At 43.0% G+C, this 72,089-nt stretch overlaps 2 protein-coding genes across 2 annotated transcripts; one reads left to right on the forward strand and one right to left on the reverse strand.

Moving 5' to 3' along the window:
• Positions 1 to 3,737: 3,737 nt before the first annotated feature.
• LOC132393788 (complement C1q tumor necrosis factor-related protein 3-like) lies at positions 3,738 to 12,682 on the forward strand. The gene is made up of 4 exons (XM_059969182.1): positions 3,738 to 3,818; positions 3,905 to 3,970; positions 7,175 to 7,268; positions 11,582 to 12,682. The coding sequence occupies exons 1-4, from the start codon at positions 3,801 to 3,803 to the stop codon at positions 11,971 to 11,973; spliced, it is 570 nt and encodes a 189-aa protein (XP_059825165.1). The 5' UTR covers positions 3,738 to 3,800; the 3' UTR covers positions 11,974 to 12,682.
• A 27,252-nt stretch (positions 12,683 to 39,934) lies between these two features.
• Positions 39,935 to 59,005, reverse strand: LOC132393789 (adiponectin-like). Its single transcript, XM_059969183.1, has 4 exons — positions 58,944 to 59,005; positions 58,792 to 58,857; positions 53,294 to 53,387; positions 39,935 to 41,044 (listed from the first exon to the last, which is right to left on the reverse strand). Exons 1-4 carry the CDS (start codon positions 58,959 to 58,961, stop codon positions 40,653 to 40,655), a joined length of 570 nt encoding a protein of 189 aa, XP_059825166.1. The 5' UTR covers positions 58,962 to 59,005; the 3' UTR covers positions 39,935 to 40,652.
• Between the last annotated feature and the right edge of the window lie 13,084 nt (positions 59,006 to 72,089).

Here is a 72,089-nt window from a genome sequence, read left to right on the forward strand (position 1 = left end):
TAAAGTGGCATCTGTCATTAAGGGCCCTCACCTTCCAGGACATGACCTCTTCTATTAACCTCCATTTACTAGAGCTCCACTTAGCTCTGCTTTAGTTTTTAATGTAACTTATGTTTAATCCTTCTCCTTCCAATGACTCATACCACTTCAACAGAGTGTCCGGGCTCCTGTACTCAGTTCCATGATCGATGAAGGCCCAAGGATAACTGTTTGTCACTAACCTGTCTACCTTCGACATCCATTTCAATGAACAATACACTTGTAGTTCTAAGCCTCCCTGTAGCATTGCACTGTTGAGTGCCCGACCATTCGTAGTACAAGTCCTTAGAACAGAGGAACATAAGAAGCTGGTGCAGGCCAATTGATCCTGCTCTGCCATTCAATAAAGTCATGGCTCATCTGGCCATGGACTCAGGTCCACCTGCCTGCCTTTTTCCCATAACCCTTGTATCCCCTGCTCTGCAGAAATCTAAATATATTTAATGAGCTGGCCTCTACTGCTTCCCTGGACAGAGAATTCCACAGATTCACTACTCTCTGGGCAAAGCAGTTCCCCCTCACCGACTGTACATCCTAATCTACAGTGCCTATACAAAGTATTCACCCTCCTTGAAAGCTTTCATGTTTTATTGTTTTACAGCATTGAATCACAGTGGATTTAATTTGGCTTTTTTGACACGATCAACAGAAAGAGACTGTTTACTGTCAAAGTGAAAGCAGATTTCTACGACGTGATCTAAATTAACTATAAATATAAATTGATTGATTTTCACCCCCTTCAAGTCAGTATTTAGAAGAATCACCTTTGGCAGGGACTAAAGCCTTGAGTCTGTGTGGATCGGTCTCTATCACATTTGCACATCTAGACTCTGCAATTTATCCCCATTCTTCCTTACAAACCTGCTCAAGCTGTCAAGTTGCATGGGGATCATGAGTGAACAGCCTTTTTCAAGTCCAGCCAGATATCCCCAATTAGACTGAGGTGGACTCTGACTTGGCCACTCCAGGACATTAACTTTGTTGTTTTTAAGCCACTTTTGTGTAGCTTGGGCTTTATGCTTGGGGAGATTGTCTTGCTGGAAAACAAATATTCACCCAAATTGCATTTCTCTTGCAGACTGCTTCAGGCTTTCCTCCAGGACTTCCCTGTATTTTTCTGCATTCATTTTACCCTCTACCATCACAGTAGGGGTAGTGTGTTTTTGGTGATGTGTGGTGTTTGCCTTATGCTAAACATAGCATTTAGTCTGATGGACAAAAATCTCAATTTTGGTTTTATCAGACCATAGAAACTTCTTCCAGCTAATGTCAGAGTCTCCTACTTGCCTTCTGGCAAACTCTAGCCAAGAGTTCATGTTAATTTTTTTCAATAATGGCTTTCTCATTGCCACACTTCGATAAAGCTGTGACTGGTGAAGTACGCGGTCAACAGTTGTTGCATGTGCAGTCTCTCCCATCTCAGCCACTGAAGCTTGTAACTCTTCAGAGTTGTCATAGGTCTCTTGGTCCAGCCAGATCTACAGCTCTGCCATACTCTTTCCATTTCTTGATGATTGACTTGACTGTACTCCAAGGAATATACAGTGACTTGCAAATGTTCTTGTATCCATTTCTTGGCTTCTGCTTTTCAATAACCTTTTTGAATAGTTGCTTGGAGTGTTCATTTGTCTTCAAGGTATAGTTTTTGCCAGGATGCTGTCTCAGCAGCAGATGGACCTTCCAGATACAGATGTGTTTTCAGTCTTAAAATAACTTGACTGCACATCTCCAAAAACAGATCAATATTTAACTGGTTATGTGACTTTTAAAACCAATTGGGTGCACAGTGATGATTTGATGTGTCATATTAAAGGGGGTGAATTCTTATGCAATCAGATATTTTGTATTTTATATTTGTAATTAATTTAGATCTCTATGTAGAGATAGGTTTTCAGTTTGACACAAAAAAATCTTTGATTTGTTGATCGGTGTTAAAAAAGCCAAATTAAATCCACTGTGATTCAATGTTGTAAAACAATAAAACATGAAAACTTGCAAGGTAGGTGATAACTTTTCATAGGCACTATATTCCCCTAATTCCTGTTCTGGAATGCAAAGTAAAGAGTTACAGGTACAGAGAGAGAGAAGTGCAGGCAGATAATAAGGTGCAAACCCACAGCAAATTATTGTCAGATCGTGAATACATCTTGGATAGGAACTATTCAGCAATTTCCTGCTTGTTTGACTTTAAAAAATGCATCACTTCACTCTTATTTACATTGAAGTTCATTTGCTGCTCCTTGCCCCATTTCAGTTTCTAAACAATATTCCTCTGTAACCTACAATAATCTTCAGTATCAAAAACAGCTCCTAATTTGTATTGCCTGCCACTAGATGGTTGGATGTTTGAAGCAGCTGTTCATGAACATAATGGTGTGACACTTCCGGCTTCTGCATTAACTGCAGACGGGAGCTGTGAGAAGGAGGCTTGGTCCACATGCTGGGGATCTTTGATAATAGAATCAGAATCAGCATCAGGTTTATTTTCATGGTCAAGAGGTTCAGTTGTTGCTCAGACCGAACATCAAAGTGGGGCTGAAATGTGATCTAAGTGGCTTTGAGCATGGAATACTCATTGGTGCCAGACAGGGTGGTTTGAGTATCTCAGAAACTGCTGATCTCCTGGGATTTTCAGTCTTCAGAGTGCACAAAGAATTGTGTAATAAACACAATAATCCTGTGAAAGGCAGTTCTGTGGACAAAAATGCTTTGCTAATATGAGAGGCTGGTGGAGAACAGCCAGACTGGGTGAAGCTGACAAGAGGGTGACAGTAACTCAAATAAACATGAGTTACAACAGTGGTGAGCAGAAGAGCATTTCTGAATGTTCAACACATTGAACCGTGAAGTGGACCATGGGCAGACACTCAGGTACAGGGGGTGCCTAATAAAGTGACCAGAGACACTGTGTGTGTGTGTGTGTGTGTTTACTGCAAAAGGAGAACTGAAACAGTGAGCTCGTGTTCATGGTTCACTGACCATTCAGAAATCTGATGGTGGAGGTGAAGAAGCCGTTTCTATTGCATTGAGTATATGCCTTAGGGAACCTGTACCTCCTCCTTCATGGCTGTAATTGGGGCTGGAGTGGGTAGGAGAAGCTGTCAACAACGGGACATTTGACCAGGTCCACCCTGTTCCTGATCTCAGCAAAGACCACAGATGATGCACATTATCAGTCCCTAGTCTCTGTATCAGCCAGGAAGGATTCCCAAAGGAATGTTTGGGTCAGCCTTTCTCCTGAGTTACCTCTCTCCTACTCTCTGATTATGAGCTGTTCAGGGTTTGGCGACAGGGATTGGAGAGTCATTGTGGGGTTGAGGTTGGGAGGCACTGGCCTAGTTCTGTGTGGAAAAGTCAGAAACGTCCTGGGGCTGCCAGCAAGTAGTTAGACCATAAGATTTAGGAGCAGAATTAGGTCATTCAGCCCATTGAGTCTGCTCCACCATTATATCATGTTTGATTTTTTTATCCCTTTCAACCTCATGCTCCCACTTCCTCTCCATAAAATTGTGTCTGTGCAAGAGTGGGGTCCCATAGTTTCCTGATGGCCACCCTGGTACAGGGGGTAATTCCCTGACCTTCCATTATTGACTAATATCCTCTCTGTTCGCATCTGCTCTGGCCCAGGATGTGGTTCTGCTTTCATCATAACAGAGAGATGCTTAACTGAAGGAGGGGGCAGGACTGGTGTGATCAGATGCTTATAAAGACCTTCAGCACTTCGGCAGCAAGTTAGACCGAGACTGGGGGCAAGAGAGAGCATGGCGTCCACAAAACTGGTACAGCTGAGCTGAGCTCACCAAAGTGATGCTTTAATCACTTGGTTCTTTCTGTCTGTCTAACATCTTGTTGATTTATTTTACAGAGATATCTGGTGTGTTTAATCCTCCTTCACACATGGACATCGGAAAGTCATGGAGAAGATTTCCAGGTGAGGACGAAACCCCCCTCTCTCCATCTTGTTCCCAGCCTTCCTTTGTGTCAACTCCTCTCCCATTTCCTCTCTCTGACTCCTGCCTCTGTTTCTCTATTTGTGGGGTTGGATTATGATATGGGATGGAAACAGAGCCAGTCACGACGTTGGGAAAATGGAAAAAGAGACATTTTAGTCGATGATGTTAATGGGAGCTGGGAGGCTTTGGACACCAATCAGTGAAAGTTAACACACACGTCCAGTGAGCAATTAGCAAGACAAGTAGCATTTCACTGCCAGAGGGTCTGAGAACAAGAGTGGAGACATTTTGCTTCAATTACTTAGTGCCCTTGGGAGACTTACATGGAAATTATTGATTTATTTAGCATGGAGTAAGTTCTTCTGACCCTTCGAACTGCCCCTGATTTAACCCCAGCCTAATCATGGGACAATTTACAGTGACCAATTAACCTACCAACCAGTACATCCTTGGATTGTGGGAGGAAACTGGAGCTCCCAGAGGAAACCAGTGCGGTCACAGAGAGAACGTAGAAACTCCTTACAAACTGCAGCAGGAGCTGAACCCGGGTCCCTGACACAGTAAAGCACTGTGCACCACACCTGTCTGCTCTCCTTTATTAAGGAGCAAGTTTGGGGGAATACAGGGAAAGTTCACTAGTTCGATTCCTGGGGTCAAAGATTGGTTTTGTGAGGAGCAATTAAACAAAAAGAATCTGGACAGACACACACATTCACAACAAGTGGAGGGTGTGGATCATATTCAGACTGAAGAGATTTAGCTAGCACAGATGATGGGCTGAAGAGCCTTTCCCTGGGCTCTCCTACATTCTGCCAAGGAGGTGGAGGGCTATGGGGGTTGGTGCAGAAGGGTGTGATGAGGTGTTTGATCAGCTGTGGTGACCCTGACTGTCTGATCGTGTTGTGAGACGCTCAGGATTACAGCCTCCCCACTGTGGGTAATCGTCTCCCCATCTGCCCCCACTCACTCTCTTTTTGAACCTGCTGTCATGACCACTCTCCTCGAGGAACCAGTCCTTGACTCCTGACAATCCACTGGGCAGTCCCTCAACTCCATCTCTTGTCCACTGTGGAGCATCCTTCCAAACCTGTGCCTGCCTTCGATGGGAATTTGTTTAGAATCCGCACGGCAGCTTCCTACCCTCCAAAACCTTGTGGGGCATCTCAGAGGCACAGATCAGGACCTGAGGAAAGGGTGACCACTTCTCTGTGGAGCCTGTAGCAGATCAGACCACTGTCCATCACACCCCCCCAGCTGGGGAGACTATCTTCACCTGATCCCCCCCTCCCCACAACCACCCCACCCCAGCTCTCTACCTCACCCTGTAGCAGCATTGTTTCCCCTGGTGTTGTCCAGGTACCTGTTCCTGCCCTCTCCCGTGCCACACCTTCCCCCAGGCCCAGCTCAGTTGCCCATCCCTGCTCACTGTACACACACCGCCACCCCTCTCCTGGAGCCCTGTGCTCTCTCTGAATTATCACCTGGGTCTGACATCTGGCACAGGGAGGCAGCCATTTCCACAGATCAGCTATCGTTCAGCCGCTCAACACCGTTCCCTGGACATGCTTTCAGTATACAATCTCTCTGGTCCTTCCTTCCAGTTTGTCCTGAACCATCCCCCTGACCGGGCATTGACCTCAGCCGGGCATTTCATCCTGTGTCGTCAGTCGTTCCAGACAGAGGGTATGGGCTATGTGCTGGGCTACCAATTAATGCTGAAAGGTTGCTACCGGTCAGCTCGAAGCGGTTGAAATGAATGGCCTGTTTCCATGTGGTACATTTCTGTGTTCACTCAGACAACCCATGTCCACTCTGACACAGGCTTTCCGTAGTCCATCACCATCACTCCCTTAGTTACCAGCTCATGGTTTCTGCTCAGCCTCTCTTTCTGTCCTCTCTTCCTGTCCTGTATATATATATATATCTCACACACACACACACACCTGTTTCCCAGTCTCTCTTTACCCCTGAATCTCTCATCCACTCTGTTCCATCTCCCTCTCTCGCACACACTGACTCTCTCTCCTCTCTCCCTCTGTCTCTGTATTTGTCTCTGTTTGTTTCTCTCCTGCTCCCTCTCCCTCTACTCCTTCACCAACCCCTCCCTCAATCGATCCTGGATGAGGGGTACACCTGGGAGTTGGCTGAGGATGTGGGAGGTGAAGGATTTGGGCTGTGATGTGACGTGGACAGGGGAGGGAGTGAACAGCTCCTGGGTTACGGTGTCGTAGGGATACTGTGGTCTCTGCTGTCAGGGAAGGTGAATATGAAGGGTCCTGCCTCGGGTGCTGAAGGAGTACAGTGTGCTTGACTTTACCAGTCGAGGCGGAGATGAAGAGCCAAAAGATTACACTGCAGTTTTATAAAATCTAGTTCGATTGCAGCTGGAGTATTGCATTCAATTCTGGGTGCTGTATTTCAGGAAGGACGTTGAGGATTTGGAGAGGGTGCAGAAGAGACTTCTGAGAGAATAGTCAGCATTCAGGCAGACTCTTTTCTCCCGGGGTTGAAATGTCTAACTCCAGAGGGCATGTTTTTCATTTGAGGGGGTTTAAAGGAGATGGGAGGGACAGGTTTCCCACGCAGAGTGAGTGGGTGCAAGAAATGTTGGTGGAGGCAGATACAGTGGAGGTGTTGACGAGATGTTTTGACAGGTCCATGGATTAGACTCGTACATCCTGCTGGGTGTAGAGTCTGTTCCCGTACTGTCCATTTTCTATGTTCTGTGTAAACGGGGATGGGAGGGACAGTATGGGGGTGGGGGAGGGTTCAGTGTCTCTGTGTGAATAGTCACTTCAGCCGGGCGTTACCAAGGTGATGGTCACCCCAGACCCCCAACCAGGATTAATCATCCCCGGATACCCATCCCTAGAAATCCTGATTCCAGACCCCACCACGATAACCCCCGTCCCAGAAACCCCATCACCTGGGCCCCACCCTGAGAAAGCCCACACAGCTCCAGACCCTTCACCCCAGACCCATCACCCCCAGTCACAATGTGGGAGGGGCAGTGTACATCAGGTGAATGAGGTTTGAACGTCCTCTGCATTTGACATTCTTTACTCCACTACATCCTCAAGTGGAAAATTGACAGTGATTCCCAAAGCCGACACATCATCCTGAGCAGGATGAAGATCAGAAATGCTGCTGATGTAAACTGTATGAACGTGTTTTTGTTTTAGATGTCTGACTTCAAAACACCTGGAGAGCAGAATATTCTGGAGATTCTCCTACAGGCAGTGAGCAAACTGAGACCTGAGACCAGTCTGAGTCCAAGTAAGTTGACTTGCACAATAAGGTTTAACTGTAATAAAAGCAGAAAATGTCAGTTTGCAGTGTCAGTAATGGGGGGAACAGAGTTAATGTTCCAGGTTAAAGATCTTACATCACAGCTAGGAAATGTTCAAATAAAGCAAGTGAGAATAATCCTGACAAATGATCCCGGGCTGAGATATTTGTACAATGGTTAATCACCAGTGATGTGCTAGCTGACCGGAGGATAGTGAAAGTAATGATTTTATTTCAGAATGGTGACAACCAAAGACCGGGAAAATATCGGCCAGTAAGTCTGACATCTGTGCAGTAGCTAGTAAGTTACTGGAGAAGATTCTGAGGGATAAGATACACAGACATTTGGAAAGACAGGAGTTGATTAGGTGTAGTCAGCATGGCTTTGTGCATAGACAATCACGTCTTTCGGATTTAATCGAGCTTTTTGACCAAGAAAGCTGATGAGGGTAGGGCAGTAAATAAGACCATAATAAGACCTTTTCACGCAAGGGGAGTATCCATGTGCGGTGAGCTGTCAGAGGAAGTAAATGTGGCAGTATGATGTCAACTTTTAAAAGAGTTGGACAGGTAAATGGACTGGGAATGTTAGAGGTTCACGCACCCATCCGCTGTCATGCAGGACCAGCTTGGACAGGCACCTTGGTCAGCATAGACCAATTTCCATGGTGTTCCCGTATTGCATGACAATGATTCCAAGTGCAGGGAAGTCAAATATGGAAAAGACATACAGAGCAAGTGGTAGAGCAGAAGGGAATGTTGATCGACATGCTGGGCAAGGGGTCCAAGACTGTGGTTCCCTCAAAGCATTAGCTTAGGTTGGTAGGCTGGTGTAGAAGGTGTGTGACATGCTTGTCTTCAAAGACTGGGCATAGAATATAAACTTGGGACATGATGTTGCAACTTTACAAAGCCGTGGTTAGCCTACTCAGATTATTGAGTGTAGTTCTGGTCACCCCTGTGAAAGATATGGTTCTGTCAAAAAGTCATAGAAAAGTACAACACAGAACAGACCCTTTGGCCCATCTCATCTGTGCCAGACCATTTACACTGCCTAGTTGCATCAACCTGCCCTTGGACCATAGCCCTCAATACTGCTGCCATTTATGTACCTATCCAAACTTCTCAAACATTGTAATTGAGCTCACATGAGCCACTTGTACTGGCAGCTCATTCCACACTTTCACCATCCTCCGAGTGAAGATGAAAACAGGAGATGAGATGTTATGTTGAAGTTATCTAAGACATTGGTGAGGCCTAATTTGGAGTATTGTGTTCTCCTTAAACATTTCACCTTCCACCCTTAAACCATGACCCACCCAACCTTAGTAGAAAGAGTCTGCTTGCATTTACCCTGTCTGAACCCCTCATAAAATTCTGTATACCTCTACCAAACTCCCCCTCAGTCTTCTACATTCCAAGGAATAAAGTCCTAACCTAATCTATCTTTCCTTGTAACTCAGGTCCTCCAGACCTTGCAATATCCTTGTAAATTTTCTCTGTTCTCTTTCAACCGTATTTATATCTTTCCGGCAGGTAAGTGACCAAAATTGCACACGATACTCCAAATTAGGCTTCACCAATGTCTACGACAACTTCCACATAATGTCCCATCTCGTTTTCAATACTTGGATTTATGAAAAACTCTGTTTAAAACGCATCTACCTGTACTTCCAAATCATTTTCTTGACCACATTCCTCAGAGCCTGACCGTCTTCTATGTGAGACCTACCCTGGTTGATCTGACTGAAGTGCAACACCTCACACTTTGCTGTATTAAACTCTGGGGAGGTTGCAGAGGAGATTCACCAGGTGATTGGTGATTAGTCACTAATTGTCAGAGAAATGTAATGGTGGCTAAGTGCTAAATCCCTCAAAAGAGCAGTATGGCCATTGACATGTGGAGCTACAGGGATGGGCATTGTTTTTAATATTTACTACTAGCTTTTACTGTGCTGGTAACAAAATAAATGTCGGAAATTAATGACTTTGTCCGGGACCTTGTACAACCAACCAGGGAGGAGGTATTGGCAGCCTTACAGATCGTTGAGGATAAATCCCAGGACCTGACCAAGTACATCCTGGGCCTTGTGCAAAGATGGAGAAGAATTAGTCCTTTGCAGTTCCCTTGTGCAGATATATTTGTACCATCTTTAGCCACAGGTGAAGATCTCAAAGACGGGAGGGTGGCTAATGTAACTTTACTTAAGAAGGGCAGCAAAGACAAGCCAAGAAAACTATAGACCAGTAAGTCTTGTCATCAGCATTGGATAAGTTACTGGAGGAGATTCTGAATGACAGGATCTTGTTTTGTTATCCAAATGAGTTTGGATAGACAAGGTCTAATCATGTGCAGTTGGCCCAGTTTTGTGTGCAGGAAATCATGTCTCACAAATGTCTTGAAGACATAACCAGCATGCCTGATGAGAATGGGGCACTGGATGTTGTCTATATGGAACTTAGCAAGGCCTTTGACATGATCTCTCATGACAAGCTGGTTGGGAAGCATAGATCACATGGGATCCAGGAGGAGATAGCAGATTGGATTAATAATTAGCTCGGAGGTAGTAGCAGAGGGTGATGTTTCTCAGAGTGGAGGCCTGTGGCTAGTGGTGTATCACAGGGGTCAGTGCTTGGACCTTTCTGGCTTGGTGAGTGAGTCTGCAGATGATACTACAGTAGGTGATGTCATAGACTCTGAAACAGATTATGGAAAGTTACAGGAGGATCTGAATAGCTGGGTAGGTGGGTTGAAGATTGAAAATCCAGATAGATGAGAGGTATTGCATTTTGGGACATCAAACCAGGGTAGGACTTATACAGTGAACAGTGGGGCATTGAGAAGTGTTTTAGAGCAGAGAGACCAAGGGGTGGAAATGCCAGGTTCACTGAAAGCAGCGTCACAAGTAGATTTGGTGATGAAGAAGTCATTTGGTAAGCTGCCACTCATCAGGCAGGACATTGGGCAGTTATGATGCTGTTGGTGAAGCCGCAACTGTGTACAGTTTAGGTCACCCTGTTACAGGAAATACGTAACTAAACTGCAAAGAGTGCACCAAAAGCTTTATCAGGGTGCTGCCTAGTTTGGGGGATCTTCTGGGATTGAAAAGCTTCACGGTAATAACCATCGTGCTGTCTTTCAGGTGCTGAAATTGTCTTTGATGTCCAGCTCCAAGGAAATGGGCAATTAAATGGGATTGGTAATTAGTTAATTATTGTCAGAGAAACGTAAGAGTGGCTAATGTAATTTTATTTAAAAAGGGCAGCAAAGACAAGCCAAGAAACTATAGACCAGTAAGTCTTGTCATCAATGTTGGATAAGTTACTGGAGGGGATTCTGAATGACGGGATCTTGTTTTGATATCCAAATGAGCTTGGATAGACAAGATAGACTAATCATGAGCAGATGGCCCAGTTTTGTGTGCCGGAAATCATGTCTTCTGTTTTGAAGACATAACCAGCATGCCTGATGAGAATGGGGCACTGGATGTCGTCTATATGGAACTTAGCAAGGCCTTTGACATGATCCCTCATGACAAGCTGGTTGGGAAGGATAGATCACGTGGAATCCAGGAGGAGATAGCAGACTGGATTAATAATTAGCAACATTTGCCTGGCGTGGCACAGTGCCACAGCAGTGAGAATACCAGTGCCTCGCAGTGGCAAAGTGCCAGGTTCGATCCCAACTCGGGTGTCGTGCACATCCTCTCTGTGACCATGGCATTGCGTCTCATTCCCTCTAGTTGTGACATAACAATAGCCGGGTGAACCTCTTCTTCTCCATCTCCAAAACGTCCACTTCCTGTAATGCAGTGGGCAGAATGCATATAACAGTCCCAATGTGGTCTCAACATTTAACGAAATGCAACTGCATCAGACCTCACGAATTAGAACTGGCCTGGTTTGGAATTTTGTTTAGCATGGACCAGGTCTTCTGTTGACATTCCAGGAGATGGGTTACCCAGCAAGTGCAAACTACCCCAGTGTGTGTGAGTGGTAAAGGAAATGGGCCTGGGGCAAAGCGATAGAGAAAAGTTACATAAAAGATGATGGAATATAGGGGAACAAGTGTGTAGGGGCATAGGAATGACCTGAGAGCTAGCATTGACTCAAAGGGCCAAACAACCTTACAGAGTTAGACAGACCTTACTTGTCCAATACTGTGAGAGTCGTTGTCTCCACCACTGATGTCACAAACTGATATGATCATTTGATATGGTCCCCTGCTTTCATCCACCATTGTTGGAGCTGCTTCTGGGATTGCAAACTTTCACAGTAATCTCCATCATGCTGTCTTTCAGGGGCTAAAATTGCCTTTGATGTACAACTCCAAGGAAATGGGCGTATTGTGAAACCAACAAATCCCATCATCTACGACATAGTCAATGTGAACAACGGTAAAGGCTACAATCACACAACTGGGAAGTTCATCGCCCCGATGTGTGGTCTGTATTTCTTCAGCTACTCGTCACTCCCGACCAGAGGGACAACAACTGACATTCAGCTCATGAAGAATAACAATGCAGTTAGTGTGATCCACAGTGTCCTGCCCAAGGATAGTTCCCAGCTGACCATGAGAAACAAAATCCTTGAACTCCACAAAGGGGATGAGGTGTGGGTGAAACTGACCATTGGCACCCTGTGGAGTAAAATAGGCTCCCTCAGCTTCCAGGGCTTCCTACTGGGGCAGTAGGGTGTCCCAGCATGCTTTGCCTCTGCATAATCTTCATGCACTGCAGTTGAAAATGCTTCACCCTGGCAGAAATTTTATTGAATAAACAAGAAAAGCTCACTGGGAATAAGTTTAGCTAATGCATGAAGTGAGACAGGGAGGCACACAAGCATTGGCCAACAATAGATGAGAACTGGAACGTTGTCTTTGTTAAAGCGTCTAAAGGCACAAAACTGGAAATACACCTCCCGGGAGTAGGAGACGACCACTCAGGCCATCCAGCCTGACCTGTGGGTTGTGCTGAGCCCAACCTCAGAAAACAGGGTCCCAGACCTTCACCATTACACTCTGTAAGGATATTGTATCCTTTTGTCAGCTGTGAACACCGACAAATTACCACCTGTTAATAAAAAAGCTCTTTTGGGTTTTTGTCTCCCAAAGTGACTTCCCACGTTATATTCCAACCACCATGCTGTTACTGTTCCCAGTCTGTTTTCTTCACCCTGAAGTCTCTCTGCATCCTCCTCATAGCTCCCACTGATATCTGACGTATTCAGAACGTGACCATATCCTGTGGCGAGCATCCACACCTCTCTTCTAACACACCACCATCCATGTGTAATCCATGAATTACGTACAGATGATGATCCCGCAAAGGTTACTCTAATGACTGTAATTTCACTGGCTGATGTAGCTGACTGCTGAATTTGTGAATGCAAAATTAAATGCTTTTTTTTGGATTAAATATTCTGTTCTTTGACTTTCATAATTTTCACAATTTGCTGTTAATTTGATCACATATGTGAATATTAGTCTCCGAGTAAGGTTTTCAGTCAATCATAGATCAATCTCCCAATTCAGTGATTGAGTTGTCAGACTTTGGCCTGGATCTCCCACTGGTTTGTCAGCTGCCTGAGGTTGTCACTCTCCTGTCCTTAAACAACACCACCTGTTCTGTGGCAAAATCTCCCTCTGGAAGACCATCTTACTGCAGCTACTGGGGGAGGGACCTTACAGGGTTCCATTAATATTTTTTCCTTTCTCTTCTCCATGGAAAACCCTGCAAATATCCCCATGTTAACAGGTTTAACAGAGGAGCTGGTTTCGGAAAATGGGAAGAAAGCTGTAAAATCCCAAACCATAAGGGATAAAGAGTGTGAAAAATTCTCAGAGCTGAACACTAAATCACCCGAACCGAATGGTCTGCACCCTATAGGTGTGAACGGACAGGGCTGCAGAGACACTGGAGACATTGGTTGAATTCTTTCAGAACTCACTAAATTCTGCAAAGCTCCCACAAGCAGGAAAACAGCCAGTGTGACCACCTTGTTCCCTCATGTGGGAGCGCCGAGATACAGGTGTCACTGTGGAATGGTCAGGGGCCACTATGAGGAAGAGGGAAGTTATACTTTTCCTGGTGTACAGAGAGTTTCAGAACAGTTTCTCTCAGAGATGGTGGGAACAGTTTCTCTCCAGAGTGAGCCTGCAACTTCAAGGTCCAGCATCTGAGCTGTCGAGTCCTGTTCTAATCTGCATCTTTACACATTCATTCTATTTACACCATAGGAACAGAATTAGGCCACACTCATTGCTCCTACATCACCACTGTCATTCCCCCTCCCCAATCTCAGCTCCACTGTCCCACTCTAGACCACTCCCATTTCTCCTCTACACCCTACAGTCCCCCACCCTCCTTCTGTATAGCATCTCCACACTCTCTGCACACACACTCCCTGTTTATCAACCCGCCCGGTCACCAACCTGGTCTCTGAGGGTGCCGGTACAACACAGACTGAGCACACCTCTGAAATTCTGCTTCTGATTCTGCCAGATTTGCCTGACGACTGAAGGGGGCTAGTGAAGAGTAACTGTTCCAGATAACAGACGAAAGGGTGCAGGGAGGGTCAGTGTCCAGGGAGAGGGGGAGAGGGGGACTAACAAGGGATAGATAATGAACGATAGTCCTGTTTTGTTCAATTCTGTGGACAGATCAAGCCTCTTGTTCAAAGTTCAAAGTAATTTCATTATCAAAGCACACAAACATCAGCATATACTATCCCGACATTCATTCTCTTGAGGGCATTAACAGTAAATACAAAAATACACAACAGAATCAATGAAAACCTGCACACACCAAAGACAGACGAACAACCAACGTGCAAACAACACCACATTGTGCAAATACAATAATGAAAGAAACATAATAATGAAAGACCGCAAGATATAGGAATAGAATTAGGCCATTTGGCCCATCAAACCTGCTCCACTTTCAGTCATGGCTGATTTATTATCCCTCTCAACCCTATTTCCCTGTTTTCTCCCCATAAACGTTGACACTCTGACTAACCAAGAAACTATCAACATATTCTTTAAATATACTCAATGACTTGGTTTCCACAGCCTTCCATGGCAATGAATGCCACAGATTCACCACCATCTGGATAAAGAAATTCCTTTTTATCTCTGATCTAACTGGATATTTGTCTATTCTGAAGATGTGCCCACCATTCCCAGACTCACCCTCTATAGGAAACATCCTCTTCACATATATCTTTCTAGGCCTTTCAATATTCAATAGGTTTCAAAGAGATTCCCCCCCCCCCATTCTTCTAAACTCCAGCAAATACAGACACAGAGCCATCAAACACTCCTCAAACTTTAATCCTTACATTTCCAGATTTATTCTCGTGACCCTCCAATGCCAACACATCTTTTCTTAGACAAGGAGACCAAACCTGCTGAAAATACTCCAGTTGTGGTCTGACCAAAGCCTTGTAGAGCCTCAGTGTCACATCTTTGCTCTCATGTTCTAGTTCTCACGAAAAGAATATAATGTTACTTTTGCCTTCCTCACCACTGACTCAACCTTTAAGTTAACCACCTCATTATTGTTTGAGATTAAGCCAATCAATACGGTGGCGTCTGTAAATTTAATTAGCAGGTTGGAGCTGTGTGTGGTGATATACGTGGGTATACAGAAAATAGAGAAGCCTCATGAAGCACCTTGTCAAAGGTCTTCTGAAAACCCATGTACACAATATCCATTGACTCTCCTTTGTCTGTCCTGCCTGTTCTTTCCTCAAAGAGTTTCAAAAGATTTGTCAGGCAAGACATCTCCTTAAGAAAACCATGTTGACTTTGGATTACTTTATCATGCAATTCCAATTACCCCAAAATCTCATCCTTAATTTCCATTCATCTGCTTCTCTCCCTGTGGAGTGGAGTAACATTTGCAATATTCCAGTCCTCGGGAACCATTACAGAATCTAGTGATTATTGAAAGATCATTACTCCTGCCTCTACAATCTGTTCAGCTACCTCTGGGATGTAGTCCATCAGGTCCAGATGTCGTATCTACCTTCAGACCTTTCTGCTTCCCAAGCACCTTCCTTCAGCTTCAGCAACTACGTCGATTTCTGCACGCTGGCACTCCTGAATTTCTGCTACAGTCTTCCACAATGAAGACTGACACAAAGTACCTATTACATTTGTTGGGCATTCCGATGACACCCTACCACCCCCCACCCCCCATGACTACCTCTCCAGCATCATTCTCCAGCAATCTGATATCCTTTCTCACCTCTCTTTTACCCTTCATATATCTGGAAAAGAACATTGGCCAGTTTACCTTCATATTTCATGTTTTCTGTCATTATGTTATTAGTTACCTTCTGTTGGTTTTTTAAACCATAGAATCATAGAACATTACAGCACAGAAACAGGCCTTTTGGCCCTCCTTGGCAGCACTGAACCATTTTTCTGCCTAGTCCCACTGACCTGCACCTGGCCCATATCCCTCCATACCCCTCTCATCCATGTACCTGTCCAAGTTTTTCTTAAATGTTAAAAGTGAGCCCGCATTTACCACTTCATCTAATAGCTCATTCCACACTCCCACCACTCTCTGCGTGAAGAAGCCCCCCCCCCCCCATGTTCCCTTTAAACTTTTCCCCCTTCACCCTTAATCCATGTCCTCTGGTTTTTTTTCTCCCCTAGCCTCAGTGGGAAAAACCTGCTTGCATTCACTTTATCTATACCCATTATAATTTTATATACTTCTATCAAATGTCCCCTCATTCTTCTCTGCTCCAGGGAAGAAAGTGCTAACCTATTCAACCCTTCTCTGTAACTCTGTTTCTCAAGTCCCAGCAACATCTTTGTAAACCTTCTCTGCACTCTTTCAACCTTATTAATATCCTTCCTGTAATTCGGTGACCAAAGCTGCACACAATCCTCTAAATTTGACCTCAGCAGTGCCTTATACAACCTCACCATATCATTCCAACTCTTATACTCAATACTTTGATATATAAAGTCCAATGAACCAAAAGCTCTCTTTACTACCCCATCTACCTATGATGCCACTTTTAGGGAATTTTGCATCTGTATTCCCAGATCCCTCTGTTCTATTGCACTCCTCAGTGCCCTACCATTTACCTTATGTGTTCTACATTGGTTTTCTCTTCCAAAGTGCAATACTTCACACTTGTCTGTATTAAACTCCATCTGCCATTTTTAGCCCATTTTTCCAGCTGGTCCAGATCCCCCGCAAGCTTTGGAAACCTTCCTCACTATCCACTACACCTCCAACCTTTGTATCATCAGCAAATTTGCTGATCCAATTTAGCACATTATCATCCAGATCATTGATATAGATGACAAATAACAATGGACCCAGCACTGATCCCTGTGGCACACCACTAGTCACAGGCCTCCACTCAGAGAAGCAATCCTCCACTACCACTCTCTGACTTGTCTCACTGAGCCAATGTCTGAACCAATTTACTATCTCTCCATGTATACCTAGCAACTGGATCTTCCTATCTAACCTCTCATGTGGGACCTTGTCAAAGGCCTTACTGAAGTCCATGTAGACAACATCCACTGCCTTTCCTTCATCCACTTTCCTTGTAACCTCCTCAAAAAACTCTAATAGATTTGTTAAACATGTCCTACTGTCAGGAGCTGGGGGCCGGATGGACCCAAACGCAAGACGCAGACACTGAAGTACTAGGGGGAGGACAGGATGGGGATGCCATGGCATGTAAGGGTTAATGCAGGCGGGGCTGGATCCCAGAGTTCAGACGAGGCAGGCAGATCCCACGGTTCGGGACAGGCAGGCAGATTCCTCATGGTGGGCCGCAGGGATCCCGGGCAGGGACCCCTCCCAGGCGGAAAATACTGAGGCCTGGGCCAGTCGCGGACACCTGGGCAAGTGCAGGGCACAACCCATGGGAAACGAGGGGAGGAAAGGGTAGGAGTCCTTAGGGCGGGCCACGTGGATCCCAGGCAGGGCCACCTCCCAGGCAGAAAACACAGAGGCCTGGGCCAGTCGCGGACACCTGGGCAGGTGCGAGGCACAAACCTTAGGGAGCAATAGGTGGAAGGGACAGAACCCCTACCGGGCAGTGGCAGTCCAGCCAGATCCGCCCGACAGAGGCAACGGGTAGGAAGGGGCAGAACACCCAACAGGCAGCAGCAGTCCAGCCAGATCCACCCGACGGAGGCAACAGGTAGGAAGCTGGGTCCAGGGTAAGCAGCAAATCTACAGTGATCCACCAGGTACATTGGTAAATTGGGAAAGGCAACCAACAGCATGGTAGCACAAGCAAGGAGAATAAGGCAGAACAGCAGGACCAGCACGCAGGGGAACAAGACCAACCAGATAGAGCAGGATAAAGAACAAAACAACCACCCACCCAGTCACTGTCCCACAGCCCTTTATAAACACCTGCAGCCGAATTGGCCACAGGTGTGCCTCCTTGATCCGGGCTGATCCAGGCTCAAAGGGGCTGGAAGGGACAGCTGCAAGACCCGGAGTCCGGAGTACTCAGACCGGATCGAGACCCGGAATGCGGACTCCAGACCAGACCGGACCCTGACAACCAACCATGCACAAAGCCTTGTTGACTCTCCCTAATAAGTCCCTGTCTGTCGAAATACTTGTAGATCCTATCTCTTAGTACTCCTTCCAATACTACCAATGTCAAACTTACCAGCCTATAATTTTCCAGATTACTTTTTAGAGCCTTTTTTAAACAACGGAACAACATGTGCTATCTCCAATATTCCAGCACCTCACACGTAGAAACCAATATTTTAAATATCTGCCAGGGCCCCTGTCATTTCAACACTAGTCTCCTTCTCCTGAGGGAATATTCTGTCAGGTCCTAGGGATTTATCTACTCTGATTTGCCTCAAGATAGCAAGCACCTCCTCCTCTTCAATCTGTATAGGTTCCATGACCTGACTACTTGTTTGCCTTATTTCCATTGACTCCATGCCAGTTTCCTTAGTAAATACAGACGCAAAAAGAACCATTTAAGATCTCTCCCATTTCTTTAGGTTCCATACATAGCCCACCACTCTGATCTTCAAGAGAACCAATTTTATCCCTTACTATCCTTTTGCTCTTAATATACCTGTAGAAGCTCTTTGGATTATCCTTCACCTTGACTGCCAAACCTACCTCATGTCTTCTTTTAGCCCTCCTGATTTCTTTCTTAATTTTTTTTGCACTTTTTATACTCCTCAAGTACCTTATTTGCTCCATGTTTCCTATACATGTCATACATCTCTCTCTTCTTCTTTATCAGAGTTCCAATATCCCTAGAGAACCAAGGTTCCTTATTCTTATTCACTTTGCCTTTAACCCTGACAGGAACATACAAACTCTGCAATCTCAAACTTTCTCCTTTGAAGGCCTCCCACTTACCAATCACATCCTTGCCAGAGAACAACCTGTCCCAATCCACACTTTTTAGATCCTTTCTCATTTCTTCAAATTTGGCCTTTTTCCAATTTAGAACCTCAACCCAAGGACCAGATCTATCTTTATTCATGATTAAGTTGAAACTAATGGTGTTATGATCACTGGATCCAAAGTGTTCCCCTAAACACCCTTCTATCACCTGTCCTAACTCGTTTCTAATAGGAGATCTAATATTGCATCCTCTCTAGTCGGTACCTCTATATATTGATTTAGAAAACTTTCCTGAACACATTTTAGAAACTCTAACCCATCTACACCTTTATTAGCATAGGAGTGCCAGTCAATATGTGGAAAATTAAAATCCCCTACTATCGCAACTTTATGTTTCCTGCAGTTGTCTGCTATCTCTCTACAGATTTGCTCCTCCAATTCTCGCTGACTATTGGGTAGTCTATAATATAACCCCATTAATGTGGTCCTACCTTTCCTGTTTCTCAGCTCCACCCATATGGCCTCGGTAGACAAGCCCTCTAATCTGTCCTGCCTGAGCACTGCTGTAATATTTTCCCTGACGAGCAATGCCGCTCCCTCCCACCCACCCTTCATCCCTCTGCCTCTATCACGTCTGAAACATGGGAACCCTGGAACATTAAGCTGCCAGTCCTGCCCCTTCTGTAGCCTAGTTTCACTAATGGCTATAATGTCATAATTCCATGTGTCAATCCACTCCCTCAGCTCATCAACCTTCCCCACAATACTCCTTGAAGTAGACACACCTCAGAAGATTATTGCCACAATACACAAACCTTCTATTTGTGACTTTGCATGAACATTTAACATCATTTATTTTCACCCCCGCTCCACTATCTACTCTGGCACTCTGGTTCCCGTCCCCCCACTAATCTAGTTTAACCCACCCCCCCAATAGCACTAACAAACCTCCCTACAAGGATATTGGTCCCCCTGTAGTTCAGGTGTAACCCATCTCTCTTGGACAGACCCCACCCTGCCCCAGAAGAGTTCTCAATTATCCTGAAATCTGAAACCCTGCCCCCTACACCAGTTCCTCAGCCACGTATTCATCCTCCAGAGCATCCTAAAGCTTCCCAATCCTCAAAGTTACCAAAAATCTTTACTATATTTTATGTGTTCTCTTTTGCTTTAATGCTGTCTTTGGGTTCTCTTGTCAGCCATGGTTGCCTCATTCTCCCTTTAAAATATGTTTTCATCTTTGGGATGCATCTATCATGTGCCTTCCAACTTGCTCAGAAACTCTAGCTATTGCTGTCCGCCATCTTCCCTGCTGACGTCCGCTTCCAATCATTCTTGCTGAATTGTCCATTTCACCCAATTGGATGCTTCCCTGGTGTCATGGATTATGGATTACCTGACTGGCAGACCACAGTACGTGCACTTGCAGCACTGTGTGTCAGACAGAGTGGTCAGTAGCACTGGGGCTCCACAGGAGACTGTCCTGTCTCCCTTTCTCTTCACCATCTACATCTCAGACTCCAACTACTGCACAGAGTCTTGCCATCTTCAGAAGTTTTCATCAGCAAGGGAGATGAGGCGGAGTACAGGGCTATGGTGGGAAATTTTGTCACATGGTGTGAACAGAATCATCTACAGCTGGTGGTGGACCTGAGGAGGGCTAAGGCACCAGTGACCCCTGTTTCCATCCAAGGGGTCAGTGTGGACATGGTGAAGGATTACAAATATTTGAGGATACGAATTGACAATGAACTGGACTGGTCAGAGAACACTGAGGCTGTCTACAAGAAGGGACAAAGCCGTCTCTACTTCCTGAGGAGACTGAGGTCCTTTAACATCTGCCGGACGATGCTGAGGATGTTCTACAAGGCTGTGGTGGCCAGTGCTATCATGTTTGCTGTTGTGTGTTGGGGCAGCAGGCTGAGGGTAGCAGACACCAACAGGATAAACAAACTCTTTCATAAGGCCAGTGATGTTGTGGGGGTGGAACTGGACTCTCTGATGGTGGTGTCTGAAAAGAGGATGCTGTCCAAATTGCATGCCATCTTGGACAATGTCTCCCATCCACTCCATAATGTATTGGTTAGGCACAGGAGTACATTCAGCTAGAGACTCATTCCACTGAGATGCAACACTGAGTGTCATAGGAAGTCATTCCTGCCTGTGGCCATCAAATTTTACAACTCCTCCCTCGGAGTGTCAGACACCCTGAGCCAAAAGGCTGGTCCTGGACTAATTTCCACTTGGAATAACTTACTTATTATTATTTAATTATTAATGGTTTTATATTGCTATATTTCTACACTATTCTTAGTTGGTGCGACTGTAACAAAACCCAGTTTCCCTCGGGATTAATAAAGTATGTCTGTCTGTCTGTCTGTTGTCCTCTCATGCCTCTGTAATTCTCTTTACTCCAGTGTAAAGCTGTAAACTGACATTATCTTTTCCCTCTCCATCTGCCGGGTGCATTCTATTATGTTATGATCACTACCTCCTAATGGTTCCTTTACCTTAAGCTCTTTAAACAAGTCTGGTTCATTACACAACACCCAATCCAGAATTGCCTTCCTCCTAGTGGTCTCAACCACAAGCTATTCTAAAAAGCAATCTCGTAGGCATTCTACAAATTCCCTCTCTTGGGATCCAATACGAACTAATGTTCCCAATCTACCTGCATATTGACTTTACTTATGATTATCATACCATTGTCCCAATTACATGCTTTTGAAATTAATATCCCACATCCTGGATACTGTTAGTGAACATCATGTCATTAGATTCAAAGTAATTATGCAGAAGAATATGTCCTGTCCTTAGGCTGAGTTTGTAAATGGGAGTAAGGTCAACTTTGATCTGGCAAGTGAGGATTTTGACAGATTGTTTTCTGGTAAAGGTGTACTTGGTAAGTGGGAGATCTACAAAAGTGAAATTTTGATTGTACGGAGTTTGAATGTTGCTGTCAGAATGAAAGACAAGGTTAATAGGTTTATGGAATCTTGGGTTTTGAGACATATTGAGAGACATTAAGAAAAAGAAGGAGATGCATAGCAGGTAGAGGCTGGCAGTAACAAATGAGGTACTTGAGGAGTATAAAAAATGCAAGAGGACACTAAGAAGGGAATCAGGAGGGCTAAAAGAAGGCATGAGATTACCATCGCAGGCAAACTGAAGGAGAATGCTGAGGGCTTCTGCAGGGACATTAAGAGCAAAAGGGCTGCAGGAGACAAAATTGGTCTCAGGAAAATTAGACTGGTCATCCATACATGGAGACAAAAGAGATAAGGAGATTGTAAATGCATTCTTACTCAGAATATGAACACTGTGTGTATAGATGGGAGGTGTACCATATAGCATACACTAATAAGAACCTTAGCTCCTGTCTCCAGCATTTTTATTAATAGCATTGATGTGTAACCAGGGCATATACACAACAAATTGGCAACGAGGGTAATGAACCTACATCGTATCGGAATGCCGTATTTTAATTGATAACGACACACGGAAGAAGAGCGAAAGGAATGAGCCAAGGAATGGCTTCTCCGGTGGCAGAGCAAGGCCGCAATTCTGAAAGGAAGCGGGAACACAGCCAGGGACGGGAACGTCGGGAGACCAAGAGACACAGTCAGAGCCGTAGCACGTCTAGCCGAGACCACAACCGACACTGACCCCCAGGTACTGAGGGACTGCGTGCCCTAGAAGGGAAGTTAAGAAGGGGCGACACATACACATCTAAACAGAGTGCACTCGTGGCGCTAGCAAAAAGGATATGTGAGTCAAAAAGGAAAATAACAGAAGAAAAAGGCTGAATGAACATAACAAAGATGGCGATGATTGGAGCCATTACAACATTTGAAAGTGGCATTGAACACTGAGTAACTTACATTGAAAGAGTGGAGTTATATTGTGAGGCTAATGGTGTTAAGGATGAAAAGAAAGCCAGCGTCTTACTCGGTATTATGGGAGCAAAAACATACAGTCTGTTATGGAGCTTGTTAACCCCTGAAAAGCCAGCTGACAAAACGTTCAAGCAAAAATTTGACAGTCTTCAACAGTATTTAAACCCCAAACAACTGGTCATTGCTGGAAGATTTAAACTTCACAATTGGAATCAGAGCAAAAATGAAAGCATTTCTGAATATTGTGCTGAATTGCGCAAATTATCAGAACCCTGTCAGTTTGGAGCTGGTCTATCGGATGCATTGAGGGACAGGTTAGTGTGTGGTATGGACTGTGAATCCACACAGAAGAAGCTTCTGTGTGAAATAAGACCTTACGTTAGAGAAGGTGCTGAACATCGCAATATCAGTGGAAACAGTAGATACACCAGATATCTCTGGAATATGCTACAAATAAAATGTCACTGAACAGAAATGAAGGAAAAAAATGTTACCGTTGTGGGAGCATGTCACATGACTCTGAAGACTGTTGGTTTAAAGACAAAGAATGCAGAAACTGGGGCAAACAGGGCCACACTGGCAGAGTATGCAAAGCTAGTAAAAAGCAGAAAAAGGACAAAATACAGAGAAACAAGAAACCCCAGAAGGGAAAACACAACAATGTACACAAAATGGAAGCAAGCAGTTCTGATGAAAATGACTCTGAAGAAAGTGAATTGTCTTGTCTGCAACTTCACAGGATGAAAGAGACAGATGATCAAAGAGTAATGAGGATCACTCCACAAGTGGCAGGAGTGAGACTGAAAGTGGAGTTGGACACAGGCTCAGCTTTAAAAGTGATCTCTGTACACGACTGCAAATGGCTGTTTTCTCACATACCTCTGAAATGAACTAAACTACTGTTAAAGACTTACACAGGACAGAGAGTGTGTCCCAAAGGTAAAATTAAATTGACAGTGACCTACGGAGACAAAACACAGCAGCTGAGCCTCTATGTACTGAAAAATGGAGGACTACTGTTCCTCAGGAAATGACGTGAATGGCTCAGGAAAATGCAGTTGGATTGGCACACCATCAAGGCACTAGCTGTGTCAACATAGGAAGGCAGCTCGGCGGGGAAGATGTCCACAGCTCTTCTCTCACCCATGAGGAGGAGCTAGACAGTGTAGACGATGAGGATGAACACAGTATCCGTGGCCATGACTCGGATGAAGATTCAGAGGATGCAAGAGAGACAGATATTGCCAGTAAGCAGGATGATGAAGACTACCTGGAAGTAGAAGAGAAGAGAGCGATAGTTTTAGGGGATTCTATAGTTAGGGGGGCAGATAGGAGATTTTGTGGGGCAGATCGGGAGTCTCGGATGGTATGTTGCCTCCCTGGTGCCAGGGTCCGGGACATCTCAGATCGGGTGCAGGCTATTCTTGAGAACGAGGGCATGAACCCAGATGTAGTGGTCCATGTAGGGACCAACGATGTAGGTAAGGTGAGTGAGGGGGTCCTGCTTAGAGAGTTCAGGGAGTTAGGAGTGAAGCTGAAAGGCAGGACCTCCAGGGTGACAATCTCAGGATTGCTACCTGTGCCATGTGCGAGTGAGGCGAAGAATAGAATGATTATGCACATTAATATGAGGCTGAGAGCATGGTGCAGGAAGGAAGGGTTCAGGTTTTTGGATAATTGGTCCTTGTTCCAGGGACATTGGGATCTGTTTCGAAGGGACGGTCTACATCTGAACCGGAGGGGTACTAACATTCTTGCAGGAGTGTTTGCCAGTGCTGCTCAGGGGGGTTTAAACTAGATGTGCAGGGGGCAGGGATCCAGATCCAGAGAGTTGGTCAGAAGGTGCATGGGGTTAAAAGTGTAGAAGGTTTGGGTGATCTTGAGAAGGTCATCAAAATTCGGGGTGCAATTAGCATGATGGAAGTTCAAGGAGCTGGGTTAGGTACAGTAGACAGTGTTTTAAGCAAAGAGAGGAGGAATGGGCTAAGAATTCTATACTTGAATGCGCGTAGTGTCAGAAATAAGACAGATGAGCTTGAAGCTCAGATGAAAATGGGGAACTACGATATTGTTGGGATAACGGAGACATGGCTGCAAGGGGATCAGGCCTGGGAATTGAGTGTACCAGGGTATACGTGCTATCGTAGAGACAGAAATATGGGAAGAGGGGGTGGGGTGGCCCTGTTGGTGAGGAATGAGATTCAGTCCTTAGCAAGAGGTGACTTGGGAACAGGGGAAGTAGAGTCTGTGTGGATTGAGCTGAGGAACAGTAAGGGTAAAAAGACCCTAATGGGTGTTGTGTACAGGCCCCCAAACAGTAGCGTGGATATTGGGTACAAGTTGATTAGGGAGTTAACATTGGCATGTGCTAAAGGTAATGCAGTCATTATGGGAGATTTCAACATGCAGGTGAACTGGGAGAATCAGGTAGGTGCTGGACCCCAGGATAGGGAGTTTGTGGAGTGTCTAAGGGATGTATTTTTGGAACAGCTTGTGCTTGAGCCAACCAGAAACGAGGCTATTTTGGACTTGGTGATGTGTAATGAACAGGAATTGATAAGTGATCTTGAAGTAAAGGAGCCATTAGGAAGTAGTGATCAGAACATGATAAGTTTTTATCTACAATTTGAGAGGGATAAGGGCAGATCAGAGGTGTCAGTGTTGCAATTAAATAAAGGAGACTACGGAGCCATGAGGGAAGAGCTGGCCAAAGTTAAATGGGCAGATGCCCTGGCAGGAAAGACAGTGGATCAGCAGTGGCAGATATTCTTGGGCATAATACAAAAGATGCAAAAGCAGTTCATTCCAAGGAGAAGGAAGGATTCAAAGAGGGGGAAGGGGCCACAGTGGTTGACAAAGGAAGTCAGAGATTGTATAGCATTAAAGAAAAAGAAGTATGACAGGGCTAAGATGAGTGGGAATACAGATGATTGGGAAAGTTTTAAGGAACAGCAGATCTTAACTAAAAAAGCAATACGGAGAGAAAAAATCAGGTATGAGCTCAGTCTAGCCAGGAATATAAAAGGGGAATGCAAAAGCTTTTTTAGCTATGTGAAGAGAAAGAAAATAGTTAAGAACAATGTTGGCCCCTTGAAGAATGAATTGGGAGAAATTATTATGGGAAACAGGGAAATGGCAACAGAATTTAATGCGTACTTTAGATCTGTCTTCACCAGGGAGGACACAAGCAATCTCCCAAATGTATGGATGGGCCAGGGTCATAAGATATCAGAGGAATTGAGACAGATTGACATTAGGAAAGAAACTGTGATGAGTAGACTGGTAGGACTGAAGGCTAATAAATCCCCGGGTCCAGATGGTCTACATCCGAGGGTTCTAAAAGAGGTGGCTCAGGAAATTGCGGATGCATTGGTAATCATTTTCCAATGTTCCTTAGATTCAGGATCAGTTCCTGAAGATTGGAGAGTGGCTAATATTATCCCACTTTTCAAGAAGGGAGGGAAGGAGAAAACGGAGAACTATCGCCCTGTTAGCCTAACGTCAGTCATGGGGAAGATGCTTGAGTCCATTATTAAGGATGAAATAGTGGCACATCTTGATGGCAGAAATAAGATTAGGCCGAGCCAACATGGATTTACCAAGGGCAAATCATGCTTGACTAATCTGTTGGAGTTTTTTGAGGGTGTAACAAGGATGTTAGACGAGGGTAAGCCAGTGGATGTAGTGTACCTAGATTTTCAGAAGGCATTCGATAAGGTGCCACATAGGAGATTGGTGAGTAAAATCAGAGCTCATGGCATTGGGGGCAGGGTTTCAACATGGATAGAAAACTGGTTGGCAGATAGAAAGCAAAGGGTAGCAGTGAATGGGTGTTTCTCGGACTGGCTGGAGGTGACTAGTGGGGTACCACAGGGCTCTGTATTGGGACCACAACTCTTTACGATTTATGTCAATGATTTAGATGAGGGCATTGAAAACTATATCAGCAAGTTTGCTGACAATACTAAACTGGGTGGCAGTGTGACATGCGAAGAGGACGTTAGGAGAATACAGGGAGACTTGGATAGGCTGGGTGAGTGGGCAGATACTTGGCAGATGTCATTCAATGTGAACAAATGTGAAGTTATCCACTTTGGAAGCAGGAACAAGAGGGCAGAGTATTGTCTGAATGGTGTAGAGTTAGGTAAGGGAGAAATTCAAAGTTCACCAGTCAATGAAGGTGAATGAGCAAGTGCAACAGGCAGTGAAGAGGGCAAATGGAATGTTGGCCTTTGTTACAAGGGGAATTGAGTACAAGAGCAAGGATGTCCTTTTGCATTTGTGCAGGGCCCTGGTGAGACCACAACTGGAATATTATGTACAGTTTTGGTCTCCAGGTTTAAGGAAGGACATTCTGGCAATTGAGGAAGTGCAGCGTAGATTCACTAGGTTGATTCCTGGGATGGCAGGGCTGTCTTACGCAGAGAGATTGGAGAGATTGGGCTTGTACACGCTGGAATTGAGGAGATTGAGAGGGGATCTGATTGAAACATTTAAGATAATTAAAGGATTGGATAGGATTGAGGCAGGAAATATGTTCCAGATGTTGGGAGAGTCCAGTACCAGAGGGCATGGATTGAGAATAAGAGGTCAGTTATTTAAAACAGAGTTGAGGAAGAGCTTCTTCTCCCGGAGAGTTATGGAGATGTGGAATGCACTGCCTCGGAAGACGGTGGAGGCCAATTCTCTGGATGCTTTCAAGAGGGAGCTAGATAGATATCTGATGGATAGGGGAATCAAGGGATATGGGGACAAGGCAGGGACTGGGAATTGATAGTGAATGATCAGCCATGATCTCAGAATGGCGGTGCAGACTCGAGGGGCCGAATGGTCTACTTCTGCACTTATTTTCTATTGTCTATTGTAAAAGAGCAGATGTACCAGGAGAAATTGACATCTCTCAAAAGACAGCTACAGCAGTTACAGGAAGGCGCTTTGCAGGAATATCAGAAAAGGATGAAGAAACTGGATCAATAATACAAGGAAAGAATACAAAATTCTGAGCTTTTTCTGCAACTGGAGACAGAACAAGTGGAAAGGAATTATATTAAAGAGAAGAAACCAGCAGTGGAGGAATTTGAAGATAAAAAGGTTGAGTTAGAAGAAAATAAAAAGTTGATTGAGAATGAGAGGCTAACAATGGAACTCTCGGGAGATTTTATGGAGGTAAAGCCAATAGTGACTAGGAAACTAAGGGGGAGACCTAATGGCCCTGCTCCAATTACAGACAAAAGAAGACACAACTTCATATTGTAGTAACACATCGTTGCATGTGCTATTAGTCTCATATTGACCATGTGCTAATAGGTCCGTATTGACCTGTACATGTGTGCCGAGTTCGGTTTCTGTCAGTAAAGAACCATGAACCTTAGCTCCCGTCTCCAGCATTTTTATTAATAGCATTGATGTGTAACCAGGCCACATACACAACAGGATGCAATGCAGCAGTGAGGTCATGGGCTCTATACAAATTATAGAGAAGGAGATGGTTGCCGTCTTGAGGCAAATTAAGATGGATAAATCCCCAGGGCCTGACAAGGTGTTCCCTCAGACCCTGTGGGAAGTTAATCCAGAAATTGCAGGGGCACTACTAGAGATATTTAAAACATGCTTTGCCACAGGTGACGTGCCAGTGAATTTGAGGATAGCTAATGTTCTTCTGTTGTGTAAAAATTTTGCAGACCAATGAGCCAGTAGTGGGAAAGTTATTGGAAGGCATTTAGTGACCAGATACATAAGTATCTGGACAGAAAGTGACTGCTTAGGCAGTCAACATGGCTTTGTGCATGGGAAATTGAACCTGATCAATCCTGTAGTGTTTTGAAGAAATTACCAGGAAAGTCAATGAAGCCAAGACAGTGGATGTAGAAATACCTTTGACAAGGTCCTGCATGGGAAGTTGATGAAGAATGTTCAGTCACTTGGCAGTAAAGATGAGGTAGTAAGTTGGATTAGATCTTAACTTCACGGAAGAAGCCAGAGAGAGGTTGTAGACGGTCGCCTTTCTGACTGGAGGCTTGTGACCGTGGTGTAACACATGGATCAGTACTGGGTCTGCTGGTGTTTGTCATTTATATCAATGGTTTGGATGATGATGTGGTAAACTGGATCAGCAAATTGGTGGATGGGGGGCCGTCACATGATGACATAGGGTCGAGACGTTGGGAATCCAGCTCCCTCATAAAAAGTAATGAAGAAGAGTTTAAATGAAGAAGAGTTAACAAATATCTACTAGAAACTATTTATAAGTAACTCAGGATTATCTTTTGATATGGCTCCTATACTGAAACAGAAGAAAGCTACTACTTCGAAGACTGCGCAAATCGGCGGGGAAGAAGGCCTAAACGTATCGGCGAAGCCTTGTACTCAAGTTGGATCTCCTCCCGGCGAAGTGCATGGCACTTCTGATGATGTGGGACAGGAAGTTGCAGCAATGTCGGCGGTCTCTAAGATGAAACGGCAAGATCAACGCATGCGCGAAGAAACAAGTATGCATGAACAGATATTAACAAAACTACAAATCCCAACTACAGCTGGAAGTGAAACTGGAAGTGAATCAGAAGTGGAGTCAGACTCTTTGGGAAATTCAGAGGAAGAAGAAGAGGAAAAGAAAGAGGAGATTAAAGGAGACATAAAAAATATCCTGATATATATTATGAATGAATTAAAAGTTATAAGAAGGATGCAGAATACACTCGATAATGTGGTGGAAAAACAAAAGAAGATGGATAATAAAGTTAAAGAGATGGAAGTAAAAGTGGGAGAAAATACTGAAAGAATAGATAAGATAGAAGACAATATTCTTGCCTGGACAATAGAAAGAAAACGGATGTTGGAAAAAATAGATGCACTTGAAAACTCAAGTAGATGAAATAATATTAAAATTGTTGGTCTTATGGAAGGTACAGAGGGAGAAAATCCAATAAAATTCTTTTAAGAATGGATTCTGAAAATTTTGGAAATGAAAGAAGGAAGCCAAGTAATTGAAATTGAAAGAGCACACAGAGCTTTAAGACCAAGACCTCAACAAGATCAAAATCCAAGATCAATTTTGATAAGATGCTTAAGGTACCAAGATAAAGAAATGATCTTGAAGGCAGCTACTCAAGGTGTTAAAAAGTGAAATCGGCCATTGACAATAGAAGGGAAAAGAGTTTTTTTTTTATCCAGACATAAGTTACAATCTTCTGAAGAGGCAGAAGGAATTTAATCCAGTGAAAAAATTTTTATGGGAAAAGGGCTATAAATTTTTATTGAGCTACCCAGCAAAATTGATAATTTTCCTGGATAACGAAGAAAGAAGGTTTTTTGTTGACTACCGGAAAGCAGAGAAATTTGTACAAGAATTACCTGATGTCCACGAAGAGAAGTAAAGAATTATAGAAATGAAATAGACTAATGATGAAGACTGATACAAGGTTGAACTTGATGGATATTTATTAAAAAAGAATAGTTGAGGAGTATTAATTGGGAGTAGAGACATTAATTATTTTCTTTTTTTTCTTTACTAATATATTTTCTTTTTTTTTGCGGGGAGCTGGAGGAGCTCCTGATTGATGGCTGCGAATTTCACGTGTACAATCATGGCAATTGCCATGACCCGTCAAATGGGGGGGAGGTAATGTTGTGTTCTTTTTATTCGCAACATTAGTGGGGGGGGTACTTTGTTTTTTCTTATATATTAGTTATCTTTCTTCTATTTTTCATCTTCTTTGCCTGGATGGTTGGGGAGAAACTCATAGCAACATGGAGAATTTTAAAGAGTTCCCAAGGTATTATGACTGATTAATTTACTTAATTTTTTAAGTTTCAATGTTAATGGAATTAATGGACCTGTGAAAAGAAAAATAGTTTTAACATATATTAAAAAAAATGAAAGGAGATATAGCTTTTTTACAAGAAACACATTTAACAGAAACAGAACATAAGAAATTAAAGAGGGATTGGGTTGGAAATGTCATTGCAGCTTCATTTAATTCAAAATCGAGAGGAGTTGCAATTTTGGTTAATAAATCTTTACCAATTAAAATACAAAATGTAATAATTGATTCTGTGGGGAGATATGTGATTATACATTGTCAATTTTTTTCAGAATTATGGACTTTTATGAACATTTATGCGCCAAATGAAAATGATGCAAAATTCATACAAGTTTTTTTTTACTTGGCTGATGCACATGATGAAATATTAATAGGTGGAGATTTTAATTTTTGTTTAGATCCAGTTTTGGATAGGTCAACTAAAGTTGCTACAAAATCAAAAGTAATAAAACTAACTTTATCATTAATGAAAGATTTAAACCTGATTGATATATGGAGAAAAATTAATCCAAGAGAAAGAGATTATTCATTTTATTCAAATAGACATAAAACTTACTCAAGGATTGATTTTTTTTTATTATCAAAAAATATTCAGGATAGAGTGAAAAGTGTGGAATTTAAAGCAAGAATACTGTCAGATCATTCCCCCTTGATGATGACAATGATAATGATGGATAAGGAGGAATCGATTTATAGATGGAGATTTAATTCAATTTTATTAAAACGTCAAGATTTTTGTGATTTTATGAAAAACAGATTCAATTTTTTTTGGATACAAATTTATATTCAGTTGAGGATAAAGTTGTATTATGGGAGCAATGAAAACATATTTAAGGGGTCAGATTATAAGTTATAGATCTAAAAGGAATACATTAAGGAATACATGGCAGAAATAGATCAATTGGAAAAAGATATCATAAAGTTAGAAAAAGAATCTCAAAAATATATGACAGAAGAAAAATGAAGACAACTTGTTAATAAAAAACTACGATATAATACACTCCAGACATATCGTACAGAAAAAGTAATTACGAGAACTAAACAGAAATATTACGAATTAGGTGAAAGATCACATAAAATTCTTGCTTGGCAGTTGAAAACAGAACAGGCTTCTAAAACAATAAATGCAATTAGAACAAGTGTAAATAAGGTTACTTATAAACCTTTAGAAATTAATGAAACTTTTAAAAAATTTTATACTGAACTATATCAATCAGAATCACAAAATAAGATTGCTGACTTAGATAAATTTTTATAACAAATAACGCTTCCAAAATTAATTTTGGAAGAACAGAAAGGATTAGATATGCCTTTTACATTAAAAGAGGTTGAAGAAGCTGTAGGATCACTTCAGGGTAATAAATCCCCAGGAGAAGATGGTTTTCCTCCTGAATTTTATAAAAAATTTAAAGATTTATTAATTCCTCCTTTTATGGAATTAATATACCAAGTGGAAAGAATGCATAAACTCCCACAATCTTTTTTAACAGCGATCATAACTGTATTGCCAAAAAAGATAGAGATCCTTTAAAACCAACATCATATAGGCCTATTTCTTTGTTGAATACAGATTATAAAATAATAGCAAAAATTTTATCTAATAGAATATCTAAATATTTACCAAAATTAATACATATGGATCAAACAGGTTTTATTAAAAGCAGACAATCAATGGATAATATAACCCGGTTACTTAGTATAATTCATTTGGCACAAAAAAAAAGAGGAAATGAGTGTGGCAGTTGCTTTGGATGCAGAAAAAGCATTTGATAGATTGGAATGGGATTTTTTATTTCTGGTATTGGAAAAGGTATTTTTATTAAAGAAAAAAGAGGATCTTGATAAATGGATGATGTTACCAATAACATTAATAGGTAGAGTTAATGCTGTAAAAATGAATATATTTCCTAGATTGCAATATTTATTCCAAACTTTACCAATACAATTACCTCAGAAGTTTTTTCAAGAACTGAATAAATATGTAAGGAAATTTCTTTGGAAAGGAAAGATGTCAAGAGTATCATTGGGAAAATTGACATGTAAATTTGATTTAGGAGGGTTACAACTTCCAAATTTTAAGAATTATTATAAAGCAAATCAACTTAGATTTATTGCATCTTTTTTTGATGAAGAAAACCTGGCATGGATTAGACTAGAATTAAATAAGATAGGAGAAAACATACCAGAAGATTTTATATATAAATGGGAATTCAAATGGATACCGGGAAAAAAAGAATCTCCTATATTAAGACACTTGATTGATTTATGGAATAAGGTAAATATGGACGATGAGATAAAGAAATCTTTATTAGCAAAAAGAACTTTAATTCAAAATAGGCTTATTCCTTTTACAATGGATAATAAACTTTTACATAATTGGTCCCAAAAGGGGATTAAATATATAGGTGATTGTTTTGAAAGAGGTATATTGATGTCGTTTGATCAATTAAAAAATAAATATAAAATATCAAATAACACTCTTTTCTGTTATTTTCAATTAAAGGCTTATTTATGAGAAAAGCTGGGACAAAAAAATGTTGATACCAAAACCTAGTGAAATAGAAATATTAATTCAAAAAGGAAAAATTAAAAAATTTACATCTTGTATGTATAATTTGATTCAAAAACAGACAATTAAATCAGGAATTCATAAATCAAGACAAAAATGGCAGTCTGGTTTGAATGTTAAAATTGATGGAAAAAGCTGGTCAAGATTATGTTCTGATAGTATGAGAAATACAATAAATGTTCGACTTAGATTAATACAATATAATTTTTTACATCAATTATATATAGCACCACAGAAAATAAATAGATTAAATTCAAATATGCCTGACCAATGTTTTCGATGTAATCAAGAAATTGGTACTTTTTACATTCTACTTGGACTTGTTTTAAAATTCAACCATTTTGGATAAATCTAAGACTTTTATTGGAACCAATTACTGGAGTACAACTCCCACATAGTCCATTATTATTTTTATTAGGAGACATTGAAGGGACAATACTGAAACTTAAATTGAATAAGTATCGGAAAAAATTTATAAAAATTGCATTGGCAGTAGCCAAAAAAGTTATCACAGTTACTTGGAAATCTGATTTATATTTAACTATGGATCGTTGGAATAATGAAATACATAGTTGTAATCCACTTGAAAAAATTACATACAATCTAAGAAATGAATATGATATATTTTTGAAAATTTGGCTCCCATACTTACAAAAGATAGGATTAAATGCATAGGTCCTTTGAAGATATAATTATAAAGTAATTGGGGAAAGTAAAAATAAATATTAAAATTTTGAACTCCATGGAGCATGTGGGGATCCTCCGATATCCAGGCAATCTTTCTCTTCTTTCTTTTCTTTCTTTAGATAAGGGTTAAGGGGGGAGGGGGGAGGATTAATATTATTTTTCTCACTATTTTATCATCACATTTATTCTTGTAATGTTCTAAAATTTAATAAATAAATAAAAAATTATAAAAGGAGGAAGCAGGGAGTCTGCAGAAGAATTTGGACAGATTGGGAGAACGAGCAAAGAAGTGAGAGATGAAATATAGTGTAGGATAGTGTATGGCTTGCACATTGAGAGAAAGAATAATGGTGTAAACTATTTTCTAAACAGAGTAAATTCAAAAATCAGAGGTGCAAAGGGACCTCATGCAGGATTGCTCAAAGGTAAACTTAAAGGTTGAGTTGGTGATGAGGAAAGCAAACACAATGTTATATTCCTTTCGAGAGAACTAGAACATGAGAGCAAAGATGTGATGTGAGTCTTTACAAGGCTTTGGTCAGACCACAACTGGAGTATTTTGAGCAGTTTTGTCTCCTTATCTAAGAAAAGGTGTGTTGGCATTGGGGAGAGTCCAGTGGAGGGTCAGGAGAATGATTCTGGGAATGAAGGGATTAACATATGAGGAGTGTTTGAAGTTGCTACTGTGTCTATAGTTGCTGGAGTTTAGAAGAATTAGGGGGTGGGGGAAATCTCATTAAAACCTATTGAATATTGAAAGGTCGAGATAGATGTATGTTGAGAGAATGTTTCCTAAAGAGGGTGATTCTAGGACCAGTGGGCACGACTTCAAAATAGAAGGATATCCAGTTAGATCAGAGATAAAAAGGAATTTCTTTAGCCAGATGGTGGTGAATCTGTGGAATTCATTGCCATGGAAGGCTGTGGAGGGCAAGTCATTGAGTATATTTAAAGAAGATGTTGGTAGTTTCTTGGTTAGTCAGAGTGTCGAAGTATATGAGGAGAAGGCAGGGAATTGGGGTTGAGAAGGATAATAAATCACAATGATTGACAGGTTGAGCAGGTTTGATGGGCCAAATGGTCTAATTCTACTATATCTTATGGTTTTATCATTATTGTGTTTCTTTCATTTTTGTATTTGCACAATGTGATGTTGTTTGCACATTGGTTGTTTGTCTGTCTTTGGTGTGTGCAGGTTTTCATTGATTCTGTTGTGTATTTTTGTATTTACTGTTAATGCCCTCAAGGGAATGAATGTCAGGATAGTATATGCTAATGTTTGTATGCTTTCATCCTGAAATTACTTTGAACTTTGAACAAGAGGCTTGATCCATCCACAGAATTGAACAAAACAGGACTACCAGTCACTATTTCTCCCTTGCTACACAAAAACACACACACACACACACACACACACTTGTCCTGTGGGGTCAGGCTGACCGGAAATGGGTTTAACTCTCTCTGGTGAAGTTAAATGAGTGGGACATTGACCCTCCCTGCACCCTTTCATCTGTTTGCTGGAACAGTTACTCCTCACCAGCCCCCTTCAGTCGTCAGGGAAACCTGGCAGAATCAGAAGCAGTCTCAGAGGTGTGCTCAGTCTGCGTTGTACCGACACCCTTAGAGATGTTGGACCCTGGGTTACAGTCAGGGATACACCTCCATGAACCGGGCAGATGGAAAAACCGCAGCTGGCTGCTCCCTCAGACCAGCGGTGTCTCCCTAGAATGGCTGGACAGTATAAAGTGGGGAGTGGATTTGCCTGCTGGCCACTGATGGAGTAACAGCTCTCTGCTAGAGCTCCTATCTTACTTACTTTCCTTTCCAAACTTTTGAAATACTACTGTTAGATGGAATATTATATTACTATGACTACCAAAGCAGCTTTGGAAGTTATTACAGGCTCAGTTCAAAAGCTTACTGAGGAGTTTCAACAGTTCAGAAAAGAAATCAGTGCTGAAATTAACCAAATAGGCACGAAACTAGAAGGTATTCAAGCAATTCTAACTGAGCACGATAAGAAGATAAAGGAACATGAAGATGTTATTACTTTACTGGATGAGAGAATGGATGATTTGCAAAAGCTGTATGAAAAGCAATCCAAGTCCAACAAAATAATGAGACAGAAGATTATTGATCTGGAATACAGAAGTAGGATGAACAACTTATGAATCTTGGGACTCAAAGGACAAATAGAAGGAGATAATCGTAAAGAATTCTTTGCAATCCTTTTGATGGAATTATTATAAAGTCTCAGCCTTTGATTGATTGTGCCCACAGGTTGCCTATCTACGGATCGACTTTGAAATCAAAACCAAGATCAGTCATTATATGTTTCCATGAATTTCAAATAAAGGATTGTCCAATTCGTGCTGCCCATAGAAAGGGTATGATTGACTACCAAGATCAAAAGATTCGTATTGTTGAAGATTTTTTACCACAATTTATGGCAGAATGTGTTAAATTTTAAAAAAGTTATGGTGGAGCTATACAGCCAAAATTTTAAACCCTCTCTTGGTTGTCCGGCTCGACTGAGAATTACAACAAAAGAAAGATCATTTAAATGGTTTTATACGAAAGAGCAGGTGCAAAAATTTTTATATTGAAAAAATAATTGTATAGATATTTTGAATAGATCAAAAATCTTGAAAAAACAAAATACTACAAAATTCACAAAATGACTGCTCAATATTTTTCAGTGTGAATAATTGCCTTTTCAGTTCGATAAACTTGTCTAAGCTTGCTTTTCACTGTATATTATTTAGTCTTGGTTGGAACAGAAAATAACCTTGAATTCTCTGGAGCGGTCACAACTTCCTAAGGGAATGTGTTTAGGGGAGGTAGATAGCGGTTGTTCTTTGACCGAGTTTCTCTCTTTGGGAGGAGGGAGGGGTATGGGGAGTTCTTTTTTCTTGAAGCTGATTTGGAGATCTTGTCAATTCTGTTGCTTAGGTAATATATCTCAAGTTTTATTATTTGGGTTTAATATACATTTTTCTGATTGTTACTTTAACCTTTCTTATAAATAGTTTTTAAACGGATCAAAGTATTAATTTACTTAGTTTTAAAGTGAAAGGACTAAATCACCTCATGAAAAGAAATAAAGACTTTTGCCTATATTAAAAAACTTAAGGTACCAATTGTTTTTCTTCAAGAAACCCATGTAAGTAAGTGTGACAATTCATGTCTTTTTAATTGATGGAGAGGAACTTATTTCCGTTCCTCATTTCAGGCCAAAGCTAGGGGGGTTTCAATCCTTATAGATAATGAAGTTCCCTTTGTTCAACATAAAGTAATTTCTGATACTAATAGACATTTTGTTATAGTATCAGGGAAACTAAATCACAAATTAATGGTATTTGCCAATGTATATGCTCCGAACATAGATGACCCAGGTTTCTTTCAGTGATTTTTTTTTTGCTAAGTCTAAGTCTGTACTCATTGGCGATGTGTGGGCACTTAATTGCTGCTTAGATCCAGTATTCGATTTTTGGTCATCTAAACTAATGATACCAAATAAATCAGCTGTGTTTGTTAGGCAAACACAAAGAAATCTAGAGGAGACTTGGAGGAGGCTTCTAGCCTTATCAGATGGGATGCCTTTAAGGCATATATTAGAAGATAAATTATTTCCTATACTGCAAGTATTAAGAAAAAAAGCTAATAAAGAGAGAAGTGATTTAGCTAATCAGCTGAAACAGTTAGACCAAGGGTATGCCTTGGCCCCAGAACCTGCCTTATATAAAAGATGTGTTGAAACTAAAACTAAATATGATCTCCTTTGAACTTATCCAATTGAAACCCAACCCCTAAAAGGTAAAAGTCATTTTTATATTAATGGAGATAAAGCAGGTAAATTATTGGCTGATCAAATTAAATGCTTTATAGCTAAACAGCAGATTAAAGAAATATGCAAAGCTAATGGTGATAGGACAACTGATCATTTAGAAATAAATGAAGTTTTAGAGAATATTACTCTAAACTCCATAGTTCTGAATCTCCTAAGGATAACACTGTAATGAACAACTTTTTTAGATCAACTAAAAAGGATACTATTAAATCGGTCACCTCCGTTATCACTCATTGGTCGAATTAACTCTTATCAAAATGAATATATTACCTAAATTTATATATCTTTTTCAGGCATTGCTGGTTTTTATTCCTAAATCTTTTCTTTAGAACATAGAACATGGAGTAGTACAGCACATTACAGGCCCTTCGGCCCACAATGTTGTGCCAACCCTCAAACCCTGCCTCCCATATAAACCCCCACCTTAAATTCCTCCATATACCTGTCTAGTAGTCTCTTAAACTTCACTAGTGTATCTGCCTCCACCACTGACTCAGGCAGTGCATTCCACGCACCAACCACTCTTTGAGTGAAAAACCTTCCTCTAATATCCCCCTTGAACTTCCCTCCCATTACCTTAAAGCCATGTCCCCTTGTACTGAGCAGTGGTGCCCTGGGGAAGAGGCACTGGCTGTCCACCCTGTCTATTCCTCTTAATATCTTGCACACCCTATCATGTCTCCTCTCATTCTCCTTCTCTTGACTCTATTATATCTTCTAATATATGGAAGAATAAGTGTTCTAGATTAAATAAAATTCATCTTCAGAAAGATAAAAAGAATGGAGGATTATCCTTACCAAGCTTTAGATTTTATTATTGGGCAGTTAATATAAGAAATCTTACATTCTGATTATATTACATCAATTGTGATGATTGCCTGATGTGGTTTTTTAGAAGCCAATTCTCTTAATAAATTTTCTATTATTTCTCTTGGATGCACACTTCCTTTGTGCCTCTGTGCTTTTGACTGGGAGCACGGAGCAGAGAAAGGACATCAGTGGTGCAGAGGGATGTGGAAATGTGCTGGAGGCGTTGGGGAAGAAGGTGGAGATGGGGAGTGGAGGAGGATCGGAAGGAGAAATAATTACACATTCAATTTATTATTTAATTGCAAATGTCACTCCACTCTTTCAGAAGGCAGGAAGGCAAAAGAGAGGAACTTATCAGCCAGTTACCCAAACTCAGTCGCTGGGAAAGTTTATTAAGGACAAAGTTTCGAAGTACTTGGAGACTAATGGCAAAATCAGTCAAAGTCAGCATGGTTTCTATGAAGGAAAATGTTGAAAGAGCTGGATACGGTGTATGTGGAAAGGATATTTCCGCTGTTAGGGGTATCCATAACTAGAGGGCACAGTCTCAAAACTGAGGAGCAACGATTTAGAAAAAAAGTAAGGAGCATTTTTTTTAGCCAGAGAATGATGAATCTGTGGAACTCTTGGCTACAGACGGTGGTGGAGGCCAAATCCATGGATATATTTAAAGCAGAAGTTGATAGATTCCTGATTGGTTGGGGCATCAAGGAATATGGTGAGAAGGTAGTTGTATGGGATTGAATGGGATCCGAGATCAGCCATGATGAAATGGTAGAGCAGACTTGATGAGCTGAATGGCCTAATTCTGTTCCTATGTCTTATGGTCTAAATAGAATTAATGTATAAAGATGCAGATTAGAACAGGACTCGACAGCTCAGATACTGGACCTTGAAGTTGCAGGCTCAGTCTGGAGAGAAACTGTTCACACCATCTCTGAGAGAAAGTGTTCTGAAATTCTCTGTACACCAGGAAAAGTATAACTTCCGTCTTCCTCATAGTGGCCCCTGACCATTCCACAGTGACACCTGTATCTCGGCGCTCCCACATGAGGGAACAAGGTGGTCACACTGGCTGTTTTCCTGCTTGTGGAAGCTTTGCAGAATTTAGTGAGTTCTGAAAGAATTCAACCAATGTCTCCAGTGTCTCTGCAGCCCTGTCCATTCACACCTATAGGGTGCAGACCATTCGGTTCGGGTGATTTAGTGTTCAGCTCTGAGAATTTTTCAGACACTTTATCCCTTATGGTTTGGGATTTTACAGCTTTCTTCCCATTTTCAGAAACCAGCTCCTCTGTTAAACGTGTTAACATGGGAATATTTACAGTGTTTTCCATGGAGAAGAGAAATGAAAATAATTGATGGAACCCTATAAGGTCCCTCTCCCAGGAGCTGCAGTAAGATGGTCTTCCAGAGGGAGATTTTGCCACAGAACAGGTGGTGTTGTTTAAGGACAGGAGAGTGACAACCTCAGGCAGCTGACAAACCAATGGGAGATCCAGGCCAATGTCTGACAACTCAATCACTGAACTGGGAGATTGAGTGAGGTTTTCAGTCAATCATAGATCAGAGCCTAATATTTACATATGTGATCAAATTAACAGCAAATTGTGAAATTTATGAAAGTCAAAGAACAGAATATTTAATCCAAAAAAAAGCATTTAATTTTGCATTCACAAATTCAGCAGTCAGCTACATCAGCCAGTGAAATTACAGTTATTAGAGTAACCTTTGCGGGATCATCATCTGTACGTAATTCATGGATTACACATGGATGGTGGTGTGTTAGAAGAGAGGTGTGGATGCTCGCCACAGGATATGGTCACGTTCTGAATACGTCAGATATCAGTGGGAGCTATGAGGAGGATGCAGAGAGACTTCAGGGTGAAGAAAACAGACTGGGAACAGTAACAGCATGGGGGTTGGAATATAATGTGGGAAGTCACTTCAGGAGACAAAAACCCAGAAGAGCTTTTTTATTAACATGTGGTAATTTGTCGGTGTTCACAGCTGACAAAAGGATACAATATCCTTACAGAGTGTAACGGTGAAGGTCTGGGACCGTGTTTTCTGAGGTTGGGCTCAGCACAACCCACAGGTCAGGCTGGATGGCCTGAGTGGTCGTCTCCTACTCCCGGGAGGCGTATTTCCAGTTTTGTGCCTTCAGATGCTTTAACAAAGACAACGTTCCAGTTCTCATCTATTGCTGGCCAATGCTTGTGTGTCTCCCTGTCTCATTTCATCCATTAGCTAAACTTATTCCCAGTGAGCTTTTCTTGTTTATTCAATAACATTTCTGCCAGGGTGAAGCATTTTCAACTGCAGTGCATGAAGATTATGCAGAGGCAAAGCATGCTGGGACACCCTATTGCCCCAGTAGGAAGCCCTGGAAGCTGAGGGAACCTCTGTCACTCCACAGGGAGCCAGTGATCAGTTGCACCCACACCTCATCCCCTTTGTGGAGTTCAAGGATTATGTTTCTCATGGACAGCTGGGCACTATTCTTGGGCAGGACACTGTGGATCAAACTAACTTCCTTTTCATTCTTCATAAGCTGAACGTCGGTTGTTGTCCCTCTGGTCGGGAGTGACGAGTAGCTGAAGAAATACAGACCACACATCGGGACGATGAACTTCCCAGTTGTGTGATTGTAGCCATTACCCTTGTTCACATTGACTATGTCGTAGATGATGGGATTTGTTGGTTTCACAACTTGCCCATTTCCTTGGAGCTGGACATCAAAGACAATTTCAGCACCTGAAAGACAGCACGATGGTGATTACCGTGAAGCTTTTCAATCCCAGAAGATTCCTCAAACTAGGCAGCATCCTGATAAAGCTTTTGGTGCACTCTTTGCAGTTTAGTTACGTATTTCCTGTAACAGGGTGACCTAAACTGTACACAGGTGTGGCTTCACCAACAGCATCATAACTGCCCAATGTCCTGCCTGATGAGTGGCAGCTTACCAAATGACTTATTCATCACCAAATCTACTTGTGACGCTGCTTTCAGTGAACCTGGCATTTCCACCCCTTGGTCTCTCTGCTCTACAACACTTCTCAATGCCCCACTGTTCACTGTATAAGTCCTACCCTGGTTTAATGCCCCAAAATGAAATACCTCTCATCTGTCTGGATTTCCAATCTTCAACCCACCTACCCAGCTATTCAGATCCTCCTGTAACTTTCCATAATCTGTTTCAGAGACTATGACATCACCTATTGTAGTATCATCTGCAGACTCACTAACCAAGCCAGAAAGGTCCAAGCACTGACCCCTGTGATACACCACTAGCCACAGGCCTCCACTCTGAGAAACATCACCCTCTGCTACTACCTCCGAGCTAAATATTAATCCAGTCTGCTATCTCCTCCTGGATCCCACGTGGTCTATCCTTCCCAACCAGCTTGTCATGAGAGATCATGTCAAAGGCCTTGCTAAGTTCCATATAGACGACATCCAGTGCCCCATTCTCATCAGGCATGCTGGTTATGTCTTCAAGACATTTGTGAGACATGATTTCCTGCACACAAAACTGGGCCGACTGCACATGATTAGACCTTGTCTATCCAAACTCATTTGGATAACAAAACAAGATCCTGTCATTCAGAATCCCCTCCAGTAACTTATCCAACGCTGATGACAAGACTTACTGGTTTATACTTTCTTGGCTTGTCTTTGCTGCCCTTCTTAAGTAAAGTTACATTAGCCACCCTCCTGTCTTTGAGATCTTCACCTGTGGCTAAAGATGATACAAATACATCTCCACAAGGGAACTGCAAAGGACTAATTCTTCTCCATCTTTGCACAAGGTCTAGGATGTACTTGGTCAGGTCCTGGGATTTATCCTCCTTAACGATCTGTAAGGCTGCCAATACCTCCTCCCTGGTTGGTAGTACACGGTCCTGGACAACGTCACTCATTTCCAACATTTATTTACTATCCATCATTTTCTGCACAGTAAACACTAATGGTAACTATTAATGCCCACACTAATGTTCTGTGGGATCTAGCACTTAAACACCCTTACGTTTCTCTGAAAATAATTGACTAATCACCAATCACCTGACGAATCTCCTCTACTACCTCCCCAGAGTTTAATGCAGCCAAGTGTGAGGTGTTGCATTTCAGTAGGACCAACCAGGGTAGGTCTCACATAGAGAACGGTAGGGCTCTGAGGAATGCGGTCGAGAAAGCGTTCTGAAAATATGGTACACAATTCACTGAAGGTGGCGGCACTGATAGAGAGGGTTGTAAAGAGAGTTTTTCATAAAATAAATCAAATTATTGAGAACAGGAGATGGGACGTTATGTTGAAGTTGTCTTAGGCAGTGGTGAGGCCTCATTTGGAGTATCGTGTGCAATTTTGGTCAGTTACCTGCAGGAAAGATATAAATGAGGTTGAAAGAGAACAGAGAAAATTTACAAGGATATTGCAAGGTCTGGAGGACCCGAGTTACAATGAAAGATAAATTAGGATAGGACTTTATTCCTTGGAATGTAGAAGACAGAGGGGAAATTTGATAGAGGTATACAGAATTTTATGAGGGGTTCAGACAGGGTAAATGCAAGCAGACTCTTTCTACTAAGGTTGGGTGGGTCATGGTTTAAGGGTGGAAGGTGAAATGTTTAAGGAGAACACAATACTCCAAATTAGGCCTCACCAATGTCTTAGATAACTTCAACATAACATCTCATCTCCTGTTTTCATCTTCACTCAGAGGATGGTGAAAGTGTGGAATGAGCTGCCAGTTCAAGTGGCTCATGTGAGCTCAGTTTCAATGTTTGAGAAGTTTGAATAGGTACATGGATGGTAGATATCGTTGATATAGATGACAAACAACAATGAGCACAGACCAACCTCTGAGGCACTCCACTAGACATGGGGCTCCAGTTCAACAACCAATCTTCTGGCCTCACTCTCTGCTTTATCAAGCCAATTACATACATGTTTAGTCAATTCGCCCTGGATTTATCCAACCTAACCTTCCAAATCAGCCTTACTAAGTCCATAGAAATTACAATCACCAGTGACTAGTGCTGTTCCGTAGCGGTGAGTGTTAGGGCCACTTCTTTTATGCTGTATATAAATGATTTAGAAAATGGAATAGATGGCTTTGTTGCCAAGTTTGCAGATGATACAAAGATTGGTGGTGGGGCAGGTAATGTTGAGGAAACAGGAAGGATGCAGAAGGACTTAGAAAGATTAGGAGAATGGGCAAGAAAGTGGCAAATGAAACACAATGTTGGAAAATGCATGGTCATGGATTTTGGTAGTAGAAATTAATGCGCAGACTATTTTCTAAATGGGGAGAAAAGTCCAAAAATCTGAGATGCAAAGAAAGTTAGAAGTCCTTGCGGAGAACACCCTAAGGGCCGATGAGGAAGATAAATGCCATGTTAACATTTATTTCAAGAGCTCTAGAATACAAGAGCAAAGTTGTGATGCTGAGGCTTTATAAGGCACTGGTGAGGCCTCACCTTGAGTATTATGGACAGTTTTGTGCTCCTCGTCTTAGAAAAGATGTTGTTGGCCAGAAAGAATGACAATCATCAAATCAGTGAATTCAAATGAACCAAGGACAGTGGAAGCAGTCTTTGTTCTTGCCGTGTGCTTGGGGGATGGAGGCTGCCATTTTGTGAAGACACTCGATTCTCCATTTTGTGAGCTTGACATGCTGGACTTGATTAGTGTTTTAAGGAAGACACAAAGACTCTTCAGGTAATCTGCTGGACTGGAGGTCATTTCCAAATAAGGAGTTATTTGTGAGGTGTTCTTTGGTTGGCTATAACATACAGGATTGTGAATGCCTGAGGTGATTCGAGCTCATTGCTGACTGAGAACAAAGAGCCTTGAGTCAGCAACTGTCCCTTGATGGGAAGAGGACAATAGACGGATGCTGCTTTGGACCAGAGCCAATGACCAGGTGTTAAAGGCCAGACACATGACCTGCGGCCAATGACACGGGAATGGGACATTTGAATTGATAAGCAATGGATATAAAAGTGGATGCTTTGTGTGTGCCGGTGGCGGTAACTTGGAAGAATAACCATCGCAGATGCAAGCGAGAAGAACCCTGTGTGAAGATAAGCACGTGGAGAGTGAGTCGGGACCACGAGGAACAAGGAGCGCCTGGCCAACGTAAATTCCTCCGCCCGGGTATTACCTTTGCTATTCTTTGACTATCCAGGAGAGTCAGGGGTATTTAGCAGGTGTGCGCACAAGGTATTTAGTGCATGTTCACGTATTAGTTAGTTTGAACAATAAAGGTAATTGTCAGTAAATACAGATCTCTCTGTGCCTCACACAGAATCGTTGGAAGAGGTAGAAGCGGTCTCTCTCTCCTCTCCTTTCCAACAGAATTGGCGTCCCTGGGTGGGCTCGAGGTTCAATCTCCTGTTGAGTCGGCACGAGACTCGGGCCGGACCACGTGGGTGAGAAACAGAGAAACCGGGGCGTGACCCAGGATGAAGAATTTAGGGAAATCTGCAAGTCCGAAGGACTTGGATAGTTTTGATTGGAGGGAATTCCTCCAGAAGTACGTATTGGGGAAATGGCCACAATACGGGGAGTGTGCTGGACACCAACGGTAAAGGCGGCGAAGTGTTGTTTAGAATTGCCCGAGGGAAATTGTCGGACAAGGAATTTAAGCGAATACTGAAAGCAATTGCCTGCCTCATTGAGGAATGAATAGAAGCCGATGCTGAGAGAGATAAATTAGCAGACGAAAACAAAAGAATCCGAGAGGAGTTAGAAAACGAAAACAGAATGCTCAGAAAGGAGTTACAAATCCTCAAGGGAAATTTTACAGATTTACAGGGACAAAGAAGTATGGATTTGGTGCATATGAATCAGTTTCAGCTGAAATGCGAGAAACTCGTTAAAGAACAGAGTGTGTTAAATACAGTATGTAATTAATTTTGCTACAATAAGTGTATGGGACACTGGAAAAATGTTGAATTTCCCCTTGGGGATGAATAAAGTATCTATCTATCTATCTATCTATCTATCTATCTATCTATCTATCTATCTATCTATCTATCTATCTATCTATCTATCTATCTATCTATCTATCTATCTATCTATCTATCTATCTATCTATCTATCTATCTATCGCTAATTTAGCCAAGAGCCAAGCAGAAGAATTAAAGAAACAGTGCAGTGATTTAAAAACAGCTATAAATGTGATACAGAAATCAGTTTCTAAAAGAGAAGTAATACTAGTGACCATACAAAGTGTTTAAAGCAGATACAAAAGCTACAGGACCAACTTTCTGCACAGAGGGGAATAATGTGCGCTTTTGGATCTGAAAGGGGGAAGAGAGTGAATATGCAGATATAGATTGGAATGGTTTAGCGACTAGATATGGTCTTCATAATGACGAAGCGCTTTTTCCTGAGGATCCCCCGCCCGCGTACAATACTAAGGAATCACCGGTGCCAACGGCACCACTAGCCCCCGTAGTTACTATTCAAGAGGGGGGAGCTGGGGCAGGAAATCAAAACCAGAATATAACGTACACTACTCCGTTTGGAGTACAGCAGCTCAGCGATATTGCTAAATATATCGGAATTCGTGGGTTCGGAGATGATCCTCGGGAACTGTTTCAAGCCGCTAATCATCAGAGAATAATACAGTCTAGATGACGCCGGGGACAGGAAACTGATTATAGTGTGTTTACATCCAAATATACACTCGGCTTTGCCAAATATACAACAACAAGATGGGGGCACACATAAAGACGGCGATATTGACGGTTATGGGTATTAACAGAGGCAATCCTGTAGAGGCGCTAGACAAATATTATCAGAGGAAAGGTGAACATCCCACGGCGTTTGTGGACAGTATTCCAGGGAGTATATGGAACAACAGTAGATCGAGACCAGTTAGGACCAGAGCCCTTGAATAGATGGTTAAGGACATTGGTGGCTCACTCTACCGATGAATCTAAAAAGGTATTAGACATGTTTGATTCCACTGAACCTACACATAATGAGGCGTGGATACTGAGGAAAATGAGTAGAACATGGGAAAAGGAGACACAAAGGCCAAATAAACCCGCTAATGGGAAATTGCTGTTCATTGGAGGTAAGGCAACTGCCTGGAGAAATGAGGGTGGGGGACCTACTCCAAATATCACCCCACCACACTATCAAGAGACTAGGAGAACCAGAGGAAATGAAACAGTGTCAAGAACAGGGAGACTTGGAGGTGGAGTGTTTAAATGCTATAACTGTGGCCAAGAGGGGCACATCAAGAGAGAATGTCCAAACCTGAGAAGTGGGAGACTAGGGCAAGGAGGCGTGACCTTGGAGGGGCCAGACAGAACAAGCCCACAAAACAATGTGGTGGAGACATCGCCATCTGGGGGATTGTTCCCTGAGCTTCAATGACGGTGTCAGGTCTCACCAACATGGGTGTGTGACACAAGGTGGGACGGCACTGGAAGACCTCTAGTAAATGGTTGGGTCAGAGGTCGCCCTGTTACCTTTTTATGGGACACTAGAGGATCCCGAACCACCGTCAACACCACTAACGTAACTAACGCAAACTGGGAAATACAAGGTAAAATTATCTTAAGTGGATTTACAGGTCATTCACAAGTGGGACACCTGAGTGCACCCTTAGAAGTTAGAATAGGAGACATAGCATTAGAACATTCCATAGTGCTAGTTGAATTACCCCGGGAGCAGGAACATATACTGGGAAGTGATTACATGGCCAAAGCAGGACTTTGTTTTGATCCAGTTAACTGTGTGATTTGGCGAATGCCAACCGGTATGAATGATACATGTCACAGACAAATTCCAGTAGGTGAATATCAGAATAGAATCTGCACCATGGGGGAAATGTGGATAAAACCAGAGGAAATGGTACAGCAAATCATTACACAAAACTTAAGGGCATTTGCACGGTACAAGCATGACTGTGGAAAGATGGCTGGCAGTGTGTGCATACAAGGTCCAGACCCCAAACCACAGAAGCAATATGGATTTCCAAAGAAAGCTGAGGAAGATGTGGATAAGGTAATGCAGTTTGGTACAACAAGGGGTACTGAGGCCCGTAGCATCAACTAATAACTCACCCATATGGCCAGTGAGAAAACCACATGGTAGTTGGAGATTGACAATAGACTATCAAGAACTGAATAAAGTAACCCCTTTAACAGTCCCAACTGTAGCAACTAATGCAGAAATAGTAGTCAAACAGAATGAAAAAGCGCAATGGTTTACAGTTTTAGATATAAACAATGGATTTTGGTGTATCCCATTAGAAAGAAAGTGTCAGTACAAGTTTGCATTTACCTTTCAGGGACAGCAATGTACATGGACTGCCCTAACACAGGGGTTCCATAATTACCCATCTATATTTCACCAGCATTTAAAGGAAGGCTTAAAGAGGTTCACATTGCCTGAATGCTTGGTCCAATATGTAGATGATTTACTCCTGCAGACGGAAACTAAGCAGGAACATTATCAGCTATTGACAGAACTGTTGCAATTATTGCATGCATTGGGACTAAAGGTAAATCCTAAAAAAGCACAGGTGATGAAACAAGAAGTTCGTTATTTGGGAATGACCTTGACACCGGGAAAAAGAGAAATTGATAATTGAAGAGTAGAGTCGGTTATGTAACTGCCTATTCCTCAAGATTTGAAAGGGCTGAGGTCCTTTCTGGGGCTAATAGGCTACTGTAGGGATCACATCGATGGATTTTCCACTAAGGCAGCTCCTCTAATGGAATTACTGAAAAAGAATGTGGCGTGGGAATGGAAATCAGAACACACTTGGGCCATCACAGCTCTGAAGCAAGCACAGGCCATGGCGCCTGCTTTGAAAACCCCAAATCCGAATGAACCATTCTCATTGGATGTGGCTACAACTGATACCAGCCTCTCAGCAGTCCTATCACAGGAGATGCATGGGAAGTGAAGACCAGTAGCATATGTTTATACGCATGCTCTCACCAATAGAACAGGGGTATACTGTATGTGAAAAACACCTGTTAGCGGTTTTCTGGGCAGTACAACATTTCAACTACATAGTGGCACTTAATCCACTTAAGATATTGACAGAACATACCCCCATACGATTACTGTTAGATGGAAGGATTAAAGATGGTTCAGTAAGCCAAAACAGAATTGCCAGGTGGACATTGCTGTTGCAAGGGAGAAATGTAACTGTAAAACGAGTAAGTGCCACCACTATGTTAGCTGACAACCTGGTGTACCAAGATGGTGAACATGAGTGTCAGGTTCTGATAGCAAATGATCCCAAGTGACCATTTGTATCAAAGCAAAAAGGAGGGGGTAGAGACAAATCAGACAAAATAATGCTTGAGACCAAAGACACAAAGGAGAAGGGAAAACCCTACTTTAAAATATTTGTGAATGGCTCCTCATCAGTACAAGATGGTGAGAGGAGAACTGGGTGTAGCTTTTACGTAGAGGATGAACGGGACAGGAAAGGTATAGTATAGCTTTAAAGCTACCCAAAACCATGAGCGCACAAGCAGCAGAATTGGCAGCTGTAGCATATGTGGTCAGCCACCCCGAATATTCTCCACCTGGATCAGTCATACACTCTGATAGTATGTATGTTTGTAACAGCCTCGCAGAACATTTGGCTCTATGGGAAGCAAGAGGGGTTGTTTCAGCTGACGGAAAGCCCCTTCCATCTGCTGCTCTGCTGCAATACATATTTGAAGAAGCAAAGGGGAAAGAATATGGGGTTGTAAAGGTGAAAGCTCACTCTAATTTGTTCCCTGAGGGGATTAAGAAGTCTGATGAGTTAGCAAAGCAAGGTGCTTTAAATGGGCAGGAACGGCAATCATAGATTGGGGAAATAGGAAGGCAGAAGGAACAGCAGATTAAGGTTATGGATTTATCCGAAGAGCAGAAGAAGGATAAAAAATTAAAAAAAAATAATAGAAGGAGTAAGGTCAGAAATGTATGAAGAATACAAGGGTGTACATGTTAAAGATGGAGTAGTCCTATATGAAGGAAAGTTTTTGGTTCCAGAGTTAGGAAGAAATAAGATGATCCACTGGTACCATGATTTATGGGGACACCTGGGAGCTGGAAGAACCCTGGAAAAAATCAAGGAGGTGTGTTGGTGGCCTAGGATGAAGGAGGATATGGAACACTATGTCAAGAATTGTTTGGTTTGTGCACAATATAATCCTGATGGGAATGTAAAGAAAGGAGCACTCCGACATACCAGACCAGTGGAAGGACTTTGGACTAATTTGCAGATAGATTATGTTGGACCCTTGCCACCAACCACAGGAGGGTACAAGTATATCCTTGTAGTGGTAGACACTTTCACCAAATGGGTGGAAGCTTTCCCAACTAAGACTAACACAGCCAAAGCTACTGCAAAAATCTTATTGGAAAGGGTTTTTACTTGTTGGGGATTACCTCAGAGTATAGAGTCAGATAGAGGCACACATTTTACAGCCCAGATAATGCAAGATGCCATGGCACTTTTAGGAATTAAGCAGAGATTTCATATACCCTATAGACCAGAGTCTAGTGGAATTGTGGAAAGAATGAACCAAACTTTAAAAAACATGAAGGCTAAAATGGTACAACAACATCGAACAACATGGCAAACAGTTCTGCCTTCTGTGTTGATGGTAATAAGGAATACAGTGGCATCTTCAACAGGTTACACCCCTTATAAACTCATGACTGGAAACATGAGAGGGTTAGAGGAGTTGTTAGGGTTAGATTTGTCAGAACCTGAAATACATGGGATTGTGTCAGAAAAGTGGGTACAACAGTTGGTAGAGACAGTGAACGAGGCCAATTATGTGGCGGCTCATCAAATAGGAAAGAAGAAGCAGCAAAGTAAAGCCTACTTTGACTCAAAAGTCAGTCCCATAAAATTAAGCCCAGGACAAAGAGTGATGATTAGAATACACCAACACACTTCATTTTTAAATCCAATGTTTGCAGGGCCCTATGAAATCATAGACAAAGCAAAACCATCAGTATACAGGGTGCTAACTTCCCCAGATAAAAGTGGATGGTACCACATCAACCAGTTGAAATTGGTGGGGGAGAAACAGGAAGACTATCATCATTGACATGTAACAATTGATGTACATGATAGTCCCAATTTTGGAGACTTGACAATTGATGTATACAATAGTTCTGATTTGGAAGATCTGAATTTGGAATAGTTATTCCAAGAAGATGGCAACAGATCTGACCAAGCAGGAGTTTTTCCATTTTCTCAGGTTGAAAAACAGGGGAGACGTGTAAATAAAATAAGGAGGAGAAATACATTGGTTGCTGCCTCCCGTCTTGAAACGAAATTGGGTGAGAAAAGATGGACGACTTGTGTCCAAAGATGATTGGGAGCCTAGATTGCATGGGTTGGAAAACCAGACAGAAAACATGGGTTTAAAGTAATTCAAGATTGGAACTGGAAATAAGAGCAGATATTGCCCTTTGTGTATTTACAGATTTAATTCAATATGAAGAGAATAATGCATTTTATGGTGATGGAATTGACCATGACTGGGGTCATGTTTGGTTGTGCTTCCAAAACATTACTGCCGATGAACTTGTCAACAACAACGTCATTATATAAAGACTATTCAGTGATCAAAAGAAACTTTTCTCAACGGATACGGGTAATACGGGCGCATGTGGAAGAAATGGAAGACTTGAATTTGTATTATGCTGGGGTAGATGATTTGATGTGTGTGGACACGAGTGGTGGAGGAGGCAAAGGAAATAATTCATCAGTGGACTGAATATTCAAAAGTTAAGACATATGCTAAGAAGGCAAATGAAATGTTGAGTAACTTAGACTTTTGGGATAAAATTTGGAATTGGGGATCAAATGTTCAAATACATCCATGGGTGAGAATAATCTCACATGTTGCAGTAATATTAATTTTTTGTACACTGATGATTGTATTATTTAATGTGCATCAACTCAGAAGATGGAAGGCTGAAATTATGCAAAGGGTAGAGGGGAATGATTTTGCACTACTGAGAAAACGATGGCCAGTATAAAAATTGTATAAATGTAGTAAGTATAAGTTTTAATGTAAGTGCAGCACACCTGCTGGGGATCCATGGCAATCCAGTGGATGGTCAATAGAATAGAGGAGGATAGTGATCCTAAGATAAGTCTTTGGATCAAGAGGGATATGTTGGCCGGAAAGAATGCCAATCTTCAAATCAGTGAATTCAAATGAATCAAGGACAGTGGAAGCAGTCTTTGTTCTTGCCGAGTGCTTGGGGGATGGAGGCCGCCATTTTGTGAAGACACTCGATTCTCCATTTTGTGAGCTTGACATGCTGAACTTGATTAGAGTTTTAAGGAAGACACAAAGACTCTTCAGGTAATCTGCTGGACTGGAGGTCATTTCCAAATAAGGAGTTATTTGTGAGGTGTTCTTTGGTTGGCTATAACATACAGGATTGTGAATGCCTGAGGTGATTCGAGCTCATTGCTGACTGAGAACAAAGAGCCATGAGTCAGCAACTGTCCCTTGATGGGAAGAGGACAATAGACGGATGCTGCTTTGGACCAGAGCCAATGACCAGGTGTTAAAGGCCAGACACATGACCTGCGGCCAATGACACGGGAATGGGACATTTGAATTGATAAGCAATGGATATAAAAGTGGATGCTTTGTGTGTGCCAGTGGCGGTAACTTGGAAGAATAACCTTTGCAGATACAAGCGAGAAGAACCCTGTGTGAAGATAAGCACGTGGAGAGTGAGTCGGGACCACGAGGAACAAGGAGCGCCTGGCCAACGTAAATTCCTCCGCCCGGGTAATATCTTTGCTATTCTTTGACTATCCAGGAGAGTTGGGGTACTTGGCAGGTGTGCGCTCAAGATATTTAGTGTATAAATTCACGTATTAGTTAGTTTGAACAATAAAGGTAATTGTCAGTAAATACAGATCTCTCTGTGCCTCACTCAGAATCGTTGGAAGAGGTAGAAGTGGTATCTCTCTCTCTTTTTCCAGCAATGTCCTGGCATTGGAGAGGGTCCAGAGGAGGTTCACAAGGACGATTTCAGAAATGAAAGGGTTATTATACGAGGAACGTTTGTTGGCTATGGGCCTGTAGTCGCTAGAATTCAGAAGGACGAGGGGGAGTATCTCATTGAAACCTTTTGAATATTGAAAGGCATAGACAGATTAGATGTGGTAAGGATGTTTCCCATGGTGGGAGAGTCTAGGATTAGAGGGCACAGCCTCAGGATAGAGGGGCGCCCTTTCAAAGCAGAAATGCAGAGAAATTTATTTAGCCAAAGGGTGGTGAATTTATGGAATTTGTTGCCACATGCAGCTGTGGAGGCCAGGTCGTTGGGAGTATTTAAGACAGAGATTGATAGGTTCATGACTGGAGATGCCACCAAAGATTACAGGGTAAAGGCCATAAAATAGCATTTCGGATCAGAAAAAAAGGATCAGCCGTGATTGAATGGCAGAGCAGACTCAATGGGACCGATGGCCTAATTCTGCTCCTATGTCTTATGGTCTTATTATGGTCTTATTTACTGCCATACCCTCATCAGCTTTCTTGGTCAAAAAGCTCGATTAAGTCTGTAAGACATGATTGTGTATGCACGAAGCCATGCGGACTACACCTAATCAACTCCTGCCTTTCCAAATGTCTGTGTATCTTATCCCTCAGAATCTTCTCCAGTAACTGACTAGCCACTGCACAGATGTCAGAATTACTGGCCTATATTTCCCCGGTCTTTGGTTGTCACCATTCTGAAATAAAATCATTACTTTCACTACCGACCAGTCATCTAGCACGTCACTGGTGATTAACCATTGTACAAATATCTCAGCCCGGGATCATTTGTCAGGATTATTCTAACTTGTTTTATTTGAACTTTTCCTAGCTGTGATGAAAGATCTTTAACCTGGAACATTAACTCTGTTCCCCCCATTACTGACACTGCAAACTGACATTTTCTGCCTTTATTACAGTTAAACCTTATTGTGTAAGTCAACTTACTTGGCCTCAGACTGGACCCGGGTCTCAGTTTGTTCACTGCCTGTAGGAGAAACTCCAAAACATTCTGTTGTCCAGGTTTTTCGTAGACAGACATCTAAAACAAAAACACATTCATACAGTTTACATCAGCAGCATTTCTGATCTTCGTCCTGCTCAGGATGATGTGTCGGCTTCGGGAATCACTGTCAATTTTCCACTTGAGAGTGTAGCAGAGTAAAGAATGTCAAATGGAGAGGGCGTTCAAACCTCATTCACCTGATGTACACTGCCCCTCCTACAGTGTGCACGGGGGTGGTGGTCTGGGGTAAAGGGTCTGAGCTTGGGGGTTCTGGGCTGTGATGGTTCTGGATGGTGAGGGTCAGAGTGAAGAGTTGGGGGGGTTGAAGGGTCTGAGAGTGGGGGATCAGGGTGTGATGTGTCTGAAGGTGAAGAATCTGGATGACAGGTCTGGAGTGAGGGTCTGGGGTGAAGTTTCTGAGGTTATGGGTCTGGCGTGAAGGGTCTGGAGTGGGGTTCTGGAGTTTTCTGGGGTGTAGTTGCTCAGGGTGGGGTCCAGCTGATGGGGTTTCTGGGATGGGGGTTGTCATGGTGGGGTCTGGAATCAGGATTTGTATGGATGGGTATCTGGGGATGATTTGTCCTGGTTGGGGGTCTGGGGTGACCATCACCTTGGTAACATCTGGCTGCAGTGACTGTTCACACAGAGACACTGAACCCTCCCCCACCCCCACAGAACATAGAAAATGGACAGTACGGGAACAGACTCTTCGCCCAGCAGGATGTACGAGTCTAATCCATGGACCTGTCAAAACGTCTCGTCTACACATCGACTGTATCTGCCTCCACCACCATTCCCGTCACCCACTCGCTCTGCATGGGAAACCTGTCCCTCCCATCTCCTTTAAACCCCCTCAACTGAAAAGCATGCCCTCTGGGGTTAGACATTTCAACCCCGGGAAAAAAAGAGTCTGCCTGTCTGCTGTCAATTCTCTCAGAAGTCTCTTCTGCACCCTCTCCAAATCCTCAACGTCCTTCCTGAAATACAGCACCCAGAATTGAATGCAATACTCCAGCTGCAATCGAACTAGATTTTATAAAACTGCCGTGTAATCTTTTGGCTCTTCATCTCCGCCTCGACTGGTAAAGTCAAGCACACTGTACTCCTTCAGCACCCGAGGGAGGACCCTTCATATTCACCTTCCCTGTCAGCAGAGACCACAGTATCCCTACGACACCGTAACCCAGGAGCTGTTCACTCCCTCCCCTGTCCACGTCACATCACAGCCCCAATCCTTCACCTCCCACATCCTCAGCCAACTCCCAGGTGTACCCCTCATCCAGGATCGATTGAGGGAGGGGTTGGTGAAGGAGTAGAGGGAGAGGGAGGAGGAGAGAAACAAACAGAGACAAATACAGAGACCGAGGGAGAGAGGCAAAGAGGGGAGAAAGTGAGTGTGTGTGAGAGAGGGGATGAGAGGGTCAGGGGTAAAGAGAGACTGGGCAACAGAGCTGTGTGTGAGTGCATGTGTATCTGTGTGTAACCCCCTGGGTCACCTCAGGCTCGCTCAGCTCGTTCTCGTCTAGGGGAAGCAGCCTTCGGCCCCGCCAAACTGGGTAATCAGCTGGTGTGGATGCTGTGTGATGTCCCCGCCTCGCCCAAAAACAGACAGTACACCATATGCGATTAAATGAGTACAATTTATAAAGGTTACTATAACTAAGTGATTAATAACAATACAGTATATATGAAGAGAAAAAAAATAAAGAAAAGGCACAAAACTTATCAAAGTCCAAACCACTTCGTGCACAACCATTGGAGCTCAATGACTGAAGTCTTCTGGCCACCATTCGGTCCCCTCCGAATTCCTCGACTCGCAGCTCAGGACCCTCCGAGTGGTCAACCAAGCACGTCTAGTTTCATCCCCCCTCCTCGGAGTACCTCCTGGCGTCGGACCCCCGCTTGGGGTCCGTTCCTCGCCCAGCTTACAGCATTGTGTCCTCTCTCTCAACCCCCTCGCACCGATCTGCCCAAAAGCCCGACAACAACTGCTTACAGACTCAGAAGAAAGAACAACATTAATCCCCATTTGGTTTACAAAGGAATACAATTCTCGTTATCAGTAAATTTTAACCCAAACAAGCTTCCAGCACTCTCTCGCAACAAAGAAGCATTCCTGCTAGTTAACAAAACAAAGAAGCCCTTTTGATCACACACACAGTAACAAAGAAAAAAGAAGAAACCCCCTTTACATGTGTGTGAGAGAGAGAGAGAGGGGACAGGCTGAGACAATAGACAGTAGGTGCAGGAGTAGGCCATTTGACCCTTTGAGCCAGCACCACCATTCAGTGTGATCATGGCTGATCATCCACAATCAGTACCCCGTTCCTGCCTTCTCCCCATATCCCTTGATTCCGCTATCTTTAAGAGCTCTATCGAACTATCTCTTGAAAGCATCCAGGGAATTGGCCTGCACTGCCTTCTGAGGCAGAGCATTCCATTACTGGAAGCTCATTGCACACAGCTACCACTCTCTGAGTAAAGAAGTTCCCCCTCATGTTACCCCTAAACTTTTGCCCCTTAACTCTCAACTCAAAACTAAGTGGTAACTAAGGGAGTGGTGGTGATGGACTACGGAAATCCTGTGTCAGAGTGGACATGGGTTGTCTGAGTGAACACAGAAACGTACCACATGGAAACAGGCCATTCGTTTCAACCGCTTCGTGCTGACCGGTGGCAACCTTTCAGCATTAATTGGTAGCCCAGCACATAGCCCATACCCTCTGTCTGGAACGACTGACGACACAGGATGAAATGCCCGGCTGAGGCCAATGCCCGGTCAGGGGGATGGTTCAGGACAAACTGGAAGGAAGGACCAGAGAGCTTGTATACTGAAAGCATGTCCAGGGAACGGTGTTGAGCGGCTGAACGATAGCTGATCTGTGGAAATGGCTGCCTCCCTGTGCCGGATGTCAGACCCAGGTGATAATTCAGAGAGAGCACAGGGCTCCAGGAGAGGGGTGGGGGGGGGGGTGTACAACGAGCAGGGATGGGCAACTGAGCTGGGCCTGGGGGAAGGTGTGGCACAGGAGAGGGTAGGAACAGGTACCTGGACAACACCAGAGGAAACAATGCTGCTACAGGGTGAGGTAGAGAGCTGGGGTGGGGGGTGGTTGTGGGGGGAGGGGGGAACAGGTGAAGGCAGTTGCCCCAGTTGAGGGGGTGTGGAATGGACAGTGGTCGGATCTGCTACAGGCTCCACAGAGAAGTGGTCACCCTTTCCTCAGGTCCTGATCTGTGCCTCTGAGATGCCCCACAAGGTTTTGGAGGGTAGGAAGCTGCCGTGCGGATTCTAAACAAATTCCCATCGAAGGCAGGCACAGGTTTGGAAGGATGCTCCACAGTGGACAAGAGATGGAGTTGAGGGACTGCCCAGTGGATCGTCAGGGGTCAAGGACTGGTTCCTCGAGGAGAGTGGTCATGACAGCAGGTTCAAAAAGAAGTGAGTGGGGGCAGACGGGCAGACAATGATCCACAGTGGGGAGTCTGTAATCCTGAGCGTCTCACAACACGATCAGCCAGTCAGGGTCACCACAGCTGATCAGACACCTCATCACACCCTTCTGCACCAACCCCCATACCCCACAACCACCTTGGCGGAACGTAGCAGAGCCCAGGGAAAGGCCCTTCAGCCCATCATCTGTGCTAGCTAAATCTCTTCAATCTGAACGTCATCCATACCCTCCACTTGTTGTGTATGTGTGTGAATGTCCAGATTCTTTTATAAACGTCACTCTCGTATCTGCTCCACCACCAACCCTTGCAGCACATTCCTGTCCTCCGCCACTGTCAGTGCCAAAACCTGCCCTGCATATCCCCAATAAACTCCCTCCCCATTACCTTTCATACATGCATGTTCTCTTATTTGGCAATACCACCCTTTGCTTCTCATTAGCTTAAAAACTTCTATTGGGTCTCCACTTAGCCTCCAACAATCTCAAAATCGCTTGATTTCTGTTTGGAAATACACCCAGTGACTGATCCTCTGTATCTCCCTGAGGTGGGGAACTCCAGAGAGTCATACCCTCTGGGGTTCAGAAAGTTCCTTCTCCTCTCTCCCGGATGGACAGCACTTCGTTTGGAGTGGAGACTGGATACGGACAGGAAGGCAGCATCCATCAATCAGAACCCCCAACACTCGGGACATTCCTTCATCTCATTACTCCCATCGTGGAGGAGTACAGGAGCCTGAAGATGCACACTCAAAGTTTTTGTAACTGTTCTTCCCTTCTGCCATCAGATTTCTGAATGGACCATAAACCCATGACACTATCTCACTATTTTGCTCTCTTTTTCTACTATTTATTTATGTTTAACATATTCCTAATTGTAACTTATAGTAATGTTTTATGCCTTGCACAGTCCTGCTGCCACAAAACAATAAATTTCATGGCATATGTTGGTGATAATAAAAACTTGATTCTGATTCTGATGTGCCATTGGGGTAAGAATTATTCCTCACGTCTTCTGTGTCCAAACCCCAAAGGTCCCTCTACACCTGAGAATTATTTGTTGAATTGCTCCTCACAAAACCAATCTTCGACCCCAGGAGTCGAACTGGTGAACTTTCCCTGTATTCCCCCAAACTTGCTCCTTAATAAAGGAGAGCAGACTGGTGTGGTGCACAGTGCTTTACTGTGTCAGGGACCCGGGTTCAGCTCCTGCTGCTGTCTGTAAGGAGTTTCTACGTTCTCTCTGTGACCGCACGTGTTTCCTCCGGGAGCTCCAGTTTCCTCCCACAATCCAAGGATGTACTGGTTGGTAGGTTAATTGGTCACTGTAAATTGTCCCATGATTAGGCTGAGTTAAATCAGGGGCAGATCAAAGGGCCGGAAGAGCTTAGTCCATGCTATATCTCATAAATAAATCAATAATTTCCATGTAAGTCTCCCAAGGGCACTAAGTAATTGGAGCAAAATGTCTCCCCTCTCGTTCTCAGATCCTCTGGCAGTGAAATGCTACTTGCCTTGCTAATTGCTCCCTGGACTGATCGGTGTCCAAAGCCTCCCAGCTCCCATTAACATCATCAGCTAAAATGTTTCTTTTTCCATTTTCCCACCGTCATGAATGGCTGTGTTTATCCCATATCATAATCCAACCCCACACCCTTACACATTCAATTAAATGGTTGATATCTCTTTATGTTCTCCACCTGTGTCTCTGCATTCTTGCAGCGAGTGTGAATGAGAGTGAGAGACCAGAGAGCAGGAAGTGAATGAAACAGCAAAACTGCAGAGAAGTGATGTGTGAAAAATTGTTGTAGTGAGAGGGGCAGACACTCAGAATGGGCTAATCAGCAGAGACAAAAATCTACCTAGAAACACCAAAACATTGCGAGAAATTGAGAAACGGAGGCAGGAGTCAGAGAGAAGAATTGGGAGAGGAGTTGACACAAAGGAAGGCTGGGAACAAGATGGAGAGAGGGGGGTTTTGTCCTCACCTGGAAATCTTCTCCATGACTTTCCGATGTCCATGTGTGAAGGAGGATTAAACACACCAGATATCTCTGTAAAATAAATCAACAAGATGTTAGACTGGCAGAAAGAACCAAGTGATTAAAGCATCACTTTGGTGAGCTCAGCTCAGCTGTACCAGTTTTGTGGACGCCATGCTCTCTCTTGCCCCCAGTCTTGGTCTAACTTGCTGCCGAAGTGCTGAAGGTCTTTATAAGCATCTGATCGCACCAGTCCTGCCCCCTCCGTCAGTTATGACGAAAACAGAACCACATCCTGGGCCACAGCAGGTGCGAACAGAGAGGATTTGAGTCAATAATGGAAGGTCAGGGTAGTACCCCCAGTACCCAGGGTGGCCACCAGGAAACCGTGGGACCCCACTCTTGCACAGAAACAAGGTCGTTAACTACATCAATTCTGTGGAATTCATTGCCACAGATGGCTGTGGAGGTCAAGTCATTTGTTAATTTTATAGAGGACCTTAATAGCTTCTTGACTAGTGAGGGTGTCAAACGTTTTTGGAAGAAGGCGGGAGCATGCAATTGAGAGAAATAAAAAATCAGCCATAATATAACGGTGGAGCAGACTCAATGGGCTGAATGAACAAATTCTGCTCCTAAATCTTATGGTCTAACTACTTGCTGGCAGCCCCAGGACGTTCCTGGCTTTTCCACACAGAACTAGGCCAGTGCCTCCCAACCTCAACCCCACAATGACTCTCCAATCCCTGTCGCCAAACCCTGAACAGCTCACAATCAGAGAGTAGGAGAGAGGTAACTCAGGAGAAAGGCTGACCCAAACATTCCTTTGGGAATCCTTCCTGGCTGATACAGAGCCTAGGGATTGACAATGTGCATCATCTGTGGTCTTTGCTGAGATCAGGAACAGGGTGAGCCTGGTCAAATGGTTTTGCTCCATTTTGATTCTCCACAAGCATTATTTCTCCAAACATTAATTAAGCCTTCCTGGAAAAGGCATCTGTCCTCAACAGAAACGTTCCTCATCCTTTGCAACTGTCCGATCCACCCAGGGGCCCCTTCACTGCAGAGGGGATGTTCAGTACCCAGCCCCTCAGAATTAAAACATTTCTTCTATTAACCCTTAGATCTTCTGCCTCTGCATTCTTCAGATTGATTCTGAACTCTGTGGCTCTGCACAGCTCCCACACAAATTCCAGTTTTCCAAAGACACACCTTTGGTGGACAATTCATAGGTGGTGCTGGGGCGCTGACTGGAGCAGGATACTCACCCGAATGTGTGATGCCACAGCTGCCACCTCTCACTCAAAGTCAGAGAAACTAAAGAGCTGGTTGTTGACTTGAGGAACGGGAAGAAGAGAGAAAACAAATCATTCTTCTGGTGACCTTTTGATATTGATCTCATCTACCTGGAGTGGAGGGGCAGTGGAGTGCAGTGAAGTTCAGAAACTTCTATAGATGGTTGTAAACTCAGCCAACTCCATCATAAACACTACCCTCCCCACCTTGCAGGGGTTCTTCTAAAGGAGATGACTCAAAAAGGCAGCATCCATCACTAAGGACCCTCACGACCCAGAACATACCTTCTACTCATTGCAGCCATGAATGTTGATCTGTTTTTGGAGACGTCTGCAGTCAAGATGATTTAAGAGTAAAAATGCACCTGTATCTGGAACCTCCAACTGCTGGTGAGTCAGTATCCTGGCAAAAACTACACCATGAAGACAAAAAAAATACTCCGATACTCCAAAAAAATACTTGAAAAGCACAAGCCAGGAATATCCCTTGGAGTACAGTCAAGTCAATCCTCCAGAAATGGAAAGAATATGGCACAGTTGTAAATTTGCCTGGCGCTGGCCGTCCTCAAAAACTGAGAGACTGTGCAAAAAGTGGAATAGTGAGAGAAGCCACCAAGTAACCATGACAACTATGGAGGAGTTACAAGCTTCAGCGGCTGAGATGGGAGAGACTATGCATACGACAACTGTTGCCCAGGTGCTTCAACAACCGCAGCTTTATGTGAGAGTGGCAAAGGGAAAGCCACTGTTGAAAAAAAACTCACATGAAATCTCAGTTAGAGTTTGCCAGAAGACTCTGAAGTCAGCTGGAAGAAGGTTCTCTTGAAGCTAAAATTGAGCTTTTTGACCATCAGATGAGGTGCAAGTCAAACACCATCAAAAACACACCATCCCTACCGTGAAGCACGGTGGTGGCTGCATCATGCTGTGGGGATGCTTCACTGCAGCAGGCCCTGGAAGGCTTGTGACGGTAGAGGGTAAAATGAATGCAGCAAAATACAGGGAAATCCTGGAGGAAAACCTGATGCAGTCTGCAACAGAACGGTGACTTAGGAGATTTGTTTTCCAGCAAGTCAATGACCCCAAGCATAAAGCCAAAGCTACACAGTAATGGTTTAAAAACAACAAAGTTAATGTCCTGGAGTGGCCAAATCAGAGTTCAACCTCAATCCAATTGAGAATTTGTGGCTGACTTGAAAAGGGCTGTTCACTCACGGTCCCCATGCAGTCTGACAGAGCTTCAGCAGTTTTGTAAAGAAGAATGGGGAAAATTGCAGTGTCCAGATGTGCAAAGCAGATAGAGACCTATCCACACAGACTCAAGGCTGTAATTGCTGCCAGAGGTGCATCTACTAAATACTGTCATGAAGGGGCTGAAAATCCTTTAGCCATCTGCTCTACTTGCTTTATACTTATGAAAGTGTAATTAAGCACAGCTTCATTGCTATATTCAAGTTTGCTGATGACACCATTGTCATTGGCCGAATCAAAGATGGTGGTGAATCAGCATACAGGAGGGAGATTGATAATCTGGCTGAATCACAACAACAACCTCTTACTCAATGTCAGCAAGACTAAAGAACTGATTATTGACTTCAGGAGGAGGAAACAAAAAGTCCATGAGCCAGTCCTCATTAGAACATTGTTGACCTTTGGACAACGGAACAAGGTTTGGAAATTCACTACACAACTCCTGAAGTTTGCTCTTTATTGTTTCTACACAAACCCCGGGCCAACAGCTTAGAACATGAAGTCTACTGTTCCCTCTGTACCAATACTCACACAGACAATTTGTCCAATTTATAACACTAAAATAATGGATCTCCATTGGCCAGACTATCGATCCTTTTTTCTCCCAACCCTTGGTGTGTATGGGTTCTTCCTCCTGATGATGATTCTCTGGAGTTGTCGCTGACAGCACAATCAAAGCGTCCACTTTCACACTTATTCTTTACATATTCAAATATTGCTTTCCAGTGTCATTGGCGGTAGGTCATGTGATTGACCTTTAACATCTTTTTATTGCCTCTACGCCAGGGCAGCATTCACTTATTTCCCTCTTCCTAGCAAGTGACAGTCAGTAATTTAGAGCTTTTTGTTCTCTTCAGTAACCAAATCGAATCACTTCAAGCAGGCATCAACCCCAACAGACATAAACCTGAATGTTATGTCTAATCAAAGAACATCTCACAAATAATTTCTCATATGTAAAATTTCTCCAGTCCAGCAGATTACTTGAAGGATCATTGTGTCTTCTTTAATACACAGAAAACCAAGCAACTTCATCTCACAAAATGGAGGATGTAAAACAGTTCCACAAAATGGCAGCCTCCATCTCCAAGCACGTGGCATGAACAAAGACAATTGATCTGTCTGCTTCCACTGTCCTTGACCCATTCAAGTTCAACATTTTCTTCCATATTTTAAATCCGCCATGGCCAACAGCATCGGACATGGAGGCGGTCAGCAACTTTAAATTCATCTGTGTTATAACTTTGGAGGACCTGTCCTGGGTCCAGCATGTAAGTGCAATTTAAAAAAAAGCACAGCAGTGCCTCAACTTCCTTAGAAAATTTTGAAGATTCTGCATGACATCTAAAACTTTGACAGAATCCTATAGATGTGTGGTGCTTCACAGCCTGTATGGAACACCAATGGCCTTGAACGGAAAATCTGACAAAAAGTAATGGATACGTCTCAGTCCCTCATGGGTAAAGCCTCCCCACACATTGAGCACATCTATATGGAGCGCTGTCACAGGTAAGCAGCATCCATTATCGGGGACACCCACCGCCCAGCTTATGCTTCCTTCTCGCTGTTGCCAGCAGGAAGAAGTTCCAGGAGCCTCAGGACTCAGGTTCGGGAATAGTTACTGCCCCTCACCCACCAGGATCTTGAACCAAAGGTGATAACTTTGCTCACCCCATCACTGAACTGTTCCCATAACCTGAGGATTCACTTCATAGAGTCTTCATCTCATGTTCTTTCTTGATATTTATTTATTTATTTTTTGGGTTTTTTTTCTGCACTCGCAGTTTGTTGTCTTTAGCACACTAGTTGTCCACCCTGTTGGTGGGGTTTTCATTGAATCTCTGTGGTTATTGGATTTATTGAGTATGCACACAAGAAAATGAAGCTCAGTGTTGTATACAGTGACAGGGTTGCACATGTATTTTATAATAAATTTACTTCAAACTTTAAATGCAATAAAAATATCAACAAAACAATAAATATTAAGAAATGCAATCCTATAAAACAAAATATCCAAGTAACTGACAGAGTGAGGTCGTGTTTACATAAGATTATCTTATAGACCTAGAAGGAGCATATGTACATAAGGTGCAGGTACATAAGGTAAGGATATGGGCCGGATGCAGGAACTTGGGACTAACTGAGGGAGCACCATAGTCAGCATGGACTGGATGGGCTGAAGGGTCTGTATCTCTGCTGTATTACTCAGTGACCCTATATCACTAACAGAAGGCCCTGATCTATTTTAATACCTCAGTGGGGGGAGTGTTAGTGTTAGTCAATGTGTTAGTGAAAGAGCTGTGAACTTTCACACTTACTGCTGTAGGCTCCTAGAGGGATGTGTGAAAGCCAGAGGCGACTGTACGTGCAGTTGTGCTGGGTGGGGTCAGAGCGTGGTAGTGAGGAGTGGGAGCAGCTCAGTAACGTCCTCACACACAGCCATACTGAGGATCTGTAGATCCTTCTATACCAGTCTTAATGACAAAATTGGATAGTTTTGCATCCTATCAATGTCCTGTTGTAACCTTTGACAACCCTCCACACTATCCACAACATACCCAACCTTTGTGTCATCAGCAAATTTACTAACCCATCCCTCCACTTCTTCATCCAGGTCATTTATAAAAATCATGAAGAGAAGGGGTCCCTGAGACACACATGTGCACCAACCTCCATGGAGCATATGACCCGTCTACAACCAGTCTTTGCTTTCTGTGGGCAAGCCAGTTCTGGATCCATAAAACAAGGTCCCCTTGGATCCCATGCCTCCTTACTTTCCCAATAAGCCTTGCATGAGGTACCTTATCAAATTCCTTGCTGAAATCTATATACACTACATCTACTGCTCTTCCTTCATCAAAGTGTTTGATCACATCCTCAAAAAATTAATCAGGATCATAACGCATGACCTGCCTTCTAAAACCATGTTGACTATTCCTAATCATATTATACCTCTCCAAATATTCACAAGTTCTGCCTCTCAGGATCTTATCCATCAACTTACTAACCGCTGAAGTAAGATTCACTGGTGTATAATTTCCTGTTTTAAAATGCAGGTTTAAAAGGTTAAACTTGTTGAAAACACAACAAAGTAGGACACATGCAAAGAGCACGGTTGGCAGACAAAAATAAATGGACTCACAGGGAAGAAAAAAGTTAAAAAGTGTTTTCAAAAAGCACTAATCTGCATGCTGTTGATGAAAAGTCTGATAATGAAGAGAATGACATAGACCAGATAGCCTTGAGATTTACACCAGCAGTGAATGGCGAGCTAATTTAAATGGAATTGGATGCTGGTTCAGCTGTTTCACTCATTCCACAAAACAAGTTTGACCAGCATTTCAAAGATGCTGGGCTAAATACTGCAGATATCCTACTAAGAAATTATACTGGAGAACAGATAACCCATGTGGGAATGACATTCATAACAGTGAAAAACAACAGGCAACAAATAACATTGGGCTTGAACATGGCAAAAACAGGAGGAACGTGATTGTGGGACGCGATTGGCTGAGACAACTACAACCTAACTGGAGATCCATCCACTATTTTCACGCCAGACCCCTGCAGTCAAGTCAACTGAAAGTGAATTAAGGAAGGTGCTGGATGATGCCACAGCAGTGTTCAAAAACGGCATTGGCAAACTCAAACACATCAAGGGTAAAATAGTGTTAAATTAAAATGCCACACCCAAGTTTTACAAAACCCAACCAGTTCCTTATACCATCAGTGATAAAGGAGCCAGTGAGCTAGATCATATGGTGGCTGAAGAAATTCTTTCTAAGATCAAGTGGAACTCATGAGCAATGTCTGTGGTCCCAGTAGACAAGAAGGATGGGTTTATCAGGATCTGCGATAATTTTAAGGTCACTATCAACTCAGGATTGAAAGTAGATCAATACGGTCTGCCCTGGATACTGAATCTTTGCAAACTATTTTTTCAAAACTTTGCTTAGCAAAGTGGACATAGGTGGACCTACCTAGAGACACAGATGGAAGAAGAGTCCAAAGTGTTTCTCACAATAAACACTCACAAAAGGTCTGGTAGGTTTATTTTTGGAGTAGATTCTATACTTGCACTCTGGCAGAAAGCTATAGACCAGGTGCTGTAAGGCTGTCCAGGATGTTACCTGGATGACAACAACATCATTAATGCTGAGGATTAAAAGGAACATCTCCAAAATCTCGACAGTGATAAAATAATTAAAAGATGATGGGCCCAGAGTATGATTCAACAAATGGTGTTACTGTTGTCACACCAGTTCTACAGATGTGTGCCAAGACTATTCAAGCAGTGGTGGATGCCACAAGGCCAAAGGACATGTTACAGTTGTGTTCCTTTTTAGGATTTGTCAATTACTATAACAGGCTCCTGTCAAACCTGGCTATTGTGCTCTACCCCTTGACTATTTACTACAGATCGGGAAGAAATGGCAATGGACAAACTAGTGTAAGGTAGCTTTCCAAAAGGCAAAGGAAGTAGTGCTGTCAGACACTGTACCCATACATTATGATCCACATCATTCAGTGAATCTTGCCTGTGACGTCTCATCTTGTGCTATAATGCAGTCATGTCCCATGTTATGAGTGATGGAACTGATCACCCCATATCCTTTGCATCACATTACCTGACCGCCACAGAGAAAAATTATGCACAGATTGACAGGGAGGCCTTGAGTCTGGTTTGGGGTGTAAAATGCTTCAAATATACCTGTACAGGAGAGAGTTCACGCTCATTACTGGTCATAAGTAAGACCATAAATTAGGAGTAGAATTAGACTATTTGGCTCATTTAGCTATCTCCACCATTTTGTCATGGTTGATTTATTTCCCTCTCAGCCCCATCGTCCTAGCTTCTCTCGATAAATCTTTCATGCCCTGACTAATCAAGAACCTATCTTGATTAGCTTTAAATGCACCCAGTGACCTGGCCTCCACAGCTGCCTGTGGAAACAAATTCCACAGATTCACCACCCTCTGGCTGAAGAAATTCCTCCTCATCTCCGTTCTAAATGGACAAACCTCTATTTTGAGGCCGCTTTCTCTAGTCCCAGACTCTCCAACCAATGGAAACATCCTCTTCACATCCACTCCGGATGGCCGCGGAGGTGCGTGCGCTGCTGAGGACCCATGACCTCGCCTTCAGAGCAGGTGACAAGGCAGCCATAATAACAGCGAGGGCCAAACTGTCCCGGGCCATCAGAGAGGCAAAGCGTGCCCAGCGAATCCACAGTCACTTCCAGGATGGCGGCAACACACGGCACATGTGGAAGGGCACTTCCATCACCAACTACAAGACAACGTCACCTGACTGTGCTGGTGATGCCTCCCTCCCAGATGCGCTGAACAACAACTGTGCTCGTTTTGAGGCAGAAAATGACGTGGCGGTCAGGAAGTCCACCCCTCCTCCGAATGACCAGGTGCTGTGTCTCACCGTGGCCAATGTGAGAAGAACCCTGTGCAGGGTCAACCCACGGAAGACTGCTGGACCAGACAATATTCCTGGCAGAGTGCTCAGAGAATGTGCAGACCAGCTCGCAGATGTTCTCACTGACCTCTTCAACGTCTCACTGAGCAGCGACACCATTCTAATGTGCTTCAAGGCCGCCACCATTGTCCGCTTGCTGAAGAAGTCTTCAGTGCCCTGCCTAAATGACTACCGTCCCATTGCACTTACATCCATCATCATGAAGTGTTTCGAGAGGCTCGTCATGAGGCGCATAAAGACCCTGCTGCCCCCCTCACTGGACCCCCTGCAGTTTGCGTACCGTCCCAACCACTCAACAGACGATGCCATTGCCATCACCCTCCACCTGGACAAAAAAGACATGTACGTTTGAATGCTGTTCATAGACTTTAGTTCAGCATTTAACACAATCATCCCTCACAAACTGATTGGAAAGCTGAGCCTACTGGGCCTGAACACCTCCCTCTGCAACTGGATCCTAAACTTCCTGACTGGGAGACCTCAGTCAGTCTGGATCGGGAGCAGCATCTCCAACACCATCACACTGAGCATGGGGGCTCCCCAGGGTTGTGTGCTCAGTCCACTGCTGTTCACTCTGCTGACCCACAACTGTGCAGAAATACACAGCTTGAATTACATCATCAAGTTCGCCAATGACACGACCGTGCTGGGTCTCATCAGCAAGAACGACAAGTCGGCATACAGAGAGGAGGTGCAGTGGCTAACGGACTGGTGCAGAGCCAACAACCTGTCTCTTAATGTGAACAAAACAAAAGAGATGGTTGTTGACTTCAGGAGAGCATGGAGCAACCACTCTCCACTGAACATCGACGGTTCCTCTGCAGAGATCGTTGACAGCACTAAATTTCTTGGAGTTCACCTGGCAGAGAATCTCACCTGGTCCCTCAACACCAGCTCCATAGCAAAGAGAGCCCAGCAGTGTCTCTACTTTCTGCGAAGGCTGAGGAAAGTCCATCTCCCACCCCCCACCCTCACCACATTCTACAGGGGTTGTATTGAGAGCATCCTGAGCAGCTGCATCACTGTCTGATTTGGAAATTGCACCATCTCGGATCGCAAGACCCTGCAGCGGATAGTGAGGTCAGCTGAGAAGAACATTAGGGTTTCTCTTCCTGCCATCAAGGACATTTTACACTACACGCTGCATCTGCAAAGCTAGCAGCATTATGAAGGACCCCACGCACCCCTCATACAAACTCTTCTCCCTCCTGCTATCTGGCAAAAGGTACCGAAGCATTTGGGCTTTCACGACCAGACTGTGTAACAGTTTCTTCCCCCAAGTCATTAGCCTCCTCAATTGCCAGAGTCTAGTCTGACACCAACCTACACACACACACACACACACACACACACACACACACACACACACACACACACACACACACACACACACACACACACACACACACACACACACACACACACACACACCCCTGAACACCACTGCCTTAGCAATTTTTGCTCATTTCTTTCTCAATTCCTGCTAAAACATTGTTTACATTGTTTATATTTACATTTACATTATTTATTATTATATTGTAATTTGCCCTTTACTGTGCCTATGTTTTGTTTATTAATTATTGTACTGTTTTGTGCACCTTATGTAGTCCCGTGTAGGTCTGAAGTCTGATGTAGTTTTGTGCTGTTTCACGTAATCTAGCGTAGTTTTGTGTTGTTTCATGTAGCACCGGGGTCCTGGAGGAACATTGTTTTGTTTTTACTGTGTACTGCACCAGCAGTTAAGATTGAAATGACAATAAAGGCGACTTGACTTGACTCTATCTAGACTGGGGGTCGGCAACCCGCGGCTCCGGAGCCACATGCGACTCTTTCATCTCTGTGCTGCGGCTCCCTGTGGCTTTGGAAAATAAATGTTGAGTATTTAATTAAAATATATTTTATGTTAGTTTGTTAGTTTTTGAAATGTAATTCTAAATTTGAAGATTATGGTGATCTTGTACAATCTAAATAAAACGTTGTGGCGACCCATTTCCTGGCATATCCGAACCGGCTCACAATTAGCCAGCGTTCAGGCTAAGGGAGATAGCCTACGGGGGTTTGTGAGTACGTGTCTTTTGGAGCATCCACGCCCATGGGGGGCGGGTTGAGGGAGGCTTAAAAGCAAGGCTGTTTAGTTCGAATAAAGTTATCTTTGACTGCAGTTTACTGACTGCGTGTAGCACACCGCTACAATGTGTTTTTATTGCTGGCTGTCCAGAGGGGAGGTGCTGAAACGCTTTGTTGCATGTCTGGAAGAAGTGAAAACTTTCCTGGGCAGCAAAGGGCTCAACTTTCCTGAGCTGGAACAGCCAGAGTAGCTGGAAAAGCTACACTTCATGACAGCGCACCTGAGCACGCTGAACACAGCTCTTCAGGGGAAAGGACGTACAGCCCTACACATGTTGGAGGATGTTTTGGCATTCGAGCACAAGTTGACAGTGCTTGCCAGAGATTTACAGAAAGGCACATTGTCTCACTTCCCCAATTTGAGAGAGTTCAAACAAGCTCACGACATGATAAATTCAGAGTATTTACATTCTGCAATCATCGCAATGCAAACATCATTTGGGAAATGCTTCTGTGAGTTCAGAGAGGAAAAAAACACATTATCCTTCCCGGTCACTCCCCTAAGCATTGATCCATCCCTACTGAATATGACTGCATTGGCAGGTGTGAGTCAACCTGATCTTGAGATGGAACTGGCCGACACAGCCAACAAAGACATTTGGGTGTCCAAGGTTAGACACTTGACAGCAGACCTTGAAGATGTTGCCCGTTAGAAGGCCGTTCTTGCTCAGAATCACAAATGGAGTGATATTGAAAACCTCCCTAAACCGGACAAACTTGTGTTCGAAACATGGAATGCTATCCCCGACATTTATGTAAATATTAAAAAGTATGTGCTTGGAGTCCTGTTGATCTTTGGATCCACATATGTATGTGAGCAGGTGTTCTCCAACATGAACTTTATTAAAAACAAACATCGTGCACGCCTCACAGATGACAGCTTGCGATCCTGTGTAAAGATGAAGGTGACGTCATACAGCCCTAATGTGCAGACGCTGTGCGCTGAGGTCCAGGAGCAGAAATCCCATTAACCAAGTATGATAAATATTTTAATTGCCTATTGTTTTACGTATATTCATATTTTTTCATTGTTCAGTGAAATAGTCCTTTTATTTTTCAGGTTGACAGCTGGCTGACGTTATTTTTGGTTTGCTGCTGGCAGATAATTTAAGTTCGGCGTTTTTCATAAATACAAGAAGGACTCAAATAGGCATTGAGTATTTTACTTAAAAGTAACCTTCAACCCAACGTCTTTTTTTCAGAGTTCAAAATGTTTTTGTTGCATGCAGAAATGTAATTTTGTTTTCTCTGCAGGAGTTCATCAATTTCATAAGTGCAACACATTATAGTTTGTTTATACATAGCATAAAGACAAAAAAAAATGTTGTATGCAGTGTTATTTCATTTTAAATGTCAAATGGGTTTTGTGGCTCCCAGTGTTTTCTTTTCTGTGGGAAACGGGTCCAAATGGCTCTTTCAGTGGTAAAGGTTGCTGACCCCTGATCTAGACCTTACAAAATGTGATAGGTTTCAATGATATCCCCCCCTCATTCTTCTAAATTTCAGTGAGTACAGGCCCAGAGCTATCAAACACTTCTCATGTGATAGGCCTTTCATTCCTGGAATCATTTTTGTGAACCTGCTCTGAACCTTCTCCAATGTCAGCAGATCATTTGTTAAATGAGAGGCTCAAACCTGCTCACAATACTCCAAGTGAGGCCTCACTGGTGTCTTATACACACTCAGTATTACATCCTCGATTTTATATTCTAGTCCTCTTGAAATGAATGCTGAGATTTTGTTTGCCTTCCTCACCACTGATTCAATCTTGAAATTAAGATTTAGGGAATATTGCATGAAGACCACATAATTCTTTACACCTCATATTTTTGCATTTTCTCCTTATTTAGAAAATAGGTGATGCTTTTATTTGTCGAAAAAAGTACATGATCATACTGCACAAGACTGAGAGAAGCTACAGAAAGTCATAAAGTTAGTCAGCCCTAACTTGGGTACTGGTCTCTGTAGTACCCAAGACTGTCAGTATTCCAGCTGAACACACTCTTTTTGTGTGTTTTCCTCCTAGCCGCCAGTCTCCGCTCCTGCTCTTCTCCGGTCCCTGTATCACTGAGTACTCTGTCTCTCTTCTTTTTCTCATTATTACCTGTTTTGCTGTCCCTCGTGTCTCATTCTGCTCCACCTATCATCTGCTTCTCTGTTTATTGCTCAGTGTATTTCAGTCCTGTGTTTTCACCTGTTTGTTGCCAGATTGTGCCAGTGAATCTTACCGAGTCTTTCCAGCATTTGTATCTGTACTCTGCCTGTCTCCAGATTCTGGTTTTTGAATTTCTCTGGATGGTTTGATCTCTGCCTGAACCTTGATGCTGACCTTGTTTGCACCTTGGGATTTGTCAGTGTACTCAGTACTGTGTCGGTGATTGGGTCCCTGCTTCAGCATACGGATGAAGACATCTTCAAGGAGCAGTGCCTTAGAAAGGTAAAATCCATTATGAAGGATCCCCATCACCCAGGGCATACCCTCTTCTCATTGTTGCCATACAGCTTACTCCCCTCTGTCATACGATTCCTAAATGTTCATTGAACCCATGAAGATTACCTTATTTTTTAAATATATTTCTGTTATTACACTAGTTTTAATCTATTCAATACACATATATTCAATCTAATTTAATCTATTCAATATACATATATAGTCCCTATATACCTCCATCCCCCACTTGGACGGTCTCAAAGCTCTTTGCTTCTTTTTGGATTCCAGACCTAACCAATTCGCCTCTACCAGCACTTTCCTCCGTCTAGCAGAATTAGTTCTTACTCTCAATAATTTCTCCTCTGGCTCCTCCCACTTCCTCCAAACCATGGGCACCCGCATGGGTCCCAGTTATGCCTGCCTTTTTGTTGGCTTTGTGGAACAGTCCATGTTCCAAGTCTATACTGGTATCCATCCCACTCTTTTCCTTCGCTACATGGACGACTGCATTGGCACTGCCTCCTGCACACATGCTGAGCTCGTTGATTTGTTATGTACCCCGTAACTGGGTCACTTACCAGCAAAGATAGAGAGGTCCGTTGAAGTCTGATGGTGCTATTTTTAATGGTATTTATTGACAAAAATACACAAAAATACTATCAATGCAAACATACAGATAATGTACGTTGTCAATACTAAATCTCCAAGTGTG

This window comes from Hypanus sabinus, chromosome 5, assembly GCF_030144855.1.
Source record: "Hypanus sabinus isolate sHypSab1 chromosome 5, sHypSab1.hap1, whole genome shotgun sequence".
NCBI lineage: Eukaryota > Metazoa > Chordata > Chondrichthyes > Myliobatiformes > Dasyatidae > Hypanus > Hypanus sabinus.

Bases quoted from the DNA above. Each gene is read 5' to 3' on its own strand.
- LOC132393788 (XM_059969182.1), top strand. The intron at 3,971-7,174 runs GTGAGGACGAAA...TTTTTGTTTTAG, and splicing joins GTCATGGAGAAGATTTCCAG to ATGTCTGACTTCAAAACACC. The intron at 7,269-11,581 runs GTAAGTTGACTT...GCTGTCTTTCAG, and splicing joins TGAGACCAGTCTGAGTCCAA to GGGCTAAAATTGCCTTTGAT.
- LOC132393789 (XM_059969183.1), bottom strand. The intron at 53,388-58,791 runs GTGAGGACAAAA...TTTTTGTTTTAG, and splicing joins GTCATGGAGAAGATTTCCAG to ATGTCTGTCTACGAAAAACC. The intron at 41,045-53,293 runs GTAAGTTGACTT...GCTGTCTTTCAG, and splicing joins CGGGTCCAGTCTGAGGCCAA to GTGCTGAAATTGTCTTTGAT.